General features: G+C 40.2%; 1 protein-coding gene across 1 annotated transcript; it reads right to left on the reverse strand.

Moving 5' to 3' along the window:
- Positions 1-1,191: 1,191 nt before the first annotated feature.
- On the reverse strand, positions 1,192-47,466 carry CYSLTR1 (cysteinyl leukotriene receptor 1). The gene is made up of 3 exons (XM_059679122.1): positions 47,010-47,466; positions 7,567-7,665; positions 1,192-3,720 (listed from the first exon to the last, which is right to left on the reverse strand). The coding sequence occupies exon 3, from the start codon at positions 3,691-3,693 to the stop codon at positions 2,677-2,679; it is 1,017 nt and encodes a 338-aa protein (XP_059535105.1). The 5' UTR covers positions 3,694-3,720; positions 7,567-7,665; positions 47,010-47,466; the 3' UTR covers positions 1,192-2,676.
- Positions 47,467-72,089: the final 24,623 nt, after the last annotated feature.

The following is a 72,089-nucleotide window of genomic DNA, read 5'->3' on the forward strand; positions in this document are numbered from 1 at the left end:
ACCTGGTGGGCACAGGCGGCCCTCGCTGAGGTGCCTTCGGTCAGCATTCAAGATCAAAAACCCAGAGGTGGAGAGGAATTCCATCCTCTCAGTGAAACAGTGGGATAGTCGGGGCGACTGTAGAGGAGGAATGTGCACTTTGGGTGCCAGCACCCATGAGCAAAGACTGCCCTGACTGAGCCTCACTTGCTTGGGGCCTAGCGCAGTCCTGCCGGGCAGCGGGTGACAGGACGTGCTTTTCCGAATTAATGAGAGAAAATGATTCTCCTGCTGCCCACGAAGTTGGAAAGTGAAGTGGGGAGACATGTGGGGAGCGAACGAGATTCCCTGTCTGGGGGTTCCAAATCTGCTGTTGGTTTCTTTCACCGCTGACTAGAGATATACAGGATGTCCCCCCAAAATGTATACACACTTTGAATACCTACTAATTCCAATGGTTTTAAGCATAAGAAAGAAACAACAATGGAGCTGTTATCTGTTAAAAGTGTGGGCACAAACAGGTTGGACATTCCCTGAGGGGTCTCAGATTGGAGAGGGTGAAGGCCAGACTGAGGGGCCCCTTTCTCCCCACTACCCCAGTGCATGAATTTCATGCACCGGGCTACTAGTATATATATATATATATATATATATATATATATATATATATATATATATATATATATATAATCTCACAGCATACTACTTAGCCATAAGAAAAGATGAATTACTGCATTTGTGACATGAGACTATCATGCTAAGTGAAATAAGCCAGCCAGAACAAGTTAAGAACCATATGATTTCATTCGTATGTGGGATCTAAAACGGAAAACAACAAATGAACAAACAAAAAAACCCAAAAAAAAAAAATCATAGACACAGACAAAAGTATGGTGGTTTCTAGAGGGAAAGAGGGAGAGTAGGTAGTGAAAGGTAAAGGGTGTCAAATGTATGGTTATGAAAAATGATTTGAGATTGGGTGATGGGCACACAATGCAATATACAGATTATGTATCATAGAATTATACACTTGAAATTTATATAGTCTTATTAACCAATATTGCCCCTAAAATTTTAATAAAAAATGGACATCAACTACTACTATGCCTTTTAGATCTTCTCTTTTTTATGTTTTGAGTTTTATTCCCTATGTGTTTGTGACATTAGATGTGAAATAGAAATAACATATACATTTAGAAAGAACTTCTCCTTTCATAATTTTACTTTTTCTTCACCATTATCATTTATTTCATTTGGGGTAATGTGCCTTTTGAAACACAGAATTATGGAACAGACTACACTATGAAAAAAGCTTGTCTATGAATATTATATTTCAGCCACAATCAAGTTGTTTTTGCTGTTTGAAGAACAAAGCTTCCACTGTAATATAAAAACCACTGTAAACATATTCTTGATATTTTTGTCAACATGTCAATAAAAAAGTAAAAAGTATGAAACAATAATAAAGCTTATAATTAACTTCCATCCATAAATGTATATAACAGAGCAAAATCTCTTACAGTTATACATACACATATGCATAAATATAAGTATTTCTTAAAACAATTTGTAATATAAACACTTAAATTTTTACTTAAAACCCATTTTAGTTAAATTTTCCCAGTAATAAGCATGTAGAAAAGTAGACCCCTTTTATCTTATTTTTTTAAAAAATATATTTTATTGATTTTTTAGAGAGAGGAAGGGAGAGCGATAGAGAGTTAGAAACATCGATGAGAGAGAAACATCGATCAGCTGCCTCCTGTACACCTCCCACTGGGGATGTGCCCGCAACCAAGGTACATGCCCTTGACCAGAATCAAACCTGGGACCCCTCAGTCCGCAGGCCGACACTCTATCCACTGAGCCAAACCGGTCAGGGACCCTTTTATTTTCTTTAGATAGACTTTTAATTACTTCTGTTCAAATATAGGAATGCCAGTTGTCTGGTTTTTAAGAAACCAGAAGGTCTGTGTGTCATGTAGGGAGAAAATTCCCTATAAGAACCTCAAAAAATAACAAAAACTCCATCATTCTCTTTTGATGGCCTGAGTAAGCAGCCGAAGAACATTGGTCACAAACTGGCCTTTGGCCAGGTTTATCTTCTTCAGTTTCCAGACTGTATATTGCATGGAGCCTTTAGGAGCCTTTGGCTGACTACTAGGTTGTTCTAGCACTCGCACATTCTCTTTTATGGAATAAATAGTCCTACTTTGCCTACCCAGTCAATACTACAAAGGAAAAAGGTGGTAGTACATTTTATTTAGCTGATGGGTCATTTTAGTTCTCATTTGATGGCATACATGCAAAGAGATATGTTAGTATGATTGAGAATAATTTGTTAACTTTATATCTTAAAAGGCTAGTTCTTATCCTTTGTAAAGCTTTTAATTGAGGCAGAAAACCTTGATCTTGGACCCATTTTTTGAGTGCCAATACAGAAATACTTTTCACCTTTTGGCAAATGATCAAATACATAATTTAGTTAATAGTTGTGGACTATAACTTTAATACTTAAAATACTTTTTGGACCTCTAATAATGTGGATGCATAAATGAGAGAGATTTATAGGCACACATTTAAATACTTGTAAATTATTAACGGAAATTGTTATTTTTATTGTAAATTGTTTGAGAAAATACTTGTTTGAGAAACTCTTTTTCATTGATTTGCATTGGAAATGGGTTTACACTATTCTTAACATATTTCATCTCCTTTTTCTGGCAATGAGACCTTCTTCTTGGGTACGTAAGTCATGCTGGACAAAGAATGCTTTCTAAATGTAGACAGCCTTCTCCTAAAGTTCCCCCCTGAAAAGAAATACAGGAGAGGGTCGAAACAACAATTTGATGCAGCCAGAGACAGGGTTATGACCACTGACTTTTGCATTCTAAGGACAGAATCACAAGGCTTAGTTTCATTGTGTAAAAAGTGAAGGTGGATGGTACGTTGAATATGATATGGCATGAAGCAGATCAAAAAGGCAGCTGTTACAATTATAATCATTCCTATAGCCTTTTTACGACTTGGTAGATTTTTCTTCATTGAATTTTTTAGTAAGGTCAAAATGATCATTGTGTAACAGACGATTATGATAATAAAAGGAATTATAAATCCAAAAAACAATGACACATAATGCAAGACCAAAACATGATTTTTAGCTTGATCATCCTGTGGAGGCTCAAAGCACTTGGTATTGTTTTTCGCATCTTTTAAAGGCGTGGCTAGTAAAAATGGAGAACTGGTCAAAATCACAAAAATCCAAATGCTAACACATACAAATCTGGCTTTTTTCTGTGTAACCAAATTAATGTTTTGGACTGGGAAAACAATTGCAATGCACCGGAAAAAGCTCATGGCTGTCATAAAGAAGATGCTACAATAGAGATTGACATACAAGGCATAGGTACTGAGGCGGCACAAAAAGTCACCAAAGAACCAAATGCCTTTGTGAACATAATAGACCACACGGAGAGGCAGTGTACACACACACAATAGATCTGATACTGCTAAATTAATCATGTATATTTGGAAGGCTGACTTCTCATGATATGTTTTTATGAGGACATAGAGCACAAAGCCATTGCCAAAGAAGCCCACAACGGAGATCATAGAATACAAGGTGGAATACACTTGATTGCGGAAGTCATCAATAGTGTCATTGCAAATAATATTACTGGCAGAAGATACTGTCAGATTTCCAGCTCCATCCATGTTTCTCTAGGAATGTCTGCTTGTTGCCTACAATATATATATAAAAAATCTTGTCAATTTTTATCAGACCATAAAAAACAGGAGGTAGTAAGCTTACACTTTATAGTGTCACTATGTATGCATTTTGACCATGGCAGGAAGCAAGGATAGTAGGACAATGAGGAGGAATTCAACTGCACCTAGTACCTAGGAGAAGCACTCTTTCTTACCTCCTTTTCCACCTGTGTTTGCCTGATGGACTTCCTCTTAATCTTCAAGAACTATCTAAAACGGCTCCGCTTTATTTTGTCTTATTACTCTAGTACTATTCTGTAAATCTTCCTTTAAAGTGAGTTTGGTTCTTCAATTAGAGAAAAGCTCTAAAGAGAGTGTTATCATAAATATGCATCTACTTATCTAGTTATCTATCAATTTATTTATCATTTATCATATATTTACTGGAAAAGCACTGAATTCTCTTGGAGAATAAAATGTGGGTGAGAATTCGTGGTTCCTCTAAGAAGAGGGTTTCCTAGGTAACATCTGCTGGGTGATGCTTCAACCTAGGGAAAATAATTGGATTTTCTATTAATGTAACTAATTCCCCTGAGGAATAATCTTATTCTAGAATATGGTTGACTCTATTTAGAACCACGACAGAACACCAAGGCTAGAGACATTTTAGAAGTCATCTAATTATTTTAATGAGGAAAATACATTGAGGTGAAATGCATTTCTAAAATCTGTACCATAAGTTTGGGCTCTGAGGAAAGACTAGCTCATTGGAATATACTTTCTGGCTGAATATGTTGTACCTGTTCATCCTCGTTCTCTTCCTAGACTCACACTCACAGCCTTAACTGTTGAAAAATACATGTTCATTTCTTTCATAACAAGAAGTTGTTACTTGGTCAACTTAGGTCAACTATATCATGGCAGTTAATCAGGGCAAACTAATCAGATAAAAATGGGGATAAGGTAGTGATTTCTTTAATGTTCCTCTACATTATTTTCCTTTATTCTTTATAAGAAGGTGGGAGCAATTCATCAATAAATAATGGTAGATAATTTTTGATTGAAGTCTAATTTGTTGGCCTTTTACACAGCTCTTGCTCAATGGTAAGAGAGGAGTTAGGGTTTGTAAGGTGAGAGGACTGCTTGAGCATGAAATAACTGCCAGCAATAGAAGAAACTGATCTCATCTCTGTATAGGGACACAGAAACATACAGCTCTTATAGTGGTTGTAGGTGGGATATAACTCCCCATGCTCACTACTGCTAGCAATTATATCTGCTGCAAAGATATACGTCATCTATCCATCCAAGTTCTATTTTTTCCTTTCATTAAAAAATGTCATTTTTTTTAACCAAGAACTGTTGGTATATGATAAAAAAATTGAAGATGAATCTGAGGCTGTATATCTTAAAATGATAGAGAAAAATTAGTTCACTGTTACTAACCTCTGCATTATTTCTCAGTTTGCTTTCCAAGTACCTGTCTCTTTCACCATTTGTCCTCTGAACTCAGGTGTAATTGTGGAAGAAAGGGAAATTGCCTAAACCTAATCTAGTGGTTTGTTTGTTAGCCTTGTATTGAGTTTTCCCCAAATAGAGCAGTGTTATGTTGTGAATCACTAGATGGTGCTGTTGAAAATTTTTTATATAGCTTTTGTTTTAAGAAGTACACTTGAAGGGTATTAGGTAATTACCATCTGTCCTTCCACTATGGACCCTCACTATACCCTGCCACAAACTCTTTCTGGAATAATTTTTTCATACATGATAGCTTCCAATTATGTTATGTTCTTGCTCTAAAACCTTCAATGGCTCCTGAGAACCTTCCGAATAAAATCCAGATTCCTTGGCCAGATTAAAGCTTCCTATAGTCTGGTTGCAATGAAACCTTCCTAGCTTCTTTCTTTTTCTTTTCTTTTTTTTTTCTTTCATTCTGAGTTTATTTAACATTTCATCCAGCTGAACTGGAACAGTACATTGATCCCCACACTGGCAAGACACTGCGCTAACACTGAACAGCCGCCTCCCGCAGCACACACACAGCCACTCCCGCTTGCGGGTCTGGCGCCTTTACCAGCCATTGCACTTCCTGGGAGCGGTCCTCCAGGTCGCTGGGAGGTGGCCAAGGGCATCCTGTCCATTTGTTCCTTTTTATAAACCACGGTTACGCTGACAGGAGATAAAAGCGCCAGGAGCCGGAGCTCCTACGATAATGTTAAGTAGACACAGCTCCACAGTTGCTAGCCCTTTCATAATGGCGCCTAAAAATGGCAGTTTATCCACCTTCTGCCCAGCCATTGCTTTTTCAGGAAAGGTGAGGATGCGGGAGGGGGGGGGGGGCTCCCAGTGAGGGGGTGAGCATTCTGGGGTAGCGGGGCGTGGGAGGGCCTCCCGGGCTGGGCTCTCGGTAGGAGCACCCTGGAAGCACCTCAGGGAGACCGCCTTAAATTTCAGGCTTTGACCACTCCTTCAAGAGCAGCGTCTATGGCAACAAAACACACGCTAGGCCGGCATGTGTTGTGGGAACCTCTTTTGCTTCAAAGGGTTTAAGACGGAAAAGTGGAGAACATTTTGGAGGCATAAAGGACCTAGCTTCTTTCTTATTTCTCCCCTTTGCAGATCCTAAAATTCAATAGAAAAACTATTTAGCTATATACCAGGAATATTTTTCACATGTTTTCCTACCTGCCTATCTTTTTTCATGAATTTCTTCTTCTTGAAATGCTCTTTCCTCCATCCATGTGCAAAAACTACTCATCCTTCACCACAAATTACATCTTAACCAAACCTTTTCTCAACCTCTATCCAAAGTAATTTCTATATTTTTCCATGCTGGGGTACTTTAAATCTATCTTGCAGATCAATGATTTGCATGCATGTGTTATCTTTCCTCACAGACTTTCTGGATGATATATAAGAAGGCACCACACATAGGGCTAACACATATGTACCTTGCCCATAAGTGCTCAGTAAATGTTGAGTGAATGAGTAAATTAATGATGGAACAAGTTTGTCATTTGAAAGAATTATTTATCATCCAGATTCACTTAGTGTTACATTTTCATTCTAGTAATTAAAAATCTTTCCAGCCTCAGAGTCTAAAGTGGCTCTGTTAAGTAAAGTTGCTTCCTAAATTATTAAGGAAGGCACTAAATCATAAAGCTAACTGTAAGATTAAAAAACACCCATATCTTGATACAGAGTAATTATTTGTCTGTTAAATAGTATAAATACATTTGAAACTCCCATATCTTTGAATAAAATATGCCAAGTAAATCTGATAAAGAAATTAATAGAAACAGACAAAGAAACAGATGATCTTTATTTCCTTTAAGAAACTTTCCAGCCCTTACAGACCAAAATAAGCTTTCCTAGTAATTTCTATATTTAGGTTCAATTGTTTATTTTTAATTAATCAAGTCAACTGACTTAAAGTAGGCCACTAAAAAAAAAGACTGTAAAATTCTCAAACTAATAATAAATCCTAAAGGGGTAGGGATCATTTAGTCCAAGCCACTCATTATACAGGAAGGCTTTGCTTGCCTTCAACAACGTTTAATTCATATTTATAGAATTACTGTGATTCCCCATTAATGAGACCCATGTTATGTGGATACTGAGATGCCTAATATTCCATTTCTGCCTTCAAGAAGCTCATAGTATTGTGGGGGAAAAGAGTGATGGCTCAGAGTGTAGAGAGATTACAATGCAGTATGAAAGAGTTATCATAGCACAAAACAAATGGTTATTAGTTGATTAATATAAATAAGCAATAAACATAAATGAACTTAATTTTAGTGCAAATGATGAAGGAAATTACTTTATGAAGATACTTTGCAAGTTAAAGAAACAAGAGTCATTTAGAAAATGGAACCATACCTCTTTGCAGCACTGCAGTATTCTTCAAAAATGTTCCTGGTTGTGATCAGTGCCTCTTATGATATAGTATCAGATGAAGCCTAAACTGAAATCATAACACTGAAAGGGAAGTTAAAGACATTAGAAGCAGTCCAGAAGGGTCATGGGAGCTGAGCAGCCTTAAACACAGTTCCAGGGTGTGTGATGGGACATCAAAACTCTGACAGATTTAGGACGTGTTATTGAATTCCATGCCTCATTCTTTTCTCTCCATTCATTTTTATATCCCCAGGGACAAAACTTGGAATAGAAACCAGGGCTGATTATTGATGTTTGCTTCTGTGTACACGTAACTTCTGTTTCTAAAGATGAACAGAGTATTATAAATACTCGTTTTGCTATGAAGCCATGGTACTTACCATATTTTCTCTTCTAAACAGTTTGTTATAAAGTTCAAAGGGGACATAATTTAGGAGTTCATATCCAAGGATCTAGTTTTTTAGGAATAAGAGTTAGAACAAAAAAAATCAAGTATATTTGTCTGGGATGCCCAAGGGACAATTTTCCCTAAAGGAAAGATGGCTTGGACTTTGGACTGTTCTCCCTAAAAACTCATAATAGCAGTTATTGTTTATATCATTAATTTGGCACATATTATATACCTTTGGAGAGAAACTGTTTTATAATTTGTATAGTTAACTTTTAATGAGTGTATGTCTCTTCTCTTCAATTAAAATATCATAAAATCTAACAGTATAGCAAAACTTAAGAAATGAGCAAATAAGGGTTTTCTTGGAACACAGCAACTCGAACACTTTTACTTTAACGAACTATAGAAATGATCCCTGAAAGTATAGTCTTCACTTTTACTTTAAACTAGAGGCCTGGTGCACAAACTTCGTGCATCAGGGCGGGTCCCCTCAGCCCAGCCTGCACCCTCTCAAATTGGGGACTCCTTGGGGGATGTCCGACTGCTGGTTTAGCCTGATCCTGGGGATTGGGCCTAAACTGGCAGTCGGACATCCCTCTCACAATCTGGGACCACTGGCTCTTAACTGCTCACCTGCCTGCCGGTCTGATCACCCCTAACTGCCCCCCACCAGCCTGGTCACCCCTTACTGCCCACCCTACTGGCTTGGTTTCCCCCAACTCTCCCCCCCTACGAGCCTGGTCACCCTACACAGCCTGCTGTTCAATCGTTTGGTCATCCCTCACTAACCCACCTGCTGGCCTGGTTACCCCCAACTGCCCCCCCTGCAGGCCTGGTAGCCCCTAACTGCCCCCCCTCGCTGGACTGGTTGCCCCTTACTGCCCCTTCTGCTGGCCTGGTCTCTCCCAACTGCCCCCCTGCTGGCCTGGTTGCCCCCAACTGCCCCCCTGCCAGCCTGGTTGCTCCCAACTGCCCCATCTGCTGTCCTGGTTGCACCTAACTTCCCCCCTACCCCCCGCTGGCCTGGTCACCCCCATCTCCCCCCCTTGCCAGCCTGGTCTCCTCACACAGCCTGCTGTTCAGTTGTCTGGTCATCCCTCCCTAACCCCCCTGCTGGCCTGGTCGTCCCCAGCTATTCCCCCTGCTGGCCTGGTCACCCCTTACTGCCCCCCCCTGCTGGCCTGGTTCCCCCAAACTCCCCCTCCCTCCACCAGCCTGGTCACCCCACACAGCCTGCTGTTCAGTCATTTGGTTGTCCCTCACTAACCCCCCTGAAGGCTTTGTCACCCCATGCAGCTTGCTGTTCAGTCGTTACTGTGATGGCGACCTCTACAATTTGCATATTCCTCTATTATTAGTATAGATTTGTGTTTCATCCTTGTTTGCAAGGACCCCAGAGACTTGGCACTTTTCATTTATCTGTGGTTTAAGTGACAACAAAATAAACATCTTCCTCCAGTTTATTCTTTGCAAGTATAAATAGGTTGGAACTTTCCAAAGGAACTCTACTGAAAAAAAGGAAATCAAGAGGAAAATAAAGGAAATGCAAAAATATAAAACAGATAAGTTATAAAACTAGGGACCTGAATCTACTGCTACAATATTGCTGTTTGAGTCTACTCTGTCCTTCAATAATCATTGTTAAGATCTTCAATTTCTTTTCCCTCTCTGAATTAACATAGATAACCAATAGCTAGCAGTCTGGGTGAAGTATAAGTTACAGGTGGGAAATAAAGTTGGCTTTAATATTTTGTTATTCAGTCAGTAATATATATATTTTGTTTAACTTGTCCTAGGTCTCTGTAATCAATACAGATATACTAACTGAATGTTGAATGAAAAAAATTCTTTCTAGTCATGAAATTATGTGATTCCACTCATTTTATATATGGGGAAAATTAACTTTTGACATTTTCACAATTTTGTGTTTAGACAAAACTTTTATTTCTCCCTAGTGTGGAAAGAGAAAGAGGACCCTATGAAAAGTTTAATATTACCAGGCTAATATACTAGTTAACAATTTCCATGGTAGCTGTGCAATTACAATTTGGCACAATCACTACATGCACATGAGCAAATGTGGCATTGTCTGGGTAACAGTGTAATGTTTCCTCAAGTTTGGGATCCTGATGTGTCTTCTATGCTTCCTTTAGTAATTTTGAGTTTTGCACCTAGCAAGCACTTAATACTTTACCTACTTTCCTCCTTTCCCTTTTCAGTTTCCTTGAGGACTCTTGTCTCTGACAACAGTTTTAGCACAATTTGATTTCAATTATTTAATTCAGGAGTTGTTCAGATATTTTATTTGGTTTTTACCCTGTCTTTTTGTTGCTCAAGAGTTAACAAATGCCACTCTAAATCATTTATATGCAAATATGTATGCACCCCTATGTTAACTGCAGCATTATTCCCAGTGACCAAGACTTGGAAACAGCCAAAGTGCCCTGTGATAGAGGAGTGGATAAAGAAGATGTAGTACATATACACAATGGAATACTACTCAGCCATAAGAAAGGATGAAATAATGTCATTTACCACAACATGGGTGGACCTTGAGAACATTATGCTAAGTGAAGTAAGTCAGACAGAAAAAGCTAAGAAAGATATGGTTTCACTCATATATGTATATGTAAAAGCCTAAGCGACCATTACGACTGGATGACCGGACAACCGGCCAGTAGCTATGATGCGTACTGGCCACCAGAGAGCAAATGCTCAACATAGGAACTGCCCCGGGGTGGTCACTGCACTCCCACAGCCAACCTCCCGTGGCTGGCCAACCTCCTGTGGTCCCTCCCCCTGGCCGGCTGGCCCTGATCAGCCCTGATCACAGGCCAGGTGGAGGGACCCCACATGTACACGAATTCATGCACCAGGCCTCTAGTGTGGAATATAAAACTGAAACTTATGAACACAAACAGCAGTGTGGTGGTTGCCAGAGGGAGGGGGGTGGGGGGAGAGAAGGGTCCTAATATGAAGTGACAGGAGAAGATTTGACTTTGGGTGGTGGGCACATGGTCCTATATACAGATTTTGTAACTTAGTAATCCACACATGAAACCTATATGTTCATGTTGACTAATGTCACCCCACTAAGATTTAATAAAAAAATAATAAAAAAATAAAGAGCTTGGGGAAAAAAGAGTTAGCAAATGCCTATAATCAAGTTCCAACTCTATATTTCAAGCAACCCTCTCCACAAACTAGCCCTAGCCTCCTATCCAACCTTCTGTTTCACAGAGAAAAGTGTTAATGGAAGAGGCCAAATAAGTTTTGCTACCTGGAGAAAGAAGAAATCCACTAGTAAGTACTAAAGAGAGTTTAGGGCTCTCAGAAAGAGAGCTTTGAAACAATGTGTGGCATCTTTTTGGATGTGCAGTTATTTCTAAGATATGCTGTAGAATGAAAGTGAGAGCTTAATTATTGGAATAGTGACTCTTAGGAAAACTTGGTTTAGGGACATGGTTACCCTGATATTCTAGTTTAGAATTCTGATAGTCTTGACATGCATATCCTTTGAGTGAAATATAGTGACTCCCTAAAGTTGGCTAATATATTTGTTCTTACAGTCTTATAGTACCAAAGTTTAACTTTTTATTTTATCCTGTCCTCATTTAAAGGTATGCATGGTTTCCCCCCAATATATCCCCGACCTTGGGCCCACTTCCAGCCTTGCCCCACTTGAATCATCTTTTGAATAATGAAACATCTATTTTGACCTTGTTTGTCCAATCTAAACAAATCATAAACATTTTGTTCCTTTAAAAGTAAGATCTTGGGAAGTAGTCAAGTGTACTTGATGTATCCAATAACCGTAATCAGGGGAGATGCCAGGACCAAGTTTGATCAGCAGAGTGAGAGACGGGAATTTGTTTGCTTTCTAACATTTGAACCCTAAAATGATCTTAGGAGATGACCTTAATTTTGGAAGTTGGTTCCCAGAAGACTGTGATAAAATTTCTGAAAGTGGACAAATAAGAACAGCTGTATTAGTCTAAATTTGGGGACTTTACCTTTCTGATTGAACTTTGTTGGAGTAAAACAAATTATAAATACTTGGGAAAAAGGACTCACTTATGTGTGTTATTAAAGGTACAAGAAACCAAAGTATTCTACCTAAAGGAGAATACTTTCTCTAAGGGTCAAGAAGATAAGTGAAAATTTACACTGAGCCTACTTTGTTCTCTAAAATATAAGAAGATTATGGAAAAATTTAAAATTAGGAAAAAAGCATGTTGTTTTTGTTTTTTTTTCTTCTTTTTTGTTTTTATTTATTTTTCTTTTTTAAAGCATTTTTTTATGAGACTGATGCGCTTCCTACTGCGCTAAGAGGGCCACCTGTAAAGCATTTTTTTAAAGGCCAGTTTGTTGGTTTTACAAAATGTAACTTTTTGAAAGATAGACATAATGTTGAGGGGGTGGCAGGAAATCTCTTCTGTTCACATTATGGGAAAGCAAGAGGGCTAAAGATGTTTAAAACACACAAAATTTTATAGTGAGATCATAAACTTAAAAAAAATATTTTTAAACTACAGTTTACATTCAGTGTTATTTTCTATTAGTTTCAGGTGTATACATAGTGGTTAGACAATCATGTACTTTACAAAGATTTCCCTTGATATTTCCAGTACCCACCTGGCACCTTACATCATTGCAATATAATTGACTATACTAGTGGCCTGGTGTATGGATTCATGCACATTGAAAGGAAATTAATTAGAAGAAAGATATGTGTGGTAATTACGTTACTCAAAAAATTACATGTCAAAATAGTATATATAATATTCTATCTAATAAAGAGGTAATATGTAAATTGACCATCACTCCAAGACACAATATGGCCGCCCCATGTGTTCAAAGATGGCTGCTCCCATGTGGACACAAGAAGGCCGCCACAAGATGGCCGGCAGGGGAGGGCAGTTGGGAGGGACCAGGCCTGAAAGGGAGGACAGTTGCGGGTGATTAGGCCTGCAGGGGAGGGCAGCTGGGGGGAACCAGGCCTTCAGGGAAGGTCAGTGGAGGTGACCAGGCCTGCAGGTGAGGGCAGTTGGAAGGAACCAGGCCTGCAGGGGATGGCAGTTGGGGGTGACCAGGCTGGCAGGGGAGGGCAGTTAGTGGCAAACAGGCTGGCAGGGAAGGGCAGTTAGGGGCAACCAGGCCGGCAGGGGAGCAGTTAGGAGCCAGCAGTCCTGGATTGTGAGAGGGATGTCGGTGGGATCTGGCCTAAATGGGCAGTTGGACATTCTTCAAGGGGTCCTAGATTGGAGAAGGTGCAGGCTGGGCTGAGGGACACCCCCCCATGCACGAATTTCATGCACTGAGCCTCTAGTAGTATTATAAAGTTAAAACACATGTGTGAATGGTGCCAGCAAGAGCTTTATATGTATCGTGCATGCATGAGTCAAAGTTAATTTTTAAATTGCAAGTGCGCATCATATATACCAGCTGGTCGGTTGGTTGGGTGGTCGGACGGACATATGGTCAGTAATGTAGACTTTTATATGTATATATTCTCTATGCTGTACTTTATATCCCTGGAACTGTTTTGCTAACTACGAATTGTATTTCTTAATCTCTTCACCTTTTCATCCAGTCCCTTAAGCTCCTTTCCCTCTGGTAATCACCAGTCTGCTCCCTGTATCTGTGACTCTGTTTTAATTTTGTTTGTTCATTCCTTTTGTTCTTTAGATTCCACTTGTAAGTAAAATCCTATGGTATTTTTCTTTCCCTGGCTGACTTATTTCACTTAGCATAGTACCCTCCAAGTCCATCCATGCTGTTGCAAATCGTAAGATTTCATTCTTTTTCATGGCTGAATAATATTCCATTGCATAGATGTACCTCAGTGTTTTTATTCACTTGTCTATTGATGGATACTTGGGTTACTTCCATATCTTGGCTACTGTAATGCAATGAACATAGGAGTGCATATATTATTTAGCATTAGTGTTTTGGGTTTCTTCAGGTATAGTCCCAGAAGCAGAATTGCTGGATTATAAGGCAGGTCCATTTTTAATTTTTTTTTGAGGAAACTTCATACTTTTTTCCACAGTGGCTGCACAAGTCTGCATTCCTACCAAGAGCGGACAAGGGTTTCCTTTTCTCCACATCCTCGCCAGCACTTGTTTGTGGATTTATTGATGAGAGCCATTCTGGCAGGTGTGAAGTGATACCACACTGGTTTTAATTTGCATTTCTCTGATGATTAGTGACTATGAGTGTTTTTTCAAGTATATTGGCCATCTGTATGTTCTCTTTGGAGAAGTGTCTATTCATGTCTTGTGGCTGAGATGATAAACTTTTGTTATTTTAAAGTTTAGCAATTGAAAAAATGTCCAAATAGAAAATCCTTAATTTAAGCTTTTTTTAAAAAATTCCCATCTAAGGATATTTTCCATTAATTTTTAGGGAGAGTGGAAGACAGAGGGAAAGACAGAGAGAAACATCAATGTGAGAGAAACACATTTATTGGTTGCCTCCTGCATGAGCCATAACCAGGGCCTGAACCAGGGCAGAGCCTGCAACCAAGGTATGAATCATTGACTGGAATTGAAACTGGGACCCTTTGGTCTGCAGACTGATGTTCTATTTACTGAGCCAAACTGGGTAGGGCCTTAGTTTACATTTTTAAAATAGGAATGAGACCCACATAAGTTGCAAAGGAAATCTATACTAATAAAAGGCAAATTAACCACCACTCTGCAACAAAGATGGTGGTACCCATAGCCACAAAGATGGTGATGCTGGCCTGAGCCATGGAGCCATTTTCCCATGCAGTGGGCCTTCTTGTTGTTTTGTTGAAGGTTTCTTTTGCTGTGCAGAAGCATTTAATTTTGATGTAGTCCCATTTGTTTATTTTCTCTTTCGTTTCCAATGCCCTAGGAGCTGTATCGGTGAAGAAATTGCTTCAGCATATGTCTGAGATTTTGTTGGCTTTGGATTCTTCTAGAATTTTTATGGGTTCCCGTCATACATTTAAGTCCTTTACCCATTTTGAGTTTATTTTTTAATATGGTGTAAGTTGGTGGTCTAGTTTCATTTTCTTGCATGTATCCGTCCAGTTTTCCCGACTCCATTTATTGAAGAGACTATCTTGACTCCATTGTATGTTCTTGCCTCCTTTGTCAAATATTAATTGAGCATATTGGTTCGGGCGGATTTCTGGGCTCTCTATTCTAGTCCATTGATCTATATGTCTGTTCTTGTGCCAATACCAGGCAGTTTTGAGAACAGTGGCTTTGTAATACAGCTTGATATCTGGTATTGAGATCCCACCAGCTTTGTTCTTTCTCAGGATCACTGCAGCTATTCGGGGTCTTTTTTTATTCCAGATGATTTTTTGGAGAGTTCGTTCTAGGCCTGTGAAATATGCCGTTGGTATTTTAATGGCAAGTGCATTGAATTTATAGATTGCTTTGGGAGGTATGGACATTTTAATGATGTTGATTCTACCAATCCAAGAACATGGTATGTTCTTCCATCTGTTTATGTCTTCCTCTATGTCTTTTTTCAACGTCCTGTAGTTTTTTGAGTAGAGGTCTTTTACCTCCTTAGTAAAGTTTATTCCTAGGTAGCTTAATTTTTTTTGGTGTGATGGTAAATGGGATTGTTTTTTTAGTCTCTCTTTCTGCACATTCACTATTGGTGTATAGAAATGCCATAGATTTCTTGGCATTAATTTTGTATCCTGCTACATTGCTGAATTCATTTATTAAGTCTAATAGTTTTTTGATGGAGTCCTTAGGGTTTTTTTATGTATAATATCATGTTATCTGCAAATAAGGACAGTTTTAATTCTTCTTTTCCAATTTGGATGCCTTTTATTTCCTCTTCTTGTCTAATTGCAATGGCTAATACTTCCAGTACTATATCGAACAGCAGTGGTGAGAGTGGGCATCCCTGTCTTGTTCCTGCTCTTAGGGGAAATGGTGTTAGTTTTTGTCCATTGAGTATGATGTTGGCTGTGGGTTTCTCATATATGGCTTTTATTATGTTGAGGTATGATCCTTCTATTTCCACCTTACTGAGAGTTTTTATCAAAAATGGGTGTTGGATTTTGTCAAATGCTTTTTCTGCATCAATTGATATGACCATGTGGTTTGTTTTCTTTCAATTTGTTTATGTGTTGTATCACGTTTATTGATTTTCGGATATTGTACCATCCTTGCATCCCTGGGATAAATCCTACTTGGTCATGGTGTATGATCTTTCTGATGTACTGCTGGATCTGATTTGCTAATATTTTGTTGAGGATTTTGGCATCTATGTTCATGAGGGATATTGGCCTGTAATTCTCTTTCATTGTGTTATCTTTACCTGGTTTTGTTATTAGGGTGATGCTGGCTTCATAGAATGAGCTTGGAAGTGTTACTTCCTCTTCGATTTTCTGTAGTAGTCTGAGGAAGACAGGTTTTAGTTCTTCCTTAAATGTTTGGTAAAACTCCCCTGTGAAGCCGTCTGGTCCTGGGCTTTTGTTTGCTGGAAGCTTTTTGATGACTGCTTCAATTTCTTTCATAGTTATTGGCCTGTTGAGATTTTTAGATTCTTCCTGATTGAGTTTTGGAATGTTGTATTTTTCTAGGAATATGTCCATTTCCTCCAGGTTGTCTAATTTGTTGGAGTAGGGTTGTTCACAGTATTGTTTAACAATCATTTGTATTTCTGTTGGGTCTGCTGTTATTTCACCTCTATCATTTCTGATTTTGTTTATTTGGGTCCTCTCTCTTTGCTTCTTGGTGAGCCTGGCTAGAGGTGTATCAATCTTGTTTATCCTTTCAAAGAACCAGCTCTTGGTTTCATTGATTTTCTGTATTGGTTTTTTTTGGTGTCTATGTCATTTATTTCTGCTCTAATCTTTATAATCTCCTTCCTTCTGCTCACTCTGGGGTTTTCTTGTTGCTCTCTTTCTAATTCTTTGAGTTGTAGAGTTAGACAATTTACTACCATCTTTTCTTGTTTTTTGAGATAGGCCTGTAGAGCTATAAACTTCCCTCTCAGGACTGCTTTCATTGTGTCCCATAGGTTTTGGATTGTTGTGTTTTCATTGTCATTAGTTTCCAGGATGTTTTTAATTTCTTCTTTGATCTCATTGGTAACCCAATCAATATTTAATAACATGCTATTCAGCTTCCAGGTGTTTGAGTATTTTGCGTTGTTTTTATTGTAGTTTATTTCTAATATTATGCCATCGTGGTGTGAGAAGATGCTTTTTATGATTTCAATCTTCTTGAATTTGGGGTTACTTTGCTTGTGACCCAATATATGGTCTATTTTTGAATATGTCATATGAGCACTGGAGTAGAATGTATATTCCGTGGCTTTGGGGTGAAGTGTTCTGAAGATGTCTATTAAGTCCATCTGATCTAGTGAGTCATTTAGGATTGCTGTTTCTTTGCTGATTATTTGTCTAGAGGATTTATCCAGTGATGTCAGTGGTGTATTAAAGTCCCCTACTATGATTGTATTGTTGTCGATCTCTCCCTTGATATCTTCCAGGAGTTTTTTTTTAATGAATTTGGGTGCTCCTTCATTGGGTGCATATATGTTTACCAGGGTTATATCTTCTTGTTGTATTGATCCCTTTAGTATTATGAAGTGGCCTTCCTTATCTCTTGTCATGGCCTTCACTTTGAGGTCTATTTTGTCCTATATAAGTATTGCTACCCCAACTTTTTTTTCATTTCCATTTGCCTGAAAGATATTTTTCCATCCTTTCACTTTCAATCCGTGTGAGTCCCTTCTTCTGAGGTGGGTCTCGTGTAGACAGCAAATGTATGGGTCATGTTTTTTTATCCATTCAGCCACTTGATGTCTTTTGGTTTGAACATTTAGTCTGTTTACGTTTAAAGTTATTATTGAAAGGTACTTGTTTGTAGCCATTTCTTTTTTTGTGTGGCTGTTTTCCTTTCTTTTTTTTTTTTTTTGTGTTCCTACTTACTAGTATGTTTTCATACTTTATTTATTTATTTTTTAATTTTTTTTATTGCTTAAAGTATTACAAATGGTATTACATATGTGTCCATTTTTTCCCCCGCCCTAGACAGTCCCCTAGCCTCCCCTATCCCCCAGTGTCTTATGTCCATTGGTTATGCTTATATGCATGCATACAAGTCCTTAGGTTGATCTCTTACCCCCCGCCCTCCTGCCCCCCAACCCTCCCCGGCCTTCCCGCTGCAGTTTGACAATCTGTTTGAGGCAGCTCTGCCTCTGTATCTATTATTGTTCAAAAGTTTATAATGGTCTCTATTATCCATGAAGGAGTGAGATTATGTGGTATTTTTCCTTCATTGACCAGCTTATTTCACTTAGCATAATGCTCTCTAGTTCCATCCATGCCATTGCAAATGGTAAGAGTTCCTTCCTTTTTACAGCAGCATAGTATTCCATCGTGTAGATGTACCACAGTTTTCTAATCCATTCATCTACTGATGGGCACTTAGGCTGTTTCCAGATCTTAGCTATGGTGAATTCTGCTGCTATGAACATAGGGGTGCATATATCCTTTCTGATTGGTGTTTCTGGTTTCTTGGGATATATTCCTAGAAGTGGGATCACAGGATCAAATGGAAGTTCCATTTTCAGTTTTTTGAGGAAACTCCATACTGTTCTCCACAGTGGCTGCACCAGTCTGCATTCCCACCAGCAGTGCACAAGTGTTCCTTTTTCTCCACATCCTCTCCAGCACTTGTCGTTTGTTGATTTGTTGTTGATAGCCAGTCTGACAGGTGTGAGATGGTACCTCATTGTTGTTTTGATTTGCATCTCTCAGATGATTAGTGACTTTGAGCATGTTTTCATATGTCTCTTGGCTCTCTGAATGTCCTCTTTTGAAAGGTGTCTATTTAGGTCCTTTGCCCATTTTTTGATCGGATTGTTTAACTTCCTTTTGTTAAGTTGTATGAGTTCCCTATAAATTTTGGAGATTAGGCCCTTATCAGATATGACATTGGCAAATATGTTTTCCCACACAGTGGATTTTCTCGTTGTTTTGTTGATGGTTTCTTTTGCTTTGCAGAAGCTTTTTATTTTGATGTAGTCCCATTTGTTCATTTTCTCTTTAGTTTCAAGTGCCCTAGGAGCTGTATCAGTGAAGAAATTGCTTTGGCATATGTCTGAGATTTTGTTGGCTTTGGATTCTTCTAGAATTTTTATGGTTTCCTGTTGTACATTTAAGTCCTTTATCCATTTTGAGTTTATTTTTGTGTATGGTGTAAGTTGGTGGTCTAGTTTCATTTTCTTGCATATATCTGTCCAATTTTCCCAACACCATTTATTGAAGAGACTATCTTGGCTCCAGTGTATGTTCTTGCCTCCTTTGTCAAATATTAATTGAGCATATTGGTTCGGGCGGATTTCTGGGCTCTCTATTCTATTCCATTGATCTATATGCCTGTTCTTGTGCCAGTACCCAGCAGTTTTGAGAACAGTGACTTTGTAATACATCTTGATATCTGGTATTGAGATCCCACCTACTTTGTTCTTTTTCAGGATCACTGCAGCTATTCGGGGTCTTTTTTTATTCCAGATGAATTTTTGGAGAGTTCGTTCTAGATCTGTGAAGTATGCCGTTGGTGTTTTAATGGGAAGTGCGTTGAATTTATAGATTGCTTTGGGTAGTATGGACATTTTAATGATGTTGTTTCTACCAATCCATGAACATGGTATGTTCTTCCATCTGTTTATGTCTTCCTCTATATCTTTTTTCAACGTCCTGTAGTTTTCTGAGTAGAGGTCTTTTACCTCTTTAGTTAAGTTTATTCCTAGGTATCTTAATTTTTTTGGTGCGATGGTAAATGGGATTGTTTTTATAATCTCTCTTTCTGAAAGTTCACTATTGGTGTACAGAAATGCCTCAGATTTCTTGGGATTAATTTTGTATCCTGCTACATATCCAAATTCATGTATTAAGTCTAGTAGCTTTTTGATGGAGTCTCTAGGGTTTTGTATGTATAATATGTCGTCTGCAAATAAGGACAGTTTTACTTCCTCTTTTCCAATTTGGATGCCTTTTATTTCTTCTTCTTGCCTAATTGCAATGGCTAACACTTCCAGTACTATGTTGAACAGGAGTGGTGAGAGGGGGCATCCCTGTCTTGTTCCTTTTCTTAGGGGAAATGGTGTTAATTTTTGTCCATTGAGTATGATGTTGGCTGTGGGCCTGTCATATATGGCTTTAATTATGTTGAGGTATGATCCTTCTACTCCCACCTTACTGAGAGTTTTTATCAAAAATGGGTGTTGAATTTTGTCAAATGCTTTTTCTGCATCAATTGATATGACCATGTGGTTTTTTTCTTTCAATTTGTTTATGTGATGTATCACATTTATTGATTTGCGGTTATTGTACCATCCTTGCATCCCTGGGATAAATCCTACTTGGTCATGGTGTATGATCTTTCTGATGTACTGCTGGATCCGATTTGCTAAGATTTTGTTGAGGATTTTGGCATCTATGTTCATGAGGGATATTGGCCTGTAATTCTCTTTCATTGTGTTGTCTTTACCTGGTTTTGTTATTAGGGTGATGCTGGCTTCATAGAATGAGCTTGGAAGTGTTCCTTCCTCTTGAATTTTTTGTAGCAGTCTGTGGAGGATAGGTTTTAGTTCTTCCTTGAATGTTTGGTAAAACTCCCCTGTGAAGCCGTCTAGTCCTGGGCTTTTGTTTGATGGAAGCTTTTTGATGACTGCTTTAATTTCTTCCATACTTATTGGCCTGTTGAGATTATTAGATTCTTCCTGATTGAGTTTTGGAATGTTGTATTTTTCTAGGAATTTGTCTATTTCCTCCAGGTTGTCTAGTTTGTCAGAGTAGAGCTGTCCAAAGTATTTTTTAACAATCATTTGTATTTCTGTGGGGTCTGTTGTTATTTCACCTCTATCATTTCTGATTTTGTTTATTTGGGTCCTCTCTCTTTGTTTCTTGGTGAGCCTGGCTAGAGGTGTATCAATCTTGTTTATCCTTTCAAAGAACCAGCTCTTGGTTTCATTGATTTTCTGTATTGGTTTTTTTTGGTGTCTATGTCATTTATTTCTGCTCTAATCTTTATAATCTCCTTCCTTCTGCTCACTCTGGGGTTTTCTTGTTGCTCTCTTTCTAATTCTTTGAGTTGTAGAGTTAGACGATTTACTACCATTTTTTCTTGTTTTTTTTTGAGATAGGCCTGTAGAGCTATAAACTTCCCTCTCAGGACTGCTTTCATTGTGTCCCATAGGTTTTGGATTGTTGTGTTTTCATTGTCACTAGTTTCCAGGATGTTTTTAATTTCTTCTTTGATCTCATTGGTAACCCAATCAATATTTAATAGCATGCTATTCAGCTTCCAGGTGTTTGAGTATTTTGCGTTGTTTTTATTGTAGTTTATTTCTAATATTATGCCATCGTGGTGTGAGAAGATGCTTTTTATGATTTCAATCTTCTTGAATTTGGGGATACTTTGCTTGTGACCCAATATATGGTCTATTTTTGAATATGTCATATGAGCACTGGAGTAGAATGTATATTCCGTGGCTTTGGGGTGAAGTGTTCTGAAGATGTCTATTAAGTCCATCTGATCTAGTGAGTCATTTAGGATTGCTGTTTCTTTGCTGATTGTTTGTCTAGAGGACTTATCTAGTGCTGTCAGTGGTGTGTTAAAGTCCCCTACTATGATTGTATTGTTGTCGATCTCTCCTTTGATATCTTCCAGGAGTTTTTTTTTTTTTTTATGAATTTGGGTGCTCCTGCATTGGGTGCATATATGTTTACCAGGGTTATATCTTCTTGTTGTATTGATCCCTTTAGTATTATGAAGTGGCCTTCCTTATCTCTTGTTATGGCCTTCACTTTGAGGTCTATTTTGTGCGATATAAATATTGCTACCCCAGCTTTCTTTTCCTTTCCATTTGCCTGAAAGATATTTTTCCATCCTTTCACTTTCAGTCTGTCTGAGTCCCTTCTAATGAGGTGGGTCTCTGGTAGACAGCATATATATGGGCCATGTTTTTTTATCCATTCAGCCACTTGATGTCTTTTGGTTGGAGCATTTAGTCCGTTTACGTTTAAAGTTATTATTGAAAGGTGTTTGTTTGTAGGCATTTCTTTTTTTGTGTGGCTGTTTTCTTTCTGAGATTTTTATTTTTTCTTTTTATACCAGTCCCTTTAGCATTTCTTTCATTGCTGGCTTGGTAGTGATAAACTCCCTTAGTCTTTTTTTGTCTGTGAAGCTTCTTATTTCCCGTTCAAGTTTGAATGATAGCCTTGCTGGGTAGAGTATTCTTGGATTGAGTCCTTAGCTTTGCATCACTTTGTAAATTTCTGTTCATTCTTTTCTGGCCTGATGTGTTTCTGTTGGGAAATCATTTGATAATCTAATGGGAGATCCCTTGAATGTTACTTTCCATCTCTCTTTTCCAGCCTTTAAGATTCTCTTTGTCCTGAACATTTGCCATGGTAATTATGATGTGTCTTGGTGTGGGTCTTTTCGGGTTCACCTTGTTTTTGATTCTCTGTGCTTCTGTGATTTTTTTCTTCCCCACCTCTGGGAAGTTTTCTGATATTATTTCTTCAAATAGGTTTTCTAACCTTTGTTCCTCTTTCTGTTGTTCTGGCAACCCTATTATTCGTATTTTGTTTCGTTTCATGTTGTCCCATAGCTCCCTTATGCTCTCCTCCTATCTTTTGATTTTTTTCCCCAATTGCTGTTCAGTTTGGGTGTGTTTTGTTTCCCTGTCTTCTAATTTGCTGATTCGGTCCACCGCTTCACCTAGTCTACTATTGAAACTTTCAATGGTGTTTTTTATTGCAGTTATATCACTCTTCATTTCTTCTTCATTCTTACATAATTTATTGATTTTTTCATCTGTTTCTTCTTGCTTCTTGCATAAGTTGTTGATTTTTTCCTCCATCCAGTTTATGCACTCTAGGACCCTTAATCTGAATTTTTTTCTGTCATGTTGCATGCCTCTGTTTCACTTAGCTGCTTTTTTGGTGAGTCCTCCTTTTCTTTCCTTTGGGGGTTTCTTTGTCTACCCATGTTTGATCTTACCGCCATATCTAGATGTTGAGTCATTCAGTGGCTGCTCCTTCTGTGGCCGTGGCTCCTCGGGCTGCAGTTGCTTCTCGGGTGGTTGTGGTAGCAGCTGTTCCTCAGTTGGTAGCAGTTCCTCTGGTGGGTGCTGTTCACACTTGTGGTGGCTCCTCTGGCTTAAACCTTATTTTAAAGGGCTCACCCTATTTAATAGTCTCACCCAGGATAATCTCCTTTTAAGTTAACTGAAAACCAACTTATTCATACACAAGAATGAAATCCCCTTATATTCAGTGGCCCAACCCTACACTCCAGGGAACGAGATTATACAGATCTGTACATAAAGGGGTAGGAATCCTGAAAGCCATCTTTGAATTCCATCTGCCAAAGAATAAATGTCTAGAAGGGATTTTCTAGCGAGGAGATGTGGTCCAAAACCAAGCTAGAAAAATCTGCAAAAATGTGGTAGCCATGGAAGTATGGACTTATAAATAGAAAAGTAAGGATAATTGGTTAAGATGCTTCAGGTGGATGTTCATTTCATCTGAGACACCTTTTTTCCCCCTGGCAAGGTAGGAGTGAAACACTATATTCTCCACATACATGCTCCAACAAAAGAGGATTGTCAGAAATCTTCGCCTTGAGTCCTGATGAGATTGCTGTGATAAATTATAGCAAAGGTTGGGAACACAGCTGAAGATTTCCAGATAAAGGCAGAGTTTTGCAATGTTGAAAGAAGCTCTTAAAATAGGCACATATGTCACTAAAGAAAGCCCCTGTGAGAAAACAGAAGACCATCCAATTGTCCTTTAGTGTGGAGGAGCATATTGTACCTTATTTCCTTGAGTTTTTCAGAAAATATTAATGTAGTGACATTCTTTTCAGGAATACGTACAGTTTTGAGACATTGAGAAGAACCTCTTCAGGTATCTATTTTTAGTAAATGTAGTGAATTTGGAGTAGTCTTTGACAATGCATGTAAATAGCACATTAAAAGTTAATTTAAACCTGGCCGGCATGGCTCAGTGGTTGAGCATCAATCTATGAACCAGGAGGTCATGATTTGGGGTTGTGGGCTCGATCCCCATTCTGGGGTATGGAGGAGGCAGTCCATCAATGATTCTCTCTCATCATTGATGTTTCTATCTCTCTCTTCCTCTTCCTTCTTCTCTGAAATAAAATAAAATATATATATATATATTTGAAAAATTAATTTAATTGAACAAATCTCTTCTGGTTTTATTACACAATTAATGGCTTATTATTTTGTCATAAAATAGAATAAAATTAAATGTCTATTGTCTTGTCTAAATTACCTCAATGTATTAAATGATGAGCTAAACTTACTGAGGTTAAAACTGATCATTTTAAAGGATAAGGCTGAAAAACCAAATTGCTAAGTTTAACTTTTATTTATTTATTTATTTATTTATTTATTTATTTATTTATTTATATTGCTTAAAGTATTACAAAGGGTATTACATATGTGTCCATTTTATCCCCCTGCCCTAGACAGTCCCCCTAGCCTCCCCTATCCCCTAGTGTCTTATGTCCATTGGTTATGCTTATATGCATGCATACAAGTCCTTTAGTTGATCTCTTACCCCCCTACCTCGTCCCCCAATCCTCCCTGGCCTTCCCGCTGCAGTTTGACAATCTGTTTGAGGCAGCTCTGCCTCTGTATCTATTATTGTTCAAAAGTTTATAATGGTCTCTATTGTCCATGAATGAGTGAGATCATGTGGTATTTTTCCTTTATTGACTGGCTTACTTCACTTAGCATAATGCTCTCCAGTTCCATCCATGCCGTTGCAAATGGTAAGAGTTCCTTCCTTTTTACAGCAGCATAGTATTCCATCGTGTAGATGTACCACAGTTTTCTAATCCATTCATCTACTGATGGGCACTTAGGCTGTTTCCAGATCTTAGCTATGGTGAATTGTGCTGCTATGAACATAGGGGTGCATATATCCTTTCTGATTGGTGTTTCTGGTTTCTTGGGATATATTCCTAGAAGTGGGATCACAGGGTCAAATGGGAGTTCCATTTTCAGTTTTTTGAGGAAACTCCATACTGTCTTCCATAGTGGCTGCAAGGTTTAACTTCTATATTCAGGAATATATTGGTAAAATTTCAATATCAGTTTATATTAAATACTAAGAATTATAAGAAGAAATTAAGTTAGTTTTGTAAAGAGAAGAGCCCATCAGCCTTATTTAAAACTTTGAATTCTATATTTCATAACATACTCAATAATAAAATAAAAAAATTGGTATAACTATAGAACTTAATACTTTATGCCTAATATTATATTATAATAATTCATTATAAATATTTTATAAGCCTCTATTATTTCTATTTATCTACTGGGCTTAACTCTTCTTATCTGAAGCTCCTCAGGAATAGGCAGCTTGTCTCACTAATTTTTGTGTTCTCAGCAAGCTTATATAGGAGCCTGAGACATGGTAAGCCCTCAAAGGTGTTACTGACTGACATTGAATTGGATAAGCTTATACTTGAGAATGACAACTGATCTGTGTTGGTCTTCTACTGATATAGCTGTATTTCACTGAGTTGGCCAAGGCCTACCACTCTTATTAATGTCATTGATAATAGGTAAGAAAACAGAATCATTTTATGCACATGTTACCAAATCAGGTGGGTGGGGGTTACAATTCTCAATAACTTTGAGAAATTTAATGAATTGGGAGATATAACTAAGATGAACGCTCAGCAAGTTTATTAAAATACCAGTCAGGAAATGTACTCTTTTGTTGAAGTAGAGCTAAAGAGAAAGGAAAAAAGATTGTGAGACAGAGAGAGACAGAGAGATAGAGAGAGGCAAAGGCAGACAGGAAGGAAATAAAGAACAAATAAATTAGGTCTAAGCATGGAAACAAGCTTCAACTTGTTTATAAATGAGCAGTGAGGAGGTAGTCCTGACTGAACACTGCCTTCATCATACCTTCTACCTCAGAATCTCCAGATTGCCTGTAGGAGAAAATGTAAATTTCATCACACTAGACTGTACTAAATTACTTCTTTGAGTCCCTTCTATTCCTGTAAATCTATTGGCATAATAGCAAACTTGATTCTCTGGGGGATATTCAATTTGACAAATTATACCAGTGATAATCTGGGAACTCTTTCAAACACAAATTGGTAGGACAAAAAGTAATTTAGCAGTGTCCTGGTGTTCAGGTTTTCATGAGAATTTGAGACCAGATATGATCACTGAGTGAGTCATATGAGAAGGGAGACAGTTATGTTCCGACGCAATTATTAGGTGAAGAAGTCATTTAAAAGGAAGTATGTGTCAGGATACTGAAAACAGTTCTTAAATAGTGGTACTCTGTTGAAGGAAGCTTTCAGAAGTGGCTTTAAAATCTCTGTTTTGGATTGAATGACTTAGTTTTATAGAATGTTAGAGCCAGAAGAGCACTTAGAAAACATCAAATACAGCCACACTCCCTTCATGACCCAGAAAGATAAAAACAGAATTAGTGACAGAGTCAGGATGCCTAACTCACAGTCCAGTGCTATTTTCATTACACCACATTACACCACATTACACCACATTACACCACATTTCAGATTCTATAAGACCTGTCACTAAACACTGACATAAGACAGACTCATATACTGGGACAAATCATGGGATTTGAACAAACTGTTATGTAAAGGACTACACAATAAGCCAAGGATTGGTGCATTACTTTGTTCTTTCTTTGGTTATATAATGGGGGTACTGTTTATTGACTATTAGAAATTACAGATGTCTTTTAAAAAAAATTTATCTTCACCGAAGGATATGTTTTTATTGATTTGAGAGAGAGAGAGAGAGAGGGAGAGAGAGAGAGAGAGAGAGAGAGAGAGAGAGAGAGAGAGAGAGATATCAAGCAGTTGCCTCCTGTACGTGCCCTAACTGGGGATTGAACCCACGATCCTTTGGTTCATGGCACTATGTTCCAACCAATTGAGCCACACAGGAGAGGGCACAGCTTTCTTTTTAATTTTATTGTTTCTAATCTGTTGAGTCCTTATAATTTATGCCAAACTATTAATGTTAAAGCACAGTTGTGATCCTATCACTTTCCTTTCAAAGGACTCCAGTGACTTAATAAGTTGAACTCAAAGCATCATTCAAGACTACAATAATATTTTATCATAACCTCACAGAGTGACTTTCTAAGGTTTATGATTTATTAAAATAGTGTTCAGCAGCCTGGGTGTAAAAGAGAAAAAATGCAAATGCTTAAATTGATGTAATATTAGAGGGGTCCTAGAACAAATGTTATGGAAGAAAAATGGGGTAAAGGAAGTTAAGAATGCTACCTAAAGAATGGTTAAAAGTAAAACCATGAAGAAGTTTAGTAGATTGGGAGAAAATTGATGGACCAGGATACTGGAAGAGTCATTGAGGTTTAATAACTGGTGTAGTAGCAATAAGGAATGAAACAACTGAAAATCTAGGAGATTATAGTCAGAGAATGCACACTGGAGTTTAAGATTTCAGTTGTGTGCTAATAAATAAGGCCCTAAGTATGATCATGGAATGAGTAACCAAGGTAGAATATGAATGAATGTTTTTCCACAAAAGATGATCAAGAAAATTTGAATTTAATTTGCTGGATTGATTGTTTACATGGAAGATGGAGTTACCAGGATTTAGGGTAGAAAGGAAGATTGCAAGCCAAATACCAAAATATTCAGTGAATTATAGAAAAAGAAGTCTGAGGTCAATAGATGATGACATTAATAAAGAGGATTAGAGGGTAGCATAGATAAATGGCTTGTACACTGTGTGGGAATGCTGGAGTCCCAGGCATTCCTCATAAAGGGCCCAAGCATTCCTCATAAAGGGCCTGAACATGGACTTATTTGGACTCATTCTCTCTGAGTTTCAGCTGCTGGGGCAGCAGCTTGAAAGGAACTGGAGACATACAGGGAAGAACTGAATTGTCTAGCATCAGGGTGAGTGCTTGGGTGGGGGAAGATTTCTGCCAGATAAAAGTGCTGGCAGAGGCCATTGTTCCTTTTCTGAGACCTGCACAACCACCACCACCACCACCACCAACACAGAGCCAGCAGGCAGGTGCCATATCTGATTCTCCATACTGTTTTCCCTACTTTGGTGATTCCCTGAAACCCAACCCCACAACTTGCAGGCCCACCCAAGCCATTTCCAGTGGCTTTTCCATAAAAATGGCCTCTCTTGCCTCATGCTTTGGACTTTTCTATCAAGTAAGCAGCATCTGGCCACTGGATTTGCACACCTCTTGCTAAGTGGCCCCAGGCACTATTGGCAGTTGGCCTTGATTCACTCTTGGGCACCTTTAGGCTCAACACAAGCAGCAGCAATCTGCAGATTGCTCTGTAACTCATGCCAGGTGGCCCCAGGCAGGGCACAAACATTGGCTGTACCTGAACCTTCTGTGAGGCCCCAGAGCCAGTGTACCTGGTGGACAGCTTCAGACCATGCCAGATTGCAACCCTACCATCTTCACGAGCAACACAGTCAAGGGGTGAACTTGGTGAGCACCAAAGCCCCACTGAATGAAGTTCTGTTCCATAGGGTTGGCTCCTGCACAGTAGCTCCTCCACTGTAGTCACAGCTGGTCCTGGCAACTGATTGACCTAGGGGTCAATCCCTCTCAGTGATACCCACAGCAATCAGGGGTGCACCTGGAGCACTCAGTTCATGTGACTGGGAAGGCTGTGCCACTGGACCCTACAGGACACCTACTACACAAGGCTACTCTATCAAGTCTGGGAGACATAGCAGCTCTACTAAATACATACAAACATACATAAGGAAGCAGCGAAAATGTGGAGACAAAGAAAGAGGTAACAAATAAATGAAAGGAGAAATCATCAGAAAAAAATAAATGAAACAGAGGCAAGCATACTACCAGATACAGAGTTCAAAACAGTAGTTATAAGGATGCTCAAGGAACTTAGTGTAAACTTAAACAGTATGAAAAAAGGACCTAGAAATCATAAAAAAAAGAAACATTCAGAAATGAAGGATTCACTAACTGAAATGAAGAATATATTAGGGGAAATTAACCGTAGAATAAATGAAGCAGAGAATCAAATCAGTGATTTGGAATATAAGGAAGCAGAAAACACCCAATCAATCAGAACAGCAAATATAAAAAATAATCCAAGAAAATAAACATAGTGTATTCTGCCTCTGGGAAAACTTCAAGTATACCAGCATTTGTATCATGGGGGTGCTGGAAGACAAGAGAGAGTAAGAAATTGAAAACCTATATGAAAAAATAATGACAGAAAATTTCCTTAGCTTGGTGAATGAAATAGACATAAAACTCCAGGAAGTGCAGAGAGTCCCAAACAAGATAAACCAAAAAGAGGCCCACATCAAGAAACATCATAATTAAAATGGCAAAGGTTAAAGACAAAGAGAGAATCTTAAAAGTGGAAGAGAATACAGTTAGTTACCTACAAGGGAACACCCATATGACTGTCAGCTGATTTCTCAATAGAAACTTTGTAGACCAGAAGAGATTGGCAAGAAATATTCAAAGTGATGAAAAGCAAGGCCCTCAACCAAGATTACTCTATCCAGAAAAGCTATCATTTAGAATCAAGGAACATATAAAGAGCTTCCAAGATAAGAAAAAGCTAAAGGAGTTCATTATCACTAAATTGGTATTACATGAAATGTTAATGGGTCTTCTTTAAGAAGAAGAAAAAAAAGGAAATAAAAAATATGAACAATAAAATGGCAATAAGTACATATCTATCAACAAATGAATCTAAAAGCAAAATAGATGAACAAGCAGAACAGAAACAGGCTCATAGATACAGAGAACGTTTTGATGGTTGCTAGATAGGAGGAGTTTTGGGGACATAGGTGAAAAAGGTGAAGAAATTATGAAGTACAAATTGGCTGTTACAGAATAGGTACTGGGCCAGGTGACCTCAGGCTGCACTCCCCACCCCTCCACTGGGGGTTCTGAGGCTGTGCCTCCCCACCAGGTGGAGCTTGACAGGGGTCCTGAGGCTGCTCTCCCTCCCAGCACCAGCTGGGGGACCTGAGGCTGCTCCCCCCACCCAGCGGGGCTTGATAGGGGACCTAAGGCTGCACACCCCCTGGCACCAGGCCAGGGGACCTGAGGTTGTGCCCCCTGCCCTGGTGCTGGGATGGGGGACCTGAGGCTGCCCCCCCCCCCCTGCCTGGCAGGGCTTGAAAGAGGACCTCAGGCGGCTCTCCCCGCCCCAGGCCAGGGGACCTCAGGCTGTGCCCCCCACCAGGTGAGACTGACGGGGGCTCTGAGGCTGTGCCCCCTCCCAGCGCCAGGCTGGGGGACCTGAGGCTGTGGCTCCCACCTGGCAGGGCTTGACAGGGAACCTCAGGATGCACCCCCTGCCTGGCCGGGCTTGATGGTGGACCTCAAGGTGTGCCCCCTGCCCAGGTACTGGGCCAAGGGACCTTAGGCTACTCCCCCCGCCCTGGCCTGGGGGCCCTAAGACTGTGCCCCCTACCCGGCGGGGCTTGAGGAGGACCTGAGGCCACACCCCCTGCCTGGTAGGGCTTAACAGAGGACCTCAGGCCGCACCCCCCACCCAGCAGGGCTTGATGGGGGACCTCAATGTGCGTCCCGACCCCAGCCTCGGCTGGGGGACCTCAGGCCACCCCCCATGCCAGAACTGGGTTGGGGGACCTCAGGCTGCACCCCCCACCCTGGCACCAGGCCAGGGGACTTCAGACCATTCCCCCTGCCCCGGCACCTGGCCGGGGGACCTCAGGCCACACACCTTGCCTGGTGGGGCTTGACAGGGGACCTCAAGCCATGCCCCCCGCCTGGCAGGGCTTGACAGTGGACCTGAGGCAGTGCCTCCCATGGTGCACCCCAGACTCTGACAGGAGGAAGATTTTCATATACATTTTACTAATTTTCTTTCATCTCTGACACTTCTATTATAGAGAAAGGGCAAATAGCAATATTAAAATGTTTCCTCTAATTAATCCCCTTTTAAATGCACAAATTTCAGGCACTGTGCCACTAGTATAGTCTATAATCTTCTAATAACTAAGTATGGTGTCAGATGGGTGTGAGATTTATCAGGATGATCACTTGGTAAGTTATATAATGCTTAATCACTGAGGTTTATGCCTGAAACTAATATGATATTGTATGCCAACTGTAATTGAAAAATAAAAAATGATAAAATAACAAATTATATAAAGTGGCACCAGGGAGCCAGGAGATATACAATGGATGCTCTAGCTCTCATAGTACATGCAATATCCTATCTAATAAAAGAGAAACATGGTAATTAGCGTACGACCGCTACCCTTCCCATTGGCTAATCAGGGCAATATGCAAATTAACTGCCAGCCAAGATGGCGGCCGGCAGCCAGGCAGCTTGAAACTAACATGAGGCTTGCTTGCTTCAGTGACGGAGGACTCCAACGTTCCCCGCCTTCCCCTGCAGGCCTCTGAGCTGCAACTCTAAGCAACTATGTAACAAATATAGAAGCTAAACAAAACCCCAGAAACCTGCTTTAGTCCGCCGGGCTTCAGCCAGTAGGATCGTAACATTGTAAGCAAAGGCCAGAAACCTACTTTCAGAAGTGGAGGCCTAAGAGCTGGAGCCAAGCCTCAAAGCTAAAGCTGGCCCAGAATAAAAAAAGAAAAAAGAAAAAAAGGAGCCTGAAAACAGCCCTCAGCCCCTCACCCAGACTGGCCAGGCACCCCAGTGGGGACCCACACCCTGAAAGGTGTGTGACCAGCTGCAAACAGCCATCATCCCCTCACCCAGGCTGGCCAGGCACCCCAGTGGGGACCCCCACCCTGATCCAGGACACCCTTCAGGGCAAACCAGCCGGCACCCACCCGTGCACCAGGCCTCTACCCTATATAGTAAAAGGGTAATATGCCTCCCAGCACCGGGATCAGTGGAGCCGCGAGGCCTCCCGACACCGGAATCAGCGTGACAGGGGGCAGCGCCCAAACCCCCTGATCGCCCTGCGGCTCTGTGTGTGACAGGAGGCGGGGCCACAACCTCCCTATCTGCCCTGCTCAGTTCGTGACAGGGGAAGGCGCCCCAACCCCCTGATCAGCCCTGCTTTGTGCCTGATAGGGGGGAGCTCCCCAACCCCCTGATCATCCTGGGGCTCTGTGTGTGACAGGCTGTGGCGCCCCAACCCCCTGATCGGCCCTGCTCTGTGTGTGACAGGGTGCAGCGCCCCAACGCCCCCCCCCCCCACGGGCCCTGCTCTGTGTGTGACGGGGTAGAGCCATAACCTCCCCATCGGCCCTGCCCTGAGTGTGAGAGTGGCGGCGCCCCAACCCCCTGATGGGCCCTGCTCTGTGGGTGATAGAGGGTGGTGCCCAAACCCCCTGATGGGCCCTGCTCTGTGCATGACAGGGGGCAACGCCCCAACCCCCTGATTGGCCCTGCTCTGTGCGTGACAGGGGGTGGCACCACAACCTCCCCATCTACCCTGCCTTGAGTGTGACAGGGGGCGGTGCCCCAACCCTCCAATCGGCCCTACCCTGAGCGTGACTGAGGGTGGCATCACAACTTCCCGATCACCTTGCTCTGTGCATGACAGGGGGTGGCGCCCCAACACCCCAATTGGCCCTGCTCTGAGCCCAACCAGGGGCTGCACCTAGGGATTGGGCCTGCCCTCTGCCACCCGGGAGCAGGCCTAAGCCAGCAGGTCGTTATCTCCCGAGGGGTCCCAGACTGTGAGAGGGCACAGGCCGGGCTGAGGAACCCCCCTTCCCCCCGAGTGCACAAATTTTTGTGCACCGGGCCTCTAGTATAAAAATAAGCAGCTTACTATTTTGGCTGTGTTAGCAAACATTTTTTTCAGTTACAATTGACATTCGATATTACATTAGTTTCAGGTGCACAGCATAGTGGTTCGACATTTATATAACATATGAGGTAATCTTCCAAAAACTCTAGAACCCTTTTGACATCATATGTATTTATTACAGTATTATTGTCTATATTTCCTTTGCTGTACTTTATGTTCCTGTGACTACTTTTTAAAAACTACTTTTTAAAAAATGTTTTTATTGATTTTTTTTAGAGAGAGAGGAAGGGAGAGGGAGAGAAATAAACATTGATGTGAGAGAGAAACATCAATCAGTTGCCTCCCATATTCACCTGGACCAGGGACTGAATCTCCAACATGGGCATTTGCCCTGACCAGAAATCGAATCACTCTACTTTAGGTGCATGGGACCATGCTCAACCAACTGAGTCACACTGGCCAGGGCTGTGAATTTTGTAACTGCCAATTTTTACTTCTTAATCCCTCACCTTTTTTTTACTAACCCCAACAACCCTCCCACCTGGCAACCATAAGTTTGTTGTAAACAGTCTACTTTTGATGGTGAGGACAAAGTTTCTCTTGGGGTAGGGATAATTATTTGAAGAGATTTAGGATGTAGGAGCACTTATAATGGAGAGAGTGTTTCAGAGGGCAAAGTGGGAAAAGGGTTAGTAGAAATGTTATATGTGGAAGGAAGAATTAGGAGGGAGGAAGTACAGGTTATTCTCAGGATGTTAGAATCTTAGAAAGCAGTTGACCACAGAAGTCGATGGTTCAACTACAGGATTCATTTTTCTGTTTCTAGTTACTTCATGTTTCTACTTCTTTTTACTTTTTGTTAGACTCATTTCGTTATTTGTCTAATCTCTACTACTAAATTATAGACTTTTTTAGAACAAAAACTGGGTATAATTAATATGAATACTTTCTATAGAATCTATCAAGGAGCATTACACTTGATGCCCAATAAATATGTTAAATCAGACTAACATTTCAAAATTGCTTTATTGAGGTACATTGGATCTGTAGTTCATTCATTATAGTAATTTCTTATTTTTTCTTTGGTGTAACTTCAAAAAATATATATTTTTATTGATTTCAGAGAGAGAGAGGGGAAGAGAGCTAGAAACATCAATAATGATGAGATGCCACCTCCTGCATGCCAGCCACTGGGGATCAAACCCCCAACCTGGCATATGCCCTGACCGGGAACTGAACTGTCACCTCCTGGTTTATAGGTCACACTCAAACACTGAGTCATGCCAGTTAGGCCCTCTGGTGTAACTTTTAAAACAGTAATTTTTTCCCCCCCAGAATATCTTACCAAAGCAAAAAAGTACAACGTTGCATGAGAGCTAAATTTAAGCTGCTTGTTCCTCATCCAACTAAAGTGACATGCAAATCTGACAGCAGAATTATGATTTACTGTGGGTCAGATAAAAGTGGGTTCAGTAGGTTCAACTATATTGCAAGTTCCTTGAGTGGTTATATCTTCATGTTTTCGTTTTCCTATTTTACTTCCCCTTATACTTCTCCATGTTTCTTCTAGAGTGGTTAGCATAGTGCTTTGACTGGCAGGAACATAATGGACAGCTAGTGAAATTCTCTGCTATTCTCTTTTTTTTAAAATATTTTTTAAAAATATATTTTATTGATTTTTTACAGAGAGGAAGGGAGAGAGATAGAGAGCCAGAAACATCGATGAGAGAGAAACATCGATCAGCCGCCTCCTGCACACCCCCCACTGGGGATGTGCCCGCAACCCAGGTACATGCCCTTGACCGGAATCGAACCTGGGACCTTTCAGTCCGCAGGCCGACGCTCTATCCACTGAGCCAAACCGGTCTCGGCTATGCTATTCTCTTTTAATAAAATATTATTGAACCATGTCAGTAAAATATGCTTCTTCTCATTCCAAGAATAGGTTTCAGTTTGAGCCAGAAGTAATCTTTCTGATCCTGTTCCAATGAATTTTTACATGTGAAAAACTGAATCCTGAGGATGATAGTAGAATGGTCATGACTTGCTCAAGAGCACATAGCTAGTAACAAGGCAGCAAGTAGAATCCAGGCTTTACAGTCATCATTCTGCTGTCCCAATACCAGCTCTTCCTTTTGATTTCCCTTCATCAATGACAGATTTCCTAGATAGTCAATTGAGGTTGTCAGAGTGCAACCAAAATCTGTGACATGCAAATGTATGGTGTTTAGTTTTTGCTTCTCTCTTTCCCTTCAAGAATTTATCAATTTCCATGGCATAATATGATTGCTTTCATGTGGATAAATCAAAATCTTCCACCCTGGCCAGTGTGTCTTGGTTGGGTGTCGTCCTGTACATCAAAAGGTATCTGGTTTGATTCCTGGTCAGGGCACATGCCTGGGTTGTGGTCTCAATCCCCAGTAGGGGGCATGCAGGAGGCATCCACCTGATGTTTCACTCTCACAGCAATCTCTCTCTCTCTTTCGCTCTCAAAATCAATAAAAAATCTTTTAAAAATATCTCCATCTCAGCTACAAAATACTCACTTTAACACTAGTCTCTCATTTTCAACTGCCTATTAGATTGTATTTCTTGGATCACATGCCTTGTTCTTTTCAAATGTTTATAGACAAATATATGTTTTTCCCTCCAAAATCAACTTCTCCCACTATTTTTTCTTTTCTTTTTCATGGACATGAATAGTCTTCCAGTCACTGAGGCACAGAACCTGGTAATTATATTTGATGCCACTCCAACCTGATCTCATCCCTCTCATGCAAATTCCAAGTTCAGTTCATTCTTTTATTGTAGTATCTACTGATTCTCGCTCTTCCACCAACTCAGATCAGGATTCTTCTTACATGACTAGAGGCCCGGTGCATAAAAATTTGTGCACTTGGGGGTCCCTCAGCCCGGCCTATGCCCTCTTGCAGTGTGGGACCCCTCAGAGGATGTCTACCCCAGTAGGGACCCTTACCCCATGGCTGTTTTCAGGCTGGCCACACCCCCTTTAGGGTGGGGGGTCCCCACTGGGGTGCCTGGACAGTCTGAGTGAGGGGTTGAGGGCCATTTTCAGGCTGGCCAAGCACCCTGGCGACGTAAGCTCCCAGCCTCTCCTTTTTTTCTTTTTTTAAATTCTGGGATTTATTTACCTTCTATAATTGAAACTTTGTTGCCTTTAGCAGAGGCCTGTGGAAAACTTGGCTTCCTCCATCACCAGGGGCAACCCACTCCTGCTCGCTCCAGCTCCATGGCCACGGCTGGCTGAAAGCAGGTATCTGGGGTTTATTTACCTTCTATAATTGAAACTTTGTTGCTTTCAGTGGAGCTCAGAGCCGGGCCATGGCAGGCAGGGAACCTTGGCTTCCTCTGTCACTGGAGCAAGCAAGCCTCCTGCTCACTCCAGCTCTGTGGCTGCTGGCCGCCATCTTGGTTAGGTTAATTTGCATATAGTCACTCTGATTGGCTGGTGGGCATGGCTTAAGGTATAGCAAAAGTACAGTCAATTTGCATGTTTGTCTTTTATTAGTTTAGGATTCCTTGGCTAGGTAAAGATACTTGAACTATGCATCCTTTTTCACCATTACATGTAAGGTCAAAGAGGTGAACTTGGCAATTTCCTACTTATAATTCAAGATTCAAGTTGAAGTTATCATTCTCTACAAATGCTCCATTGTTCATGAGTCTATTATCTTATTTTTACAGTGCTGTAATTACTCATTTTGCTTACAAATCTGCCATACCCATTTAGATGGTGAACTCATTAATGATAGTGAGTCTGCTTTATTAATTTTTGCTCTCTTCCTCTCCTAATTGAGCAACTTTGGAAAAGTAACTCCCTGGTATTAGGTGCTTTTTGAGTAATAGAATATTTAACTTCCCATGGTGAGGTCTATGAGGTCTAGGGAGAAGTATGTTTTTGTGTGTGGAAATGTAGATGCTATTGTGCAAGGATCTAGATAATAGTGTAAAGTGGAAGTGAAATGTGGACACCTCTAAGAGGGTAGAGTCTATTTAAAAAACCCTGTAAAATCTAAAAGAGTATAAGGGACCATGACTTGTGAATAGACACTTTATAAATCACTGGAGAAGAAAGGAATGGGGGTAGGCAGATGAATCCACACATTTAGAAAGAAATAGAAAGCAAAGAGCTTAAAACAAAGAAAGGCAAAAGTTTTTCTGGTGGGGCTGAAGGAGAGTTCAAAAGTGGTCTGAGCCAGAGATTTATGAGAATCTGAAGACCGTGACAATAAGTTCTGGGTAAAACTAATGATGGGTGTTTTTAATTCAGTCAACAGGAGAGACTGAAAGATTAAATCAGTATTCAGATGTATTTTTATGACTCTATTAAATTGAATGGCTCCCCAAGACTTCCTTTACCTTTCTAGTAAATGGTAGCATGCACCGGATGGTCTGTATGTATTGGAGGACTGCCAACAGAAGGGGGGTGATGAGAGCAGCGCCAAAGCAGAAGAGGAAGTGGGGGAGGTTGCAACTCAAGGCTCAGCTTTCTAAGGCAGACACTTCTTCCACTTTTGCTGAGCAGTGGCCAGATGCAGGAAACTTGGTTATCATGAGAGTGCAGCTCATGGGGCCCTACTTTTATTTGGTCAACTCCCCAATATGCTTTTTTCTTATTCTCCATGTATCTTATTATTGTCAAATGAAAAAAGTTAGTTGTGCTGTTCAGCCCAAAAGGCTGAGCTCAGGAAGGTGAGGGACAATGCCCCCCACCCCCAACTTTATTGAGGTATAATTGATGAATAAAATTGTAAGATATTTAAAGTGTACAATGTGATGATTTGACAGATATCTACATTATGAAGGGGTTATATCCAAGTTAGTTAACTGGGACAATGTTTTATTAATTTTTAAAAATATATTTTATTGATTTTTTACAGAGAGGAAGGGAAGGGGACAGAGAGTTAGAAACATGGATGAGAGAGAAACATCCATCAGCTGCCTCCTGCACAACCCCCACTGGGGATGTGCCCGCAACCAAGGCACATGCCCCTGACCGGAATCGAACCTGGGACCTTTCAGTCCGCAGGCTGATGCTCTATCCACTGAGCCAAACCGGTTACGGCTTTATTAATTTTTTGATATGCAGGTATTTGTTGGATGGATACATGAATGGAGAATCACCAAAGAAGAGTATTTTGAAAACAAAGCACTATAAAAATGCAAATTGTTATGTTTCTCTTTCCTGCTCATACTGGGCTGAGCTCAGGCTCCACTTCCAGACACCAACTTTCATCACCCCATTCTACATTTGTATCTCTATTTTTGAACTTGTATTGTGTTTATAGTTTGTACCAATAATATGGCATTCAGCATTCTAATACCTAGTATTATATCTTTTTTAAAATATATTTTATTGATTTTTTACAGAGAGGAAGGGAGAGGGATAGAGAGTTAGAAACATCGATGAGAGAGAAACATCGATCAGCTGCCTCCTGCACACCCCCTACTGGGTATGTGCTCGCAACCAAGGTACATGCCCTTGACCGGAATAGAACCTGGAACCCTTGAGTCCACAGGCCAACACTCTATCCACTGAGCCAAACCGGTTAGGGCTTGTATTATATCTTTAAATGCGTAGGAATCTTGTCTCCCTAAGTAGATTGTGAACTACCCTAGGACAAAATGAAAAAGTCCAGCCTTTTTTTTTTTTTAACTCTGTGAATCCAAAGCCTAGCCTATTACAATGTTTCACACATAGAAAAATGTGCAATAAATGTTAATTGAGTGATTGGTTATTGATTGACTGCAGCAAAGCTATACATCTTCCATGGGGTTTTAATCTATAAACAACCAGGCTTGTACTAATGATCTCAGTGGCTTTCCTCCATGTAACAAAAGATTGAGGGTAAAGGAGTAGAAAGACCCTCCTGTCATCACTGTAGCCTTATTACCACAATAAGTAGCTTTTTCACTTGGCTTTTTCAAGGATATGCTTAGCAGCATCTTCACTGGCACTAGAAACTACAGGGGAGTTGATAGTGTACTGCTGACAGTTCTAAGATGTTTCCTCTCCACTAGTTTATTCATTCTAAAGGGGAGAACATCACACTCATCAAATTGGGCCACTCTGTTGTCAGTTGGATTCCAAACACAGGGCAATGCCAAGTCCAAAAAGGACTTGGACTATGGCATTCAGAGCTAATAACACAGTGTGCCCAATGTATACTACTGTGACAAATATTTATTCTGTATCATCAGAATTAAGTGATGCATAAGAAGAAACTTGAAGGGAAATGCAAATCAAAAAATAGCAATAGATATCTTGAGGAGTGTATGAGTGTGGGTGGGAATGCACAGTGGAAGAAAGGTCTATCCTTAGTCCGAGTGATATAAATATGTTATAGACATATAGCTTATATACATCTTCAATTGTGGTAAAGCACTAACTAGAGGGCCTACTTTCTTCCAGAGATACCTGAATAAGTCTCTAGTTAATTACCAGAAACTTGGAATCCTTGTAAGTTCTGAGGCCATTGCTCATAGCTGACTCTGAGGCCTGCCCCTAACTTCTTGGTATTTAGATGCCTGGATCTTGGAAGCAAAATAATTATTCTCTAGGAGATTGCTTTTATTGAAGGCCTTTGTTTTAAACAAGAATTAAAATTGAGTCTAAACATAAAGGGCAACAAATTTTGAATGAAAGAAAAAGCTTTTGATATCTTCTGAGGCCTGAACTTTATAGGACTTTTGGAATAAGTACCTCAGATGTGTCAGAGATGTTTGAGTGCTGTTTCTGTTAACTTTATTCCATGTATCATGTTGAATCCATGAGAGTAGAAAGACAACACTATGTAAAAACAGAAGCTGTTATTATGAAATAGATGAGAAATCTTAACAAGTTGTATATGTTAGACATCTCAAAATGTGATTCCAAACTGGATTTTTTTCCTTTTTAGGGAAAAGTGGTTGATAGAAAATTAAAGAAAGCCTGACTATGCCAAGTTTAGATCCCAGCTCCTTTTTCCTTTTCCATTAGCCACATTTCAGTAGGCGCTCAAATGTCTGGGATATATTGACTCAATAAACAAGCTAAATAAATAAGATAATTATATTTTATTCATCAAAAGGAAAACCAACTCTGTTTAAGTGCTCAAGGGTCTATGTTTATTTTTCTGCTTTGTCTCTTTCCCCCTATTTTATAGCAGGGCCCCTCCTTAACTTTTTCTAAATATTTATTGATTTTTCTTTCTCTTCTCTCTCTTATGAATTTCCCTCTAAATGCGGAAGCAAAACTGGTGGGGCACAAAGAATGGAGAGGTCATAATAGGATGAGATGAAATGAGGAAGCAGGGTGAAGAGTTTTGTGGTGCATGACTTATGTTTAAACAGTGGTCTTCTCTACCTATCTATAAAGAGTTCTCAATTGAAGGCAAAAATAATTGTCAGTTGATGGTGTTTTAGCACCAGTATTGTAACATGAGTTACAGGACTTAAGATGTCTGGATTTATAATCTGGTTAAATGACTTTCTTTGTTGTCTTTTCTGTAAGAATAATGATGTACCACTATCTGCTATGAGTCTATCAACAATCAACAGTCAATACAAATCAACAAGTTGGTATTCTGATTCATGAATCACTTTTGTAGGGTTGGTTAGCATGAATCTGTCTCCTGGACGTTTGCTCATCCTGTTGAACTGGAAAATGTTTCTCACTGGCTTTCAAATTATACCTTGTAGACATCTATGTAGCCTGAAACCCAAATAACATTGGTTTGAGGGATAAAAATGACTTTAGGTCTTTGTATTTTATGGAGAGACACATGCACTTTACTTACCTATATATTCTGGGAACCTGATTTGTATTATAAACAAATTGGTGGTTGGACAAGTGGCTTTAGGACAGAGCAGTGAAATACTGTGTTACATTCAGAACCTGATGTAAAAATTGTTTTGAACCTTACGATGTAATCCTGAGAACAATGGACATAATGGAAGTAATAGCTAATGAATAAATATGGATAGTGTTTTCACAGAAATACTTCTTAAATACTACTCTTAAATATTTTATTCCTCTCTCTCTAAAATCAATAAAACATTAAAAATAAATAAATAATAGGTAAATAAAATTCAGGTATTGTAAAGTTAGTGGTTACCAGAGGGCTGGCTCCTACTGACATGTCCAAGGAGTTGGATGGCATTGCTGATACTTAGAGTGAGGCTCCTGGTCTAGAGCTATAGTGTTGTAAGCAGAAAGTAACTGGCCCTACTCCCTCCATATGCTATCAAATTTGTTGTGTATTTTATTAACTTGGAATGGACTTTAAACAAAACCCTTTTGTAAGGTGGTTTATATTTTCAAGTTGCTTTCATATTTGTATTTATTATTTTAATCATCTAAAATATTCCTATAAGCTCATTACTACATTTGGTACATGAGGAAACCAAGAAAAACTGATGCTTAGTAATTTGCTAAAGACCACATAGCTGATTACAAAACAAAAGTAGAATGAACTCCCAGGTATCCAGGCTGTTTTCTTTCCACTGAAACCTGAGCAGCAAGGTAGTTTAGAGCAGCCACTGTTAAGTTGCAGAGTTTATGGTAGAGTTCAAACTAGAAGATTGCTTGAAGCAAAAATTCTCCATGTTTGCTTATGTTAGAGTAACTTAATATTTATTGAGTGTTCATGGTGTTGGTAAAGCATGATGCTAGTTATTGTTGGGAAGGGAAAATTTAAAAGAATAAATAACTTGATACCTTCTCTCAAGACGCTTGGTATCTTTTGAGAAGAATTGTATTTCTGTACCAGAATAGTGAGAAACTAGGAAAATTCCTAAGTAAGTAGATGGAATAGGAAACGGAGACAAGGAAATTAAACAAGCTAAACAATTTGGACAGCTGCAGTTGGCTTGTAAATAACAAGTCATTATCTTCCCGAAACCAAGGACACTGAAGGCAAATGGTTAAAGCCTCCTCAATTAGAGAATACAGGAAAGGAGGGGCTAAGGGGAAAGGAAAAAGGGCAGTTTTATTTTACTTCCTAAAGAGAAAAGCCAGCAGTCTCAGGGCTTGGCAAGATAAAGTTGCCAAGTGCTTCTCATGAATTCTGGGAAGGCCACAGCAAAGTAAAATGGCACCTTGAGAATTAATCTGTACCAAAATATCCGGCAAAGGAATTTTAAAACCTATAAACAAAAAGGAATAAAATATTAAACCTCTACCAGGTGGGGACTTCCCAAATTAGTTGGGAAGTCAATCTGCACCTTATAGGGCAGGTATATTTTGATAAATTTGCTTGCTTTGCTTCTTTAATAAATTTGCTTTGTTATAAAGAAATCATTTGCTATCACTTGTTTGAAGTCTTTAATGCAAGACTGACAAGAACCAAGGAGGGAACAGCCCTCCCCTTCCAACTCACAGGGGCTGTCAGATAACACCTTTTCTGGTGTTTTGGGGTGCCTATAACATTTCTGTGGTTCTTATTTCTGAAGACCCTCTTCTTCCTCTGGCCTGAAAATGTAGAAACTGCACAAATTTCAGTCCTTGGTCATCTCTTAGATTTACTTTCTCTAAGTTGAGCCATTTTTATGGCATTGGCTATCAATCATACTCCCCAGATTTAACTTTGGCCTGTACCTCTTACCCATTACTTACATTCAGGGCCATTATTTCCAACCATCCATAAGACATTGTTTCTTGGAATTTTTGCCATCTCCTCAAACTCAATAGGTCAAAACAGAACTAAGCATGTTCTACACTCCCCATTTATATCCCCAAATTACCTAATTCTAGGAATAGCAGTAGCATCACAGATATCACAGGTTCAAACTTTCAGAGATATTGCTGACTTCTTTATTTTTTTTTAATATATTTTATTGATTCCTTACAGAGAGGAAGGGGGAGGGATAGAGAGTTAGAAACATCGATGAGAGAGAAACATCGATCAGCCGCCTCCTGCACACCCCCCACTGGGGATGTGCCCACAACCATGGTACATGCCCTTGACCGGAATCGAACCCAGGACCCTTCAGTCCGCAGGCCGACGCTCTATCCACTGAGCCAAACCGGCCAGGGCAAGAGAGAGAGCCAACTTTTTTAAACTTAAACTATATAGGTAGGTACATTGTTATTAACTTAATTAGGGTATTCCTAAGCTGGCCTTTGCTAAAATAATAATAAAGCCACCAACACAAAACAATTACAATTCTTAAATTGATGACAAAAATACCTGTAGGATTTGCGGCTGGTTGGAAAAATACAGGTAACTGTATGCTTCGAGTAGGTACTTTTGTCACCCGTGCGCGATTTGCGGACGCGACTAGCACTAACCACTGCACATGAGACTGCTGATTGACTGGATCACTCAACTTGTGCATGATCGTGCGTGCCTCCTCCACGCTGCGTATCCCACGGCCCGCCTGCACCGTGTCTCCCGTCGCCTGACCAACCGACACCCCCCACTTCTTCTAACGCCAGTTCTTCAAAATAGACTCACCCAGGACGAAAACTGACTTCTGCGCACGGGCCACGAAGTTTCAATCGCACTGTACGTGCGCGCCCGCACATGGTATTTTGTGGAAGAGCCACACTCAAGGGGCCAAAGAGCCGCATGTGGCTCTTGAGCCGCGGTTTGCCGACCACTGTCCTAGGCCAGTATCTTCACTGACAAGGTCAACCTTTACCTTAACTGAGCCTATCTGTCTTTTTTTTTTTTTTTTAAATTTCTTAAAGTATTACACATGTCTCCTTCCCCCCCCCTTGACATTCCCCTGGCTTCCCCCACCCCACAGTGTCTTGTGTCCATTAGTTATTCTCATATGCATGCATATAAGTCCTTCGGTTGATCTCCTACCCCCCCAACCCTCCCCAGGGTTCCCACTGTAGTTTGACAGTCTGCTCAATGCTGCTCTGCCTCTGTATCCATTTTTGTTCATCAGTCTATAATGGTCCTTATTATCCATAAATGAATGAATTCATGTGGTATTTTTCTCAGCTTCCCAGGGTCCGTCTCAGTCTCACCGGGGCCATCTCAGCCTCACCGGGGCAGGTTCAACCTCATTGGGGCCATTTCAACCTCATTGGGGCCGTTTCGACTTCACCAGGCCGTTGCAACCTCACCAGGGCCGTCTCAGCCTCACTGGGGCCGTCCCAGCCTTATGGGGGCCATTTCAGCCTCACCGGGCCCGTTTCAACCTCACTGGGGCCAATTTCAACCTCACCGGGGCTGTTTCAACCTCACCGGGGCTGTCCCACCCCCACTAGGGCCGTCCCAGCCCCACGGGGGCCTCCTCAGCCTCACAGGGGCCGTCTTGGCCTCATGGGGGCCATCTCAGCAACATGAAGTTTGGCATTCTGTCCTTTGTTGGGCGGCTCCTTGCTGGACAAAATATCCAGGCATTCCTGGTGGCTGAATATCTGGTATGCTTGCTTGGATTTCGTTTTCTACCAAGTGCACAGACTGCCTGTCTGCCATTTCCCAGCGTCCCGTGTGAGACTGGATCTGGTTGACCTGCCTGTGCGTTTGCTGGTACAGAGGTTCCACATCGCCAGCCCAGCTGGGTCTGGCTCCAGCTTCCTCTGAACCTGATTCTGCTTTTTGATGGTATCCCTTATGTATGCAAGGAGTTGAAATCTGCAGTCTGCTGGGCTGGGCTGCAAAAGTGCCAGTAGTTCTCTTTGTGCCACTAGGACAGCTTGGGTGGGGATGTAAATTGAGTAGGGCGGGATCCCCGGGAATCACCAGGGCGGAGCAAGGAGCAATGGCGTCTCCTCGACTCCTCGCCTCTCTGCAACTCTGAGTCTTTCATCTCCAAGTGCCGGCAAGCAGCTCCGCGAGACAGCCACTCTCGCTCTCCAGCCTGTTGCAAGGCTGTCCCGCCTCTCCCCATAGGGGTCTGGGACCTCAGGATCCCGTCCCAAACACGCCCAGTGGATTTGAGAGTCTGCATCCCCTTCTGATTGATATAAAACTGCGCATCCAGTTGCAGCCAGCCTGGCGCGAGACTCCGTACCTCTGTTCTTGGAGCCTCTGCACAACCTACTCAGTCTCAATGCTCTTCTTTCTTTCCTTCCAGTTGTAGAGCTTCCACTGGGCCAGCTTTCCCATGGTTCTGAATGACAACTGTTTGTCTTATAGTTGGTAATCTTGATGTTGTTGTGGGAGGCAGCAAGCACAGGTCTGTACCTTACGCCGCCATCTTGGTTCTCCCCGACTTATTTCTTTCTTATGCTGCCTTATCTAATCATTCACCTACTTCTATCTATTATTCCTTTTAAATGTTTCTTGAGTTCTTATAAAGTCAATTTCCACTGCTATCAACCTAGCCTAGAGCTTCATTAAATTTTACTCCCATCTCCATTTTTCTCAAGGTGTAGTCAGAACTATGAAACTCTGTCAGATTCATATTTTCAAAATGTTTTTCATCACTTATTCAAAGTTTGCTAATAAGATTTCCCATTAAAAAGTGCCTGGAATTCAATGTCTAATAATCTTGTCTTAAATTTCTATCCAAATTCATTTCCTGTTATTCTTCAACTCAATCCCTTTACGTAACAGATCAGGCTCCTTGGTGTACCCTGCAGGTACAACAGTAAGTTCCTCAAAGGCAGGAACTACCACTTACCTTGCTCTGTGCCAAAAACTGTATTGAGCTTAACCAATACTTATTTACTGGATTGCAATGTATTTGAGATATTGTCATAAGAACATAAGAAACAGCAAAATGGGTCAAAGTAGTAGTCCACGCAGAGCTATATTTTTTGGCAGATTATGATAGCTTTCTTCCATGACATTAAATGCACAAGGTTGGATATGTACCTTAAGGAAATCATTGCCATTTCCTTAATCCAGGGATGGGGGATCTTTTTTTCTGCCAAGGGCCATTTGGATGTTTATATCATCATTCACAGGCCATACAAAATTATCAACTTAAAAATTAGCTGGCTATATTTGATTAAACATTTAATTAACTCACCCCTAATACCTTGGCAGGGTCAGACTAAATGATTTTGCAGGCCTTAAAAGGATCGCAGGCCAGATGTTCCCCACCCCTGCTTAATTCCTTATTATCACCAATGATGCAGCAAAGGCAGATTTATAATTTCCTGCACCGTGGAAAAAAATCTTGATTTTATTCCAGATAACTAGTTTCTAAACACATCAAAAGTTTGATTAAAGGCAGGAGGAAAAAGGTACTAGAAAATGAAATTGATAGTTCTACATTAGGAAGACACAGAAACGCTGGATTGACTGGACTTAACTGGCAAACTTTCTTTAGCCTACCATTATTTTGGGGCTCACTGGCTCCCAGGCTGGTTTATTTTATTTGCAGGAACTGATGGGCATACAGTGCAGTCTCAAGTCCAGGTTTAGTTATATTTTGTTTTTGAATAATCACCTGATAAATATATGGTGTCATGGCCTCTCTGGATTTCAAAGCAATCAGATCACTGGAAGGCAGAAAAACTGAATTAAAAATTCTAGGACTTTTCTTTTTTTAGCTACTGATGGAACCCACAAACCATTTCTTTACCCCTGAAAACAGCTTCTTTGTTGCTAAGTAGAAGAATGTGCCTGGCCAACGATTTTAATTAAAATGTATGAAGTGTTGGCTCTGTAAACCTGGTTTATGTCAGATATGTCTAAGATACTAAATAGACCATGCAATTTCCTTATAGTTCTGAGAGCTTTCTATTTTCAGTCTCTAGTCATAACTTGCCAATTTCTAGTTATGTGGTATGTTTACAGATTATTTCTTAGCCTCTCTGAGTCTATTTCCTTATTTTCAAAACAGGGATAGTAACACTTACCCCATCTAAATTGCAGAATATTGAGAGGTTCAAGTGGGATAATTAATGTTAAACTACCAGATAATTCTTCACTGGTTTACCTTCAGCAGTCATTATAAATTTTCTTTCAATAGTGAAGGAAACTGCCACTACAGATTAGAGAAACTCCATTAAGGCCTTAAAATAGGATTTTAAAATATGCCCCACATTTCCAACTTAATTGCACAGGTGCTGGAGGCTGGGGGAATGTATTCACTGTATTTTGCTGCATTGAGCCCCTACCTAGCAGAAGCACTGAGCAGACTGATTGGATTATCAAATCCCTGACCAATAAAAAAGGCAGAAAGAATTCAATTCATACTGGCAGCCTAATTTAAGGCAGGTAGGGTAGATCCCCAAACTCCCAGAAATTTGTTGAAATCAACAGAAATTTACTATATACAGTTATAGTCCTAGCAATGAAACATTGAATATCCTTACCTGCTACGTTCAAGGTTGACACTTCAGGGTCCTTTTGAACTCACTCTCAGAAGCAAACTCCAAGTCTTCAGTAAATCCAATCTACCTGTTTCTTGGAAAGCTAAGCCGTCATTGGTGATCTCCACAGTGAATCTAAATAATCTAGACAAGCGCAGTTCATTCACAGGACGCCTGCTCTTTAGGCAAGTTTCTTTGAAAAGATGGGTTGCTGTTGTTTTTAAGAGCAGAGAGGGTAGAGCACATGTCAGCCAATGTATACAGATTCTTCTTCCTCTTTCAGATTAGTTTTCAAACTGTTTTAAGTACGCCTAAGTTTTACTTCTCTGATGTCAAATGGGGGAGGGGAAAGAAGGGGGAGGGAAGAAGAACAGAAACTGGAGACTTGCAGGTTATTTTGTGGGTAAATGAGCTTTTATCCCTAGCTCCAGCAACAGAATCTTCAGGAAATCACACAGCTGCTCTGAGATGGGAAGCAGGAAGGAATATATTCTGTCCAGCTAAGTTCTCTCTGACTTTTATGACTTGGGGGTGGTTAGACTATTTGTAGGCGGAGAAAGATAATCCTACCAGTATATAGTAATTTGTCATTATGTGAAATTTGATCTTAAGCAAGATAAATTAATTCTCTCTCGTTCTCTCCCTCCCTCCTTTTTGACACTAATGGCTCTGTCCACATTCTAAAAAGGCTTTTCTTTTCTGGTGCCTTATGTCACCAGAAAAGAAAATAACTGCCTTAGTTTGAGCTTGGTTTTCTGAAATCCCCATGACAATACATTGCCTCCACTAAATTAAAAGTGGTTTGTTTTCTGTCACACTGAGAATTGTCTGGAATGTTTGGGCTTGCTTTCAGTGGTTCTATGTTAGGATTTTGGAAGCTAGGATAATGCTCTTGACCTTTGGCTAGGCTCTGGGGTGTTGTTAGAGCTATGAGATGCTCTGTATGGCTTCTAGAAGATAGGGACATGACAATATGCTACATGCTGATTTGAGTTTGGTGTAGCATCTTGATGTTGTGAACCAAATGAAGAGACCCTGATGTGAGTTGTTTACATCAATTATATTGAGTTCTATTATACTAGATGCCCGGTGCATGACATTTGTGCACTGTGGGGGGGGGGAGTCCCTCAGCCCAGCCTGAGACCTTTTGCAGTCCAGGACCCCTCAGGGGATGTCCACCTGCTGGCATAGGCTCTCTCCCCACACTGCCATGAGCCCGGCTTCTGGCTGAGCAGCGCTCCCCCTGTGGGAGTGCACTGACCTCCAAGGGGCAGCTCCTGCATTGAGTGTCTGCCCCTGTGGTCAGTGCACATCATAGCGACTGGTAGTTCCACTGTTCAGTTGATTTGAATATTAGGGTTTTATTATATAGGATAAGATGGTCTATATGGGGATAGGCATATTTATGCTAATTTTAACACTTCAAAAACATGTCTGGATAATTAATAACTAACTTGATTGTGCTCAGTAAAACATGAGCCCAGTAACAGCCCTTTGGCCTGTTACATGCTGCAGGGACAAAGCCATTTATCTAGTGTCTGCATCTGCAGATACCAGCTTTATCTCACACCCAATCTGACACCAGGGCTGTAAGGTTTCTGAAATATTCATCTTTGTTCATAGAGTTCTTGGTTGTGGTAGTGGTTGGAGGAAAAGGCCAACAAACAAAATCAAAGGGGTAGATAATATTTGGATCCAAGACCAGACACTTTAATCATCTCTGGGGACTTTTACTAACTAAAGGGACATTATAACTAAAATTTCTTCAACTAAATATGTCCCCAGAGATCTAGAGGAAAGTTCATAAGGGAGAGAGAGGTTAGCTATCACTTTCTCTCCAGTCTGGACTGTTATAGCTATCTTGAGCTATGGTAGAATGGTAGTTCATACTCAGGTGAGGAAAGAAAGAAAAAGGAACTACGTCTTTCACCTTCAACATGGCACCACAGCAGCCATGGAAGAGAGGGGATACCCTGTGTTACTTCTCTGTCCTTCCCTACTCATTTTCTTTCTTAGCTGCTTCTCTGCTTTCTGAGTGATAGGAAAGGCAGTACTCCACCAATCCTCAATTAGATCTTTCCCTTGTACAGCTGCATCAATTTATACCATGGTTACTATAATTGACAGAATACTTTAAAAAATCATCTTTCTTTACCTCTACATCCTTTCTTTTACTTTCTGTACATCTTGATTGCATACTCTTATCCTCATATTTTCTGTCATTTAAGGAAATGGTGAAATGCCCAGACTGATAAGTCTCTGCTGCTATCTCTACACTTTTCCTTCTTTTCTCAGACTCTGTCAGGTATTACTTTAATAATGAGGTTGAGAGTACCAGATAGGGAAGGGTGAGGGAGCAGAAGAATAATATTTTTATTTATTTTTAAAATATAATTTTACTGATTTTAGGGAGAGGAATGGAGAGGGAGAGAAGGACAGAAACATCAATGATGAGAGTGAATCATTGATCGGCTGCCTACTGTACACCCCCTACTAGGGATCGAGCCCACAATCACCTGGCTCATAGGTCAATGCTCAACTACTGAGCAAAACTGTCCAGGCAATAACATGTAATTTTGCAAGGACTCTGTCTTAGTGAAGGACAATTTGGATAGAAGGTTAAAGGATTTCCATTCACACAACTTTCACAACATTAATGATTAGCTTACATAAACTAATAGAGCTGAAAAGGTGCCTTTAAAAATCATTTCCTTAAAAAAAAAATCATTTCCTTTAGAGAGGAGGAAACCAAGATGGCGGCATAGGAAAACACCAGAAATTGCTGCCTTGCACAACCACTTCAAAAATACAACTAAAAGGGAGAACCAAGATGGCGGCATAGGTTAACGCCGGAGTTTGCTGCTTTGAACAACTACTTCAAAAGTGAAACTAAAACACGAAACGGACATCACCCAGAACCACAGGAACGCTGGCTGAGTGGAAGTCCTACAACTAGGAGGAAAGAGAAACGCACACGGACACTCAGAGGAGGCGCAGTGCTGAAGTAAAATTCTGAGGTGCGGAGTGCGCGGAGCGGGCTGGCGGCGGAGGGCGCGGTTGGCGTTTTCAATCGGGAGGGAGTCGCAGACTCTGAGCTCCAGATCCAGGCGAGTCTTTAGGGACCCAGACTCAAACGGGAGAAGCGGGACTGTCTGGCTTAGGTCAGAGCGAGTGCAGCTTTCTCTCCGAGCTTTGCAGCGGGTGCTGGGACTCAGAGAGGCAGAGCCCCTGGGGACAGGACTGAGAGCCGCCATAACTGCTCTCTCCAGCCCACCCTGTTGATCCTGTGCTACCCGCCCTGCCCACGCCCTGCACAGAGGCATTTACCGGATAGCCTCAGGCAAAGGCTAGATTAGCACCTCCCTAGAGGACAGAAGTTCTCTCACTGCTGACACAGCTGATTCTCATAGCCACTTGGCCTGGAGGTCAAACCCTCCCTGGAATTAGCTACAACAATCAAGATTTATCTATAAGACTGCGAACAAAGACCACTAGGGGGTGCACCAAGGAAGCATAACAAAATGCGGAGACAAAGAAACAGGACAAAATTGTCAATGGAAGAAATAGAGTTCAGAACCACACTTTTAAGGTCTCTCAAGAACTGTTTAGAAGCTGCCGATAAACTTAATGAGATCTACACGAAAACTAATAAGACCCTCGATCTTATATTGGGGAACCAACTAGAAATTAAGCATACACGGACTGAAATAACGAATATTATACAGATGCCCGACAGCAGACCAGAGGAGCGCAAGAATCAAGTCAATGATTTGAAATGCGAGGAAGCAAAAAACATCCAACCGGAAAAGCAAAATGAAAAAAGAATCCAAAAATGCGAGGATAGTGTAAGGAGCCTCTGGTACAGCTTCAACCGTACCAACATCAGAATTATAGGGGTGCCAGAAGATGAGAGAGAGCAAGATATTGAAAACCTATTTGAAGAAATAATGACAGAAAACTTCCCCCACCTGGTGAAAGAAATGGACTTACAGGTCCAAGAAGCGCGGAGAACCCCAAACAAAAGGAATCCAAAGAGGACCACACCAAGACACATCATAATTAAAATGCCAAGAGCAAAAGATAAAGAGAGAATCTTAAAAACAGCAAGAGAAAGAAACTCAGTTACCTACAAGGGAATACCCATACGACTGTCAGCTGATTTCTCAACAGAAACTTTGCAGGCCAGAAGGGAGTGGCAAGAAATATTCAAAGTGATGAATACCAAGAACCTACAACCAAGATTACTTTATCCAGCAAAGCTATCATTCAGAATTGAAGGTCAGATAAAGAGCTTCACAGATAAGGAAAAGCTAAAGGAGTTCATCACCACCAAACCAGGATTATATGAAATGCTGAAAGGTATCCTTTAAGAAGAGGAAGAGGAAGAAAAAGGTAAAGATACAAATTATGAACAACAAATATGCACCTATCAACAAGTGAATCTAAGAATCAAGTGAATAAATAATCTGATGAACAGAATAAACTGTTGATTATAATAGAATCAGGGACATAGAAAGGGAATGGACTGACTATTCTTGGGGGGGAAAGGGGTGTGGGAGATGTGGGAAGAGACTGGACAAAAATCGTGCACCTATGGATGAGGACAGTGGGTGGGGAGTGAGGGCGGAGGGTGGGGCGGGAACTGGGAGGAGGGGAGTTATGGGGGAAAAAAAAGGGAACAAATGTAATAATCTGAACAATAAAGATTTAATAAAAAAAAAACAAAAAAAATACAACTAAAAGACAAAGCAGACATCATCCAGAACTACAGGAAGGCTGGCTGAGTGGAAATTCTACAACTAGAAGGAAAGAGAAAAGCACATTGAGACTCAGAGGAGGTGCAGAAGTAAAGTACAGAGGTACGGAGGCGCACACAGAAAGGGCTGGCAACTGAGGACACGGTTGTCTTTTTCAATTGGGAGGGAGTCACAAGCTCCCAACTGAACTGAACTTCAGTTCCGGCTGAGTCTCTGGGGACCCAGACTCATACGGGGAGAAACTGGACTGTCTGGCATCAGGCGGAACTCAAGGGTGGCTTTCTCTCAGAGGTGCTTGCAGCGATTACCGTGGGACACTGAGACCGGGGACTGTTAGGGCAGGACTGAGGATCAGCCATAGCTGTTTGCTCTGCCCTGTTGATTCCCTGAGACCTCGCCCCACCAAAGCTGTGCGCAGAGGCTTTTGCATATGAATGACCTGGCCCTTTGCAATCTAAAATTACCAAACAAACTGTGGCTGGGTCAGAAAGACTCAGAACTTCCAAAAGAAGGCCCAAGGCCCCACAGCAGCTTGCATTGCTTCACAGCTGGGCCTCATCTGGGCACCTCCAAATCCCAAAAAAGAAGAGGAATCTGCTGATCTCTCCATAGCTCCTGCTGGGTAGCCTCAGGCAGAGGCTAAATTAGCACCTCCTTAGAGACACAAGAGCCAGTGTACCCAGTGGTCAAAGTGGGACCATCCAGATTACAACTCCTCAAATCCATAAGGGACACACTTAGGGGGCAGACTCAGTGAGCACCAAAGCCCCACTGAAGCAAGTCTTGCCCCAGAAGGGTGTCTCCAGCACAGAAGTTCTCCCACCATAGACACAGCTGATTCTCACAGCCAATTGGCCTGGAGGTCAATTCCTCCCAGTGATACCAACTACAATCAAGGTTTAACTACAACAAGACTGTGCACACAGCCCACAAAGGGGTGCACCAAGAGTGTCCACCTCAGGTAATTGGGGAGGCTGAGCCACTGGGCCCTATAGGACACCTAGCACAGAAAGCCATTCTATCAACACAGGGAAGCAGCCAAAATGCAGAGACAAAGAAACAGGTAAGAAATGACGAGTGGAGGAAAGCAAACTACTGGATATAGAGTTCAAAACCACGGTTATAAGGTTTTTCAAGAATTTTCTAGAAACCACTGATAAATTTAGTAAGACCCTCAATAAGTCTAGTGAGACCCTTGAGGATATGAAAAAGGACCAACTAGAAATTAAGCATGCACCGACTGAAATAAAAAATATTATACAGAGATCCAACAGCAGACTGGAGGATACCAAGAATCAAGTGAAAGATTTGAAGTATGAAGAAGTAAAAAACACCCAACCAGAAAAGCAAAAAGCAAAAAGAATCCAAAAATATTAAGATAGTGTAAGGAGCCTCTGGGACAACTTCAAGCATACCAACATCTGAATTATGGGGGTGCCAGAAGAAGAGAGAGATCAAGATATTGAAAACTTATTTGAAGAAATAATGACAGAAAACTTCCCCTACACGGGGAAAGAAATAGACTTGCAATTCCAGGAAGCACAGAGAACCCCAAACAAAAGGAATCCAAAGAGGACCACACCAAGACACATCATAATTAAAATGCCAAGGGCAAAAGACAAAGAGAGAATCTTAAAAGCAGCAAGAGAAAAACAGCCAGTTACCTACAAGGGAGTACCCATAGGACTGTCAGCTGATTTCTCAACAGAAACCATGCAGGCCAGAAGGGAGTGGCAAGAAATATTCAAAGTGATGAATACCAAGAACCTACAACTGAGATTACTTTACACAGCAAAGCTATCATTCAGAATTGAAGGTCAGATAAAGAGCTTCACAGATAAGAAAAAGCTAAAGGAGTTCATCACCACCAAACCAGTATTATATGAAATGCTGAAAGGTATCCTTTAAGAAGAGGAAGAAGAAGAAAAAGGTAAAGATACAAATTATGAACAACAAATACACATCTATTAACAAGTGAATCTAAAAATCAAGTGAATAAATAATCTGATGAACAGAATAAACTGGTGAATATAATAGAATCAGGGGAATAGAAAGGAAATGGACTGACAATTCTCAGGGACAAGGAGTGTGGGGGTGCGGGAAGAGACTGGACAAAAATCATACACCTATTGATGAGGACAGTGGGTGGCGGGGGTAAGGGCAGAGGGTGGGGTGGGAACCGGGTGGAGGGGAGCTATGGGGGGAAAAAAGAGGAACAACTGTAATAATCTGAACAATAAAGATTTTTTAAAAAAGTAGATGAGCAAATCAAAAGAAAAAAAATCATTTCCTTTAGACACTTTTAAAAAATGATTTCTTGAGTCACCAGCTCATTGTGTTCCTACCTGTTAGCTCATTGCCTTGTTTGGTTTGGTAAATAAATAAATCTAGTCTAAATCTCTCATATTACAGATGAGGAGACAGGCCAGAGGGAAAGAGACTCTCAAGATCTATTTCTTTTACCACATAATCAAGAGGAGTACTTTTTTTTCTTTTAGAACTGAAATTGTTTCACAATCAATACTAATGGGATTTTCAAATTCCAAAATGGTGGCAGAGTAAGTGGAAGTTACGCTGACACTCTCTCAGGACCAAACTGGATTTATAACTAAAGTTAAAAAAAACTTTAATTTTTTTTCTTTCTTTTTTTTTTATTGCTTAAAGTATTACAAAGGGTATTACATATGTATCCATTTTATCCCCCCGCCCTAGACAGTCCCCTAGCCTCCCCTATCACCCAGTGTCTTATGTCCATTGGTTATGCTTATATGCATGCATACAAGTCCTTTAGTTGATCTCTTACCCCCCGCCCTCCTGCCCCCCAACCCTCCCCGGCCTTCCCGCTGCAGTTTGACAATCTGTTTGAGGCAGCTTTGCCTCTGTATCTATTATTGTTCAAAAGTTTATAATGGTCTCTATTGACCATGAATGAGTGAGATCATGTGGTATTTTTCCTTTATTGACTGGCTTATTTCACTTAGCATAATGCTCTCCAGTTCCATCCATGACGTTGCAAATGGTAAGAGTTCCTTCCTTTTTACAGCAGCATAGTATTCCATCGTGTAGATGTACCACAGTTTTCTAATCCATTCATCTACTGATGGGCACTTAGGCTGTTTCCAGATCTTAGCTATGGTGAATTGTGCTGCTATGAACATAGGGGTGCATATATCCTTTCTGATTGGTGTTTCTGGTTTCTTGGGATATATTCCTAGAAGTGGGATCACAGGGTCAAATGGGAGTTCCATTTTCAGTTTTTTAAGGAAACTCCATACTGTCTTCCATAGTGGCTGCACCAGTCTGCATTCCCACCAGCAGTGCACAAGTGTTCCTTTTTCTCCACATCCTCTCCAGCATTTGTCGTTTGTTGATTTGTTGATGATAGCCAGTCTGACAGGTGTGAGATGGTACCTCATTGCTGTTTTGATTTGCATCTCTCGGATGATTAGTGACTTTGAGCATGTTTTCATATGTCTCTTGGCTTTCTGGATGTCCTCTTTTGAAAGATGTCTATTTAGGTCCTTTGCCCATTTTTTGATTGGATTGTTTATCTTTCTTTTGTTAAGTTGTATGAGTTCCCTATAAATTTTGGAGATTAGGCCCTTATCAAATATGTCATTGGCAAATATGTTTTCCCACACAGTGGGTTTTCTCGTTGTTTTGTTCATGGTTTCTTTTGCTGTGCAGAAGCTTTTTATTTTGATGTAGTCCCATTTGTTCATTTTCTCTTTAGTTTCAAGTGCCCTAGGAGCTGTATCAGTGAAGAAATTGCTTCGGCATATGTCTGAGATTTTGTTGCCTTTGGATTCTTCTAGAATTTTTATGGTTTCCCGTCGTACATTTAAGTCCTTTATCCATTTTGAGTTTATTTTTGTGTATGGTGTAAGTTGGTGGTCTAGTTTCATTTTCTTGCATATATCTGTCCAATTTTCCCAGCACCATTTATTGAAGAGACTATCTTGGCTCCATTGTATGTTCTTGCCTCCTTTGTCAAATATTAATTGAGCATATTGGTTCGGGCCGATTTCTGGGGTCTCTATTCTGTTCCATTGATCTATATGCCTATTCTTGTGCCAGTACCAGGCAGTTTTGAGAACAGTGGCTTTGTAATACAACTTGATATCTGGTATTGAGATCCCACCTACTTTGTTCTTTTTCAGGATTGCTGCAGCTATTCGGGGTCTTTTTTTATTCCAGATGAATTTTTGGAGAGTTCGTTCTAGATCTCTGAAGTATGCCGTTGGTATTTTAATGGGAAGTGCGTTGAATTTATAGATTGCTTTGGGTAGTATGGACATTTTAATGATGTTGATTCTACCAATCCATGAACATGGTATGTTCTTCCATCTGTTTATGTCTTCCTCTATATCTTTTTTCAACGTCCTGCAGTTTTCTGAGTAGAGGTCTTTTACCTCTTTAGTTAAGTTTATTCCTAGGTATCTTAATTTATTTGGTGCAATGGTAAACGGGATTGTTTTTATAATCTCTCTTTCTGAAAGTTCACTACTGGTGTATAGAAATGCCTCAGATTTCTTGGGGTTAATTTTGTATCCTGCTACATTGCCAAATTCATGTATTAAGTTTAGTAGCTTTTTGATGGAGTCTCTAGGGTTTTGTATGTATAGTATCATGTCGTCTGCAAATAAGGACAGTTTTACTTCCTCTTTTCCAATTTGGATGCCTTTTATTTCTTCTTCTTGCCGAATTGCAATGGCTAACACTTCCAGTACTATGTTGAACAGGAGTGGTGAGAGGGGGCATCCCTGTCTTGTTCCTGTTCTTAGGGGAAATGGTGTTAGTTTTTGTCCATTGAGTATGATGTTGGCTGTGGGCCTGTCATATATGGCTTTTATTATGTTGAGGTATGATCCTTCTACTCCCACCTTGCTGAGAGTTTTTATCAAAAATGGGTGTTGGATTTTGTCAAATGCTTTTTCTGCATCAATTGATATGACCATGTGGTTTGTTTTCTTTCAATTTGTTTATGTGTTGTATCACGTTTATTGATTTTTGGATATTGTACCATCCTTGCATCCCTGGGATAAATCCTACTTGGTCATGGTGTATGATCTTTCTGATGTACTGCTGGATCCGATTTGCTAAGATTTTGTTGAGGATTTTGGCATCTATGTTCATGAGGGATATTGGCCTGTAATTCTCTTTCATTGTGTTGTCTTTACCTGGTTTTGGTATTAGGGTGATGCTGGCTTCATAGAATGAGCTTGGAAGTGTTCCTTCCTCTTGAATTTTTTGTAGTAGTCTGAGGAGGATAGGTTTTAGTTCTTCCTTGAATAAAACTTTAATTTTTAGGAGGCTAAATTAGCACCTAAAAGCAATTGCACCACCCTGTTGGAAAATGTCATTAGAAAATGTTGTAGTTGTTTTTAATAATTATGTATAATAGGATATTGTAAAAATTAAGTTATGAAATTTATATTAAAACATTTTTTATACACCGTTATATTGGCTGGGCTGCAAAATGAAGACTAGCTGGAGAGAACCCTGTTAACCAAGGATAGAAAGTAGATACTGCATAGAGAGTGTGGAGTGCAAGAGGGCTGCTGGGCTCCCACAGACAGCAGCTGAAGTACTGGAGGCATAGCTCAGCTGTGGGAGTTTCCACAGAGAACTCTGGGGTCTAAACTGTAATCTGGGTTTCCCAGCTCAGAGCACCAGAACTGAGAAAGGTGCCCATATAACATCTGGTTTTGAAAATCAGTGAGGTTGCTGTCTGCCAGGGAGAGATGGCTGGAAATGCAGGCATGATCTTAAAGGGACAATGCACAAAATTTCATGTGCAGTCACTCACCCTGGCCTCTGGCTGATGGAGAGCAGAGTGGACTAGAGCTGTGTGAGGGGAAGCCAGGGTTGTGGCTCTGGGGATAGAACTCAGAAGGCAGGTGTCCCAGTTTCCTGTGCTGAGTCATTCCCTCATACTGCAGAGAACATCTTTCTCAGGAAGACCATTACCATCCAGGCAGTTTTTGCTTGCAGGAGAAGCAATTGCACCACCCTGTTGGAAAACCTCTTGCCAAACACTGTAGAGTCTATACCTTGCTGTGGTCTATAGCTTGAGGCTCATTAAGACTGAATATAACAATTAGACTGTAGGCAAAGGCACATCTCTGAATGGTTTGAGACTTTGCCTGATCTCCTTTTGGAACTGGGGCTAGGAAAAGCAAACCTTGGTGCACGTGTTGGTCATTTCCAAACGCACTCAACCACAGCAGGGGGAGCTACAAGCTGTGGATTGCTGATAGCTCCAAACAGGGTACTCAGGGAAAGTCACAAAAAGTGTCTGAAATTGTCCTTCACCAGAGACTGTGAGTCCTAGCAGATCTATTTAATACAAGCATGTCAAAGGCTAATATGGGCCAAATAAACCAGGTGTAAATTTATGTGGGCCACAAAAAAGAAAAACTTCAATTTTCATAGAAACAAAGGTTTATTTCAACAGAGACATGCTGAATACAAAGGGATGAAATAAATGAGTAATTATTAACATAAAATAATAGAACATTTTGATAAAAATTAATAGTTTTTCTTGAACATTAACTTACCAGACACTGAATAACTGCACAAATTAATAAGTGTAGAGCAAATAAACCTATTTTTCTTATTCTCTGAAAGCAAAATATTTCCTGTTGTGCACACCAAACAAGTCAGTACAAGACTGATGACATGGCAATCAACTGCTAAAACATTCGCTGCTAGTATTAGTGGAGAGAAATGGTGCCTGTGCATAAGGCGCATAAGGGAAATGAATGCAATACGATTATAGTAATCAGTCATTAGCAAATGTTGTAGTCATTATTAATAATTATGTATAACAGGATATTGTAAAAATTAAGTTATGAAATTTTTATTAAAACATTTTTAATATACTGCTATATTGGCTGGGCTGAAAAAATATTTGTGTGGGCCACAGCAGCCCACAGACCACGAGTTTGACATGCTTGATCTAATACATAGATACAAATGCAAACAGGGAGCTAAAATGGGAAGACAAAAAACAAGCCCCAAATGTAAGAACAAGAGAATTCTCCAGGAGAAGAGCTAAATGAAATGGAGATAAGAAATTTATCAAGATATAGAGTTCAGAATAATGATGGCAAGGATGAGAATGGATATAGTGAATATAAAAAAAGAATAGTCAGAAGGAAAGATTGAAATAGCACTAATAAAGAACACATTGGAAGGAATACATAGCAGATTAGAGACATCCAAGGATCAGTTCAGAGAATTAGAAGACAGGGTAGAAAAAAATATCAATCAGAAAACGAAAAAGAATAAAACAGGACAGCTTCCCAGGTCGTGTCCCGGAGCAAATGGAATGAGCAGCTGAAGCTAGTAACACTCACACCGAATTGGCGAAATTGCTCAGCTGGTGAGAGGGTTTACAGCCGGGAAGAGCAGAACTCCCCTGGTAAGGTAAAAAAAAAACAGGGATTTGGGCAGGAAAGTTTGCCAGACCTCTGAGCCCAGAGAGTCGGAGGGAGACCGAGTGGCAGACAGCTGCGTCCCGTGGGACAGGCACAGCCCCTGACGGGGGGAAAGGAGAACCGCGGGATTCCTGGCGCCACCAGGGAAATTGAGAGCTGGGTTCTGTGATCACGGAGGACTGAGCCTAAAGGGGGCAGCCTGAAGAGCTGACCTGACCATGCAGTCCCGGTAAGAGAAGAAGCTTACAGAAACCAAGCCTTCCCCGTTTCCGCGGCCGGCGTTTGTTTGTTTGTTTTCACTGAATCCTGTTCATGGGACATTTCGGATACAGTCACTCACCTGTGCTGAAGAGAGGGAGAGGGTGCTGGGGAGTGGAATCTGGGGAGAGACTGGGGAAAGAGGGGGAGCCGGGAGAGGTGGTAGTGAATTGAGTGCTGAGACACCCCAGAGCCCCGGACTGGGGTAGCCACCCGCTCCTGAGAGGGAGTCTCCTCCCCCAGCCCCCAGGCAAGGAGCACAGCCACACCCAGATTCCACCCGGTACGAGATCAAGGATTAAGATAACCTGATCAGTCCCTGGGAGTTAACAGGGTCTGGCCTATAGGGGGATTTTCAATCCCAGCAACAACACAGCGCCGGTAACTAACTATTACGCAGTCAGCTCTGGGCAGTGAACTTCCACTGGACAGAGAGGCCCTATAGCCTCAGAGGCCAACCCCAGAACACTGCCACCCAGAGGCTGACCCACAAACTGACTCTTTGCTAAACACAAAATAAGGCAGTCTGGGAAACAAATGCGGCATGCTTTAAAATAAGGACTGTGGTTTACAACACAGAGGAACAGTATATCGCAGGGAAACTCAACACTCTCCTGAATACCTGGAAGGTCTAAGGCGAGCCACACTGAAGAATAGAAGAAACGAAGGACCTTCACTACTGCAATTTTTTTTTCTTTTTTCACTTTTTAACTAAGAAACCAATTTTTTTTTCATTCTTTTTTTTTTCTGTTCTTTTTTTTTCTTTTTTTTTTTCTTCTTTCTTTTCTTCTTTTTCCATCACCTGATTTTACCCTTTTAATTACTACCTTCTTATTTTTAACCAGTATTATTACTGCTACCATTTTACCATTTTTTAAAGTGCCATTTTATTTTTTCTTTATTTTATTTTGGGATTAGTGTTCACCATTCTATTTTCATCGTTATATTATTGGTTGTTTCTAGTTTGCATTCATATCCAGGGAGCTGTTGCTGGAATTTGTTGGGATTAATGGCTGTTCTATAGGAGTATTCTCCTCATATAAAAAGTCTCTTCCCTCTTCCACTTCATTCTCTCTTTTCGCTCTTTTTTTTTTTTCTTTTCTTCTCTCGCTTTTATTTTCCCCCTTCCTTTTTCCCAATTTCATTTTTGCACTCCCTTTTATTTGGTCCCTACTTTTCTTTTCCTTTTTCTCTTTTATCTTTTTCTCTTCCTTCTTCCTTATCCCCTAATTCTCTTAATTCAGGTGGTCACCTTTAATTGGGGTTATTAATATCGTGAATATATTTGTGTATAGTGCCTGGTACGTGGTGCCTTGTTGTGTTGTATTTTGTGCCTTTAAATCAACGCAGCAGATCCAAGCAACAGCAACCTCCTGAGCACCTTATCCTCTGCTGAGGAACAGCAGCTGTACGTGAAACCTCGCCCCACCAGCCGGAAGAGCCACCACAGCTGTGAACAGCACCCACCAGAGGAGCTGCTGCCAACTGAAGAGCAGCTGCTACCACAACCGCCCGAAGAGCAACCACAGACCAAGGAGTCACTGCCACCAAGGGAGCAACCACTGAACAACTCAACGTCTAGATATGTCAGTGAGATCAAACATGGGTAGACAAAGAAACCCCCAAAGGAAAGAGAAGGAGGACTCTCCAGAAAAGCAGCTAAGTAATACAGAGGCATGCAACATGACAGATAAAGAATTCAGAATAAGGATCCTAGAGTGCATAAACCGGATGGAGGAAAAAATCGACAACCTCTGCAAGAAGCAAGAAGAAACAGATGAAAAAATCGATAACATATGGAAGAAGCTAGAAGAAACAGATGAAAAAATCGATAACATATGGAAGAAGCTAGAAGAAACAGATGAAAAAATCAACAACCTAAGTAAGACCCAAGAAGAAATGAAGAGTGATATAGCTGCAATGAAAAACTCCATTGAAAGTATCAACAGTAGACTAGGAGAAGCGGAGGACCGAATAAGTGAATTAGAAGACAAGGAAGCAAAACACACCCAAAATGTACTGCAATTGGAGAAAAAAATTAAAAGACAGGAGGAGAGCCTAAGGGAGCTTTGGGACAACATGAAACGAAACAACATACGAATAATAGGAGTACCAGAACAACAGAAAGATGAACAAGGATTAGAAAACCTACTCGAAGAAATAATATCAGAAAACTTTCCTGAGGTGGGGAAGAAAAAAGTCACACAAGCCCAGAGAGTCCCAAACAAGGTGAACCCGAAAAGACCCACACCAAGACACATCATAATCACCATGGCAAATGTTCAGGACAAAGAGAGAATCTTACAGGCTGCAAGAGAGAGACGGAAAGTTACATACAAGGGATCTCCCATTAGATTGTCAAATGACTTCTCAACAGAAACACATCAGGCCAGAAAAGAATGGACTGAAATTTACAAAGTGATGCAAAGCAAAGGACTGAATCCAAGAATACTCTATCCAGCAAGGCTATCATTCAAACTTGAAGGGGAAATAAGAAGCTTCACAGACAAAAAAAGACTAAGGGAGTTTGTCACCACCAAGCCAGCAATGCAAGGAATGCTAAAGGGACTGGTATAAAAAGAAGAAATAAAAAGCTCAGAAAGAAAACAGCCACACACACACACAAAAAGAAATGGCTACAAACAAGTACCTTTCAATAATAACTTTAAACGTAAACGGACTAAATGCTCCAACCAAAAGACATCGAGTGGCTGAATGGATAAAAAAACATGACCCATACATCTGCTGTCTACAAGAAACCCACCTCATTAGACGGGACTCACACAGACTGAAAGTGAAAGGATGGAAAAATATCTTTCAGGCAAATGGAAAGGAAAAGAAAGCTGGGGTAGCAATACTTATATCGGACAAAATAGACCTCAAAGTGAAGGCCTTAACAAGAGATAAGGAAGGCCACTTCATAATACTAAAGGGATCAATACAACAAGAAGATATAACCCTGGTAAACATATATGCACCCAATGTAGGAGCACCCAAATTCATAAAAAAACTACTGGAAAATATCAAAGGAGAGATCGACAACAATACAATCATAGTAGGGGACTTTAATACACCATTGACAGCACTGGATAAGTCCTATAGACAAACAATCAGCAAAGATACAGCAATCCTAAATGACTCACTAGATCAGATGGACTTAATAGACATCTTCAGAACACTTCACCCCAAAGCCAGAGAATATACGTTCTTCTCAGGTGCTCATGGGACATATTCAAAAATAGACCACATATTGGGCCACAAGCAAAGTATCCCCAAATTCAAGAAGATTGAAATCATAAAAAGCGTCTTCGCAGACCACGATGGCATAATATTAGAAATAAACTACAATAAAAACAACCCAAAATACTCAAACACCTGGAAGCTGAATAGCATGCTATTAAATATTGATTGGGTTACCAATGAGATCAAAGAAGAAATTAAAAACATCCTGGAAACTAATGACAATGAAAACACAACAATCCAAAACCTATGGGACACATTGAAAGCAGTCCTGAGAGGGAAGTTTATAGCTCTACAGGCCTATCTCAAAAAACAAGAAAAAATGGTAGTAAATCATCTAACTCTACAACTCAAAGAATTAGAAAGAGAGCAACAAGAAAACCCCAGAGTGAGCAGAAGGAAGGAGATAATAAAGATTAGAGCAGAAATAAATGACATAGAGACCAAAAAAACAATACAGAAAATCAATGAAACCAAGAGCTGGTTCTTTGAAAGGATAAACAAGATTGATAAACCTCTAGCCAGACTCACCAAGAAGCAGAGAGAGAGGACCCAAATAAATAAAATCAGAAACGATAGAGGCGAAATAACAACAGACCCCACAGAAATACAAATGATTGTTAAAAAATACTATGGACAGCTTTACTCCAACAAACTAGACAACCTGGAGGAAATGGACAAATTCCTAGAAAAATACAACATTCCAAAACTCAATCAGGAAGAATCTAAAAATCTCAACAGGCCAATAACTATGGAAGAAATTGAAGCAGTCATCAAAAAGCTTCCATCAAACAAAAGCCCAGGACCAGACGGCTTCACAGGGGAGTTTTACCAAACATTCAAGGAAGAACTAAAACCTATCCTCCTCAGACTACTACAAAAAATTCAAGAGGAAGGAACACTTCCAAGCTCATTCTATGAAGCCAGCATCACCCTAATACCAAAACCAGGTAAAGACAACACAATGAAAGAGAATTACAGGCCAATATCCCTCATGAACATAGATGCCAAAATCCTCAACAAAATCTTAGCAAATCGGATCCAGCAGTACATCAGAAAGATCATACACCATGACCAAGTAGGATTTATCCCAGGGATGCAAGGATGGTACAATATCCGCAAATCAATAAACGTGATACATCACATAAACAAATTGAAAGAAAAAAACCACATGGTCATATCAATTGATGCAGAAAAAGCATTTGACAAAATTCAACACCCATTTTTGATAAAAACTCTCAGCAAGGTGGGAGTAGAAGGATCATACCTCAACATAATAAAAGCCATATATGACAGGCCCACAGCCAACATCATACTCAACGGACAAAAACTAACACCATTTCCCCTAAGAACAGGAACAAGACAGGGATGCCCCCTCTCACCACTCCTGTTCAACATAGTACTGGAAGTGTTAGCCATTGCAATTCGGCAAGAAGAAGAAATAAAAGGCATCCAAATTGGAAAAGAGGAAGTAAAACTGTCCTTATTTGCAGACGACATGATATTATACATACAAAACCCTAGAGATTCCATCAAAAAGCTACTAGACTTAATACATGAATTTGGCAATGTAGCAGGATACAAAATTAACCCCAAGAAATCTGAGGCATTTCTATACACCAATAGTGAACTTTCAGAAAGAGAGATTATAAAAACAATCCCGTTTACCATTGCACCGAAAAAACTAAGCTACCTAGGAATAAACTTAACTAAAGAGGTAAAAGACCTCTACTCAGAAAACTACAGGACGTTGAAAAAAGACATAGAGGAAGACATAAACAGATGGAAGAACATACCGTGTTCATGGATTGGTAGAATCAACATCATCAAAATGTCCATACTACCCAAAGCAATCTATAAATTCAACGCACTTCCCATTAAAGTACCAACAGCATACTTCAGAGATCTAGAACGAACTCTCCAAAAATTCATCTGGAATAAAAAAAGACCCCGAATAGCTGCAGCAATCCTGAAAAAGAACAAAGTAGGTGGGATCTCAATACCAGATATCAAGTTGTATTACAAAGCCACTGTTCTCAAAACTGCCTGGTACTGGCACAAGAATAGGCATATAGATCAATGGAATAGAATAGAGAGCCCAGAAATCGGCCCGAACCAATATGCTCAATTAATATTTGACAAAGGAGGCAAGAACATACAATGGAGCCAAGATAGTCTCTTCAATAAATGGTGTTGGGAAAATTGGATAGATATATGCAAGAAAATGAAACTAGACCACCAACTTACACCATACACAAAAATAAACTCAAAATGGATAAAGGACTTAAATGTACGACAGGATACCATAAAAATTCTAGAAGAATCCAAAGGCAAGAAAATCTCAGACATATGCCGAAGCAATTTCTTCACTGATACAGCTCCTAGGGCACTTGAAACTAAAGAAAAAATGAACAAATGGGACTACATCAAAATAAAAAGCTTCTGCACAGCAAAAGAAACCATCAACAAAACAACGAGAAAACCCACTGTGTGGGAAAACATATTTGCCAATGACATATCTGATAAGGGCCTAATCTCCAAAATTTATAGGGAACTCATACAACTTAACAAAAGAAAGATAAACAACCCAATCAAAAAATGGGCAAAGGACCTAAATAGACACCTTTCAAAAGAGGACATTCAGAAAGCCAAGAGACATATGAAAACATGCTCAAAGTCACTAATCATCCGAGAGATGCAAATCAAAACAGCAATGAGGTACCATCTCACACCTGTCAGACTGGCTATCATCAACAAATCAACAAACGACAAGTGCTGGAGAGGATGTGGAGAAAAAGGAACACTTGTGCACTGCTGGTGGGAATGCAGACTGGTGCAGCCACTATGGAAGACAGTATGGAGTTTCCTTAAAAAACTGAAAATGGAACTCCCATTTGACCCTGTGATCCCACTTCTAGGAATATATCCCAAGAAACCAGAAACACCAATCAGAAAGGATATATGCACCCCTATGTTCATAGCAGCACAATTCACCATAGCTAAGATCTGGAAACAGCCTAAGTGCCCATCAGTAGATGAATGGATTAGAAAACTGTGGTACATCTACACGATGGAATACTATGCTGCTGTAAAAAGGAAGGAACTCTTACCATTTGCAACGTCATGGATGGAACTGGAGAGCATTATGCTAAGTGAAATAAGCCAGTCAATAAAGGAAAAATACCACATGATCTCACTCATTCGTGGACAATAGAGACCATTATAAACTTTTGAACAATAATAGATACAGAGGCAGAGCTGCCTCAAACAGATTGTCGAGCTGCAGCGGGAAGGCCGGGGAGGGTTGGGGGGCAGGAGGTAGGGGGGTAAGAGATCAACTAAAGGACTTGTATGCATGCATATAAGCATAACCAATGGACATAAGACACTGGGTGATAGGGGAGGCTAGGGGACTGTCTAGGGCGGGGGGATAAAATGGATACATATGTAATACCCTTTGTAATACTTTAAGCAATAAAAAAAAAAAAAAATTAAAAAAAAAAAAAAAAAAAAAAAAAAAAAAAAAAAAAAAAAAAAAAAACAGGACAGCTTAAGGGAGCTGCAGGACAATGTGATATTTACAATATTTGTATCATAGGAGTGCCAGAAGGGAAGAAAGTGAGCAAGGGATAGAAGACATGTGAAGAAATAATGGCAGAAAACTTCCATGTCCTAACCTGGTGAAGGAAAAAGTCACACAAATTCAGGAGGCACAGAGAGACCTGCATAAGAAGAACCCAAAGAGGCCCATGCCCAGACACATCATAATTAAAATGCTAAAAATTACAATGGGGGGATAAGGACACATATGTAATACCTTAATCAATAAAAAAAATCAAAACAGGGGTAATACAAAAATAAAATGCTAAAAATTAAACACAAAGGCAGAAAAAAATAAAGACAAAGACAAAATCTTAAAGGCCGCAGAGAAAAGCAATGTATTACCTACAAAGGAGTTCCCATAAGGCTACAGCTGATTTTCATAGAAACTTTATAGGCCAGAAGGGCATGAAGTATTTAAGGTAATGAAAAGCAAGGAACTGAAACCAAGACTACTATATCTAGCAAGGCAATCATTCAAAATAGATAGTGAAATAAAGGGCTTACCAGACAAAAATGGCTAAAGGAGTTTATCACCACCAAACCAGCATTGCAAGAAATGCTAAAGTGGGGGGAAAAAAAAGAAATGCTAAAGGGACTGCTTTAATAATGAAAAGTAGAGAGAAAGAGAAGCATACACATAAAGAATTAAAATGACAATAAATAAGTACCAACAATAACCTTAAATGTAAATAGATTAAATGCTCCAATCAAAAGATATAGGTTAGTTGAATGGATAATAAACCATGACCCAAATATATGTTGTCTACAAGAGACCCACCTCATAACAAAATACTCAAACAGGATGAGAGTGAAGGGATGGAAAAAAATTTCCACGCAAATGCAAATAAACAAACAAAAATTCATTGGGATGGCAATAATTATATCTGACAAAATAGATTTCAAAAGGAAGGCCATCACAAGGGACAATAAAGATAACTACATAATACTAAAGGGATCGATCCAAAAGAAGATATAACCATGGCAAACATATATGGACCCAATATAGGAGCACCTAAATATATAAAAAAACATCTGGAGGACTTTATGAGAGATATTGACAGCAATACAGTCATAACAGGGGACATGAACATCCCATTGACTTCACTGGATAAAACTTCCAGACAAAAAAATCAACAAGGAAACAGTGACTCTATATGCCACAGTGGATCAAAAGGACTTAATTGATATTTACAGGCGCTGGGTGGAGAGCAGAGCAGGAGAGCCAGCGGCTTGGGGGAGCGTGGTTTCCTCGGTCACTTCTAGCGACTGAGGGAGCCATGTTTCCCCAAGCCGCTGGGCAGAGAGCAGAGCAGGAGAGCCGGCGGAGAGTGGAGTGGCTTGGGGAACTTGGCTCCCCAAGCCGTCAGACGGAGAGCAGAGAGGGAGAGCTGGTAGCTTGGAGGAATTGGCAGAGTGGGAGGCCATGGGATGGAGACAGAATAGGAAGGGAAAACCAAGAGCGCGGGGAACACCAGGAATGCTGGGAATCGTAGTTCTGGTGGCAGATGGATCTCCTAGACCAGTGGTTCTCAACCTTCTGGCCCTTTAAATACAGTTCCTCATGTTATGACCCAACCATAAAATTATTTTCGTTGTTACTTCATAACTGTAATGTTGCTACTGTTATGAATCATAATGTAAATATCTGATATGCAGGATGGTTTTAGGCCACCCCTGTGAAAGGGTTGTTCGACCTCCAAAGGGGTCGCAACCCACAGGTTGAGAACTGCTGTCCTAGACACTAGACTCTGACTAGAGCAAAGTGAGCCTGGAGCAAGTTGCTGTTGTGCTGGGGATGGAGGGAAAGCAAAGGTGAGAGACACAAGTAAAATCAGAGTATGTAGGAAAAATTAAAGGGAAGATATCCTAAAACTTCCAGAAAATCTCCGCCAATGAAGCAAAAAAAAAAAAAAAAAAAGCCTCTATTATTCTGTGAGCAACAAACCAAACTGAGTTGGGGTCTCAGACAATTCGCTCATATGATTGCAAAGACAGACAGAAACTCCTGGATTGGAGAGGGCTCCCCTGAAGGCTCCCAGATTGGAGAGGGTGCAGGTCGGGCTGAGGGACCCCACACCCCACAATGCATGGGTGTTGTGCACCGGGCCTCTAGTCCATTATAAAAATGACTAGATTTAATAAATGAATTCTGCAACGTAGAAGGATACAAAATTAACACTCAGAAATCAATTGCACTTTTGTACAGCAATAATGAAATCTCAGAAAGAGAAATAAAAAACAATCCCATTTATCATTGAAACAAAAAGTTGATATACTTAGGGATAAAATTAACCAAGGAGATGAAAGACCTGTACCCAGAAAACTGTAGCTTGTTAAAAAAGAAATAGAGGAAGATATAAACAAGTGGAAGAATATGCCATGTTTATGGATTGGTAGAATCAACATCATTAAAATATCCATAGTACCAAAAGCAATCTATAGATTCAATGAAATTCTTAGTAAAATGCCAATGGCATATTTCACAGATCTAGAACAAACAATACAAAAATCTATATGGAAGCAAAAAGACAGGTATATAGGTCAAAGGAACAGAACAGAGATCCCAGAATTTGTCCCAAGCCATTACGTTCAATTAATATTTGACAAAGGAGGCAAGAGCATACAATGGAGTCAAGACAGTGTCGTCAATAAATTGTGTTGGGAAAATTGGACAGGTACATGCATAAAAATAAAACTAGACCACCAACTTACACCATACACAAGAATAAACTCAAAATAGATAAACAACTTTAAAGTAAGTCATGATACCATAAAATTATTAGGTGAAACCATAAGCAGCAAAACCGCAGACATCTTTCCTACCAATATGTTTACCGATACATCTCCTAGGGCAGTGGTTAGCAAACTGCGGCCCCTTGAGTGTGGCTCTTCCACAAAATACCACGTGCGGGTGCGCATGTACAGTGCGATTGAAACTTCGTGGCCACACTCAAGGGGCCAAAGAGCCGCATGTGGCTCGCGAGCCACAGTTTGCCGACCACTGTCCTAGGGCAAATGAAACTAAGGGGAAAATAAACAGATGGAACTACATCAAAATAAAAAGCTTCTTCACAGTAAAAGAAACCATGAACAGAATGAAAAGAGAGCCCACTACATGCAAGATCATATTTAGCAATGGTACATCCAATAAGGGGCTAATTTCCAAAATATAGAAGGAACTCATGCAAATTAACAAAAGGAAGACAAACAATCCAATTAAAAAATGGGCAATGGACCTCTATAGACACTTCTACAAAGTGGACAAACAGAAGGTCAAGAGACATATGAAAAAATGGTCAAAGTCACTAAGCTGCTGATATAAGCAAATTAAAATGACAATGAGGGATCACCTCACACCTGTCAGAATGACTATCATCAACAAATCAACAAAGGACAAGTGTTGGTGAGGATGTGGAGACAAGGGAACTCAAGTGCACTGCTGGTAGGAATGCAGACTGGTACAGCCACTGAGGAAAACAGTATGGTGTTTCCTCAAAAAATTAAGTGATTCCACTTCTAGAAATATATCCTAAGAAACCAGAAATCAGAAAGCATATATGCACCTCTATGTTCATAGCAGCACAATTTACAATAGCTAAAATTTGGAAACAGTCTAAGTGCCCATCATCATATGAGTGGATTGAAAAACGTTGGTATATTTACACAATGGAATACTATGCAGCTATAAAAAAGAAGGAACTCTTACCATTTGCAACAGCATGGATGGACCTGGAGAGTATTATTCTAAGCAAAATAATCCAGTCAGAGAATGATTATTATAACATTATCTCACTCATATGTGGCATCTAATGAACAAAATAGATCCAGGCTGACTAATTTTAGTCAATGGTGGGGGTGTGTGGGGAGTGATTAACCGGGAACTTATATGCATATATAATAGCTCATGGACACAGACAATAGAGTGGTGAAGGCCTGAGAGAGGCTGTTGCAGGGTGGCGGTGGTCCATGGGGAAAAAAAGAACAAACAAAGGGGATGTCTGTTATACTTTTAACAATAAAGATATATTAAAAGAAATAAAATTAAATATAAGTTAATTAAGTAAAATTACATTTTTTGTGGTACATTTACACAATGAAATACTACACAGCTCTAAAAAAGAAGCCTTTTGTGACAGCCTGGATGGACCTGGAGAATATTATGCTTAGTGAAATGAGTCAGTCAGAGAAAGAATGTACCATATGATTTCACTTATATATGGAATGTAATGAATAAAACAAACTAACAAAAGAAACCATCAACAAAATTATGGATATTTTAATGATGTTGAATAATAGCAAGAGGAGTCTGTTTTCAGACTCATGTGTACTGAGAACAGACTGACAGCTATCAGAAGGGAGGGGGATTAGGAAGCTTGGTGAGAAAGTTGAAGGGATTAAGCAAAGAAAAAAAACACCTCATAGACTACACAGTCTGGTGATTACCAAAGGGGTGGGGAGGAGATAGAAGAAGATAAAGGGGGGCTATATAATGATGGAAGGAGACTTGACTTAAGGTGGTGAGCACACAATATAATATACATACAACATATTATAATTTTATACCTGAAACCTATATAATTTTTTTAACCAATGTCATCTCAATAAATTTAACAGAAATTAATAAATTCTGTTCATCAGCGGCACTAGCCACATTTCAGATGCTCAATAGTAAAATATGGATAGTGGCTATTGCATTGAACCTCTCAGATTTAGAATAGATTTAAAAATTTACACCATGTTTGAGTTAGCGAGTATCTAACTAGTACAGGGTAATATAATTAAGTGCCAAAGTTAGAAAAAGAACCCAGATTTCTGGCTCCCTCCCAATCAAGAGTGAATAGATTTATATTCACCCCTTTTGTATTAATTTTTAACTCAGTGTAGGTCTATAGGCATAACTGAAGTATATTGAGTGTGTGTGACTTTATGTGAGGGCTTTGAAATTTCAGAAGGAGGGCATCTAGTTAGCATGGATGAGGGAGCTCCTTTGCATGTATTTGTACAGTTCTTGTCTTTCTCCCCTGACAGGACCAAAAAGAAAAAATATATAAAGTTGCAGTGTAAAGTAAAAAAAAATTATAAGATGCAAGATGTTAACGATGATAAACTCCAGGTTTATCTCTTCCTAATTAATGTTTGCCCCTCAGCATAGCTGGAGATGGGTGTGGGTCAGAAAATAGAATTGGTGCCATTTTGGCAACTGAGGTGAGAGAGTGTCTGCTGGGTTCATATGGTCAGGGAATCTGCTAATAGCTTATAAACCTATGAACTGGGCAGTTTGAACTTGTCCCCACCTCAGTGTGGAGAGGATCAGTAATAGAGGAATTAGGCAAAGACTTTTACTAAGAACCAGATCTTTCCTTATTTGAAGGGACTATCTATAACTATTTAAAAGTGTGCCAAGTTTCAGTTTTTCCAAAGAACATAAAAAACAATTTCCTGGGAAAATACCATGTTATAAATTCCTGGTGAAAATGCTTCTATAACTGGAGACTAGTCTATTAAGATTTATTTTAGGTTTCCTAGGAAATTCACAGCTCCTCAAAGCTCTTGCTATTCCAAACCTGCTAACATAAGCCGGAAATAACTTTAAGTGTACATCACAGTGAGAGTTCTCTATTAGATGTCTGTAATTTTGAGAACCATTAAGAAGAAGTGACCCACGGACTAAATCTTATAGGAGAGGTCATCCACTATGGATGAGAAGTATTATTGTTCTTATTAGAAAAAAAATGATAATAATATCAGCTCTGTCTATTTCACAATATTATAAGGTAAATAAC

The sequence above is a fragment of the Myotis daubentonii genome, chromosome X, assembly GCF_963259705.1.
Source record: "Myotis daubentonii chromosome X, mMyoDau2.1, whole genome shotgun sequence".
Classification (NCBI taxonomy): Eukaryota; Metazoa; Chordata; class Mammalia; order Chiroptera; family Vespertilionidae; genus Myotis; species Myotis daubentonii.

What these genes read in the sequence shown, in the direction of transcription:
- CYSLTR1 (XM_059679122.1), bottom strand. Translation starts at nt 3,693, where the DNA reads ATGGATGGAGCTGGAAATCTGACAGTATCTTCTGCCAGTAATATTATT.